Here is a 60,948-nt window from a genome sequence, read left to right on the forward strand (position 1 = left end):
CCACTAGCTTAGGTTACGTTACATCCGGTCCCTCAGCCGGAAGTAAGATGACAAAACGAGCGCAATGGCGGCACCGTTGTTGCCATGGAAAATAAGGTGAATACGGGAGCGCGCGCTCTTCCGGGAGAAGTTCCCGACCCATATAAGGAAATTCCGCTCCATCTAACGTCACACAGAGCCATACTCGAAAAAAACTCTCCGAAACTTGTGACAAACCGGAATTAAATGCTCGTCACTTCTGCTGCCCAAACTTTGTCAGCCTGTGGGTCATTTGGTTTATTGGAAAATGATTGCACTGATTTGCATGTTTCTTTATGATGTGCCCTTTTTCTGTGGGTCTTACATGCACCATGTCGCTCACGTCGTATTCTCCACCATGTCCCACAGAAAAACTGCTTTTGCATAAAATGCAGAAAGCTCTCTCTGCTTTGCCATCTACAGGTCTTAACCAAGAGTAGGCGGTCCATAAAAGTGCATCTTCTCGGCCATGGCTGCTTAACCTGGCCATACAGCGTGTGCGCTCTCCAATTTGAGATTGTTGAGGAGGCGTTTGTGCACCAGTCAACAGTTTGATTGACGTACGACTCAGCCTATCGACTAACGCTTTTATTGCTCTCCTCTGAACTATTGGACCTAGTTAACAGTACGCTTATGGACGTATCCGCGTATATATTAGGCAGGGTCGAATGAAAAAGCGGGGCAGCTCTATTTGAATGAGGCGGGACAAAGGGTAAAATGACTACAACAAAGCGGGATAGGTGGTCACTCTATTCGCGCCAGTTATTCAGCCAATAAAGTGTAGGCCTATGTATTTCTCAATTGTGTCTAGTAATATATACATTAAAAAGGTTTTTTTAACGACCCGACCGACCGAGACCCAAATATCATTAAAAATATTTTTGGATGACTAGTAACCGCGGGTAACCACGGGTGACCGCAGGCACCCGCTCATTTGGACATTATTTATAAAAATTACCTCAAATTAGCACCAGCAAGCTTGTTAGCTAAACAGTTAGCATCAGCTAACAATATTTACTTCAGTACGGTTATGAATAAACATTCATGTCTGTCTACTCTCTAGTTAATCCAAACAATATAACGTTACTGTTGATAAACAATATAAAACAGACGTCACACAGGACATGGTAGCATTTTAATAAAACTTAATATTATGGCAGTGGGGAATTTGATGAGTTATTTTATTTAATCTGTGTTAGTTTAATGTTTTTTTTTTTTTTACCTAAAACACAGAGACGCGCGTAATCAATGCCTGAGAGGTAAGGATATTCTGGACAATTTTCAAAAGGAATTGCAAATTGTATATTTAAATGCATTTTTCCACATGTGGACGCATATGTTGACATAGTCCAAACGCAATTGAAAAGCAATTGAAAAGCACTGAATTAATGATGAACTGACTTTAACTGAAAACTGAGTGTTTACTTTTGTCCCTTTGTATTATTACACAGTATTTTCCTATTTAATACTGTAAAGCTGCTATGATGCAGTATTTGTTCAATATGACAGGCTTATTACTCATAATACATGGAAAATACTGATGCAAACGGATATTGCTTTTCCATTTGAAATTTGGCAGTCACTGTGCATTCATGAAAACTGAAACAGTAATTTTTGTTCAGGGTTTTTGAAACAGTGTATTTGTTCAAGATTTGCAATTGTGTTTGGATTATGTCACAATTTGTCACATGTGGAAAACACAATTGAAAATATAATTGCAATTCCTTTAGAAAATTGTCCTTCCATAGACAGACTCTATAGCAGAGTACACTGCTCTCAGGTGTAGGTCTTTGCTTCAGAGCTTTTCTTCAAAGTGTTTGACAATAGTTCGTCTAAACATGAAAATTGTCATAAATCATTCAACCTGGTCTGAAAGCTCTTGAATTTCATCGAAAATATCTTAACTTGAGCGTGGCGTTTCTGCGGCATGTCAGTTGCGTGGGGGCTGCGTCTGTTTTCTGTGTCTTTACACACCAGAACCGTGCCTGACGTGGCGCTGACGCGCTGCTGCTGCTGTAGGTGACATAGGGGTTTGTAACATGAGATTGAGTAATACAGTAAATGACAGAATTTTCTTTTTTGGGTGAACTATATGTGAACTAAGCAGTGCACATCTACCTACATAGGAGTCTTTATATACTTAATGTCAATGTCATTTCACTGTGTTTTTAAATAGCTAAACATGTCGAAATGTAATAGTTAATTAGCTAGACACAGGTCATTCAGAAATAATTTTCTTATTTATTGCAACTGTGTTTATGTTTTTTTTGTTGTTTTTTTTTGCATTTGCTGGTAACAAAAAAAAGGGGAAATTGCATGTTGTTTCCCAGCCGGCACATGACCGACCTTCAACGTTGAAATATGGTTGAAATAAGGTCAGTTGTGGTTTCAACGTTGAAACAACGTTGATTCAACGTTTAAAGCTGAATGGTTGAAAAACATCCAGCACATGACCAACTTTCAATGTTGAAATATGGTTGAAATAAGGTCAGTTGTGGTTTCAACGTTGAAACAACGTTGATTCAACGTTTAAAGCTGAATGGTTGAAAAACATCCAGCACATGACCAACTTTCAATGTTGAAATATGGTTGAAATAAGGTCAGTTTTGGTTTCAACGTTGAAACAACGTTGATTCAACGTTTAAAGCTGAATGGTTGAAAAACATCCAGCACATGACCAACTTTCAACATTGAAATATGGCTGAAATAAGGTCAGTTGTTTTAATGAAACAACGTTAAAAATGTTTAATGCTAAATGGTAGAAAAAGGTTAACAAGCTTTTAAATTATTTATATTAAATTATTTAAATTAATTATTTTAATAGCATTTTAAAATATTTTAGTCATGAAACCTATTCTAAAATCTAAAGGTATATGTTAAATATTATCATCATTAACAACAATAAAACTATATACATTTCGCTGCTTTATCACACTGAAACAACTCCCATTGGTAGTTTTATTTTATTACTTCTATCATGATTGGTTAATCTGGCTGTCATTCAGGAAACTGGACAATGAATCGGTTCGCGCCTTTCTACATTTAAAAATATGACCGTTATTGTCGTCTTTCTGTGAGTGAGGCGGCTAACTGTGAGCTGCTGCTCGTTATAACTGACTGCTCTATCGGTCCCGAATTATTTCATATTTGCCTGTACATTTTTTATTTATTTTGAGCGAATTTGAGTCGTGACATGTCAATGGAGAACAAAAACTGTGAACACAAGAAGGGTCAGGTGTTCTGCGAGGTCCTGAAAACATCCTGGCAAAATGAGGTAAGAAAATCGCTAACGTTATCTTTATTATCTTTTGAAAATAGTAAAGTATTACCAGAGTTTACAAATGGGTAGTTTAAAGGACATGTAACCTGCAGATAAATAAATACCCGTGTGTCTATTTTTGCATTGCTTTATCACAGATGATCAAGTTAGGTGCTCACCTAATGTGTTGCTGGTAAGAGAGATTTAGAGATGGTTTAGAGATTTTCCCATATTGTCCTGATATGTATCCCATGCATTAGGTGTGTTATATATGTTTGTATTCTTATAATAGTTTCAAAGTGTTTTCTGAAACATAAGTGCAAATGTCGGTATTTAAATAATATAATTTTAATGAATTAATGAAAATGAATAAATAAAAAAAAGGATCGTTTAAAGCCATGGTTCTCAAAGTCTCAGGCCCCCTCTAGTTGTTATGCAGGTGAATCACTAAATTAAACTAATTAATGTTAATACATTTTAACTTAATCTTTGAGTAAGTTTTTTTTTTTTTGCACATTTAAGTATGTTACAGTTAAAGTACAGTACAGTTTTGTAACTTTTGTTACATAATTACATTTAAAATTACATTTTAATTTAAACTTTTTTTTTATTTACCTGTGTATGTAAGCACAGTTGTAGTGTTAATTTTCAAACATGGTAAAGTGTCTGACAATAAATATTCTTATTAGAATAAAACTGCCTCATTTTTTAACTGTAGACCTGTAGCTGAATAGTTTGGTCTACTACGCTGCTGAAATGTAATGTTGGTCATTATGGTGCAACTTAATATTTAATAACAAATATTTTCTGAAGTGGTACTTGGTATAAAAAGTTTGAGAACCAGTGGTTTAAAGAAATGGTATAATATGAAATCCTGCTTTTTAAGAACTTTTCAGTAAACCATGGAGGATCCAGCTTGTTCTTGAAACATTGGTAAGAAATTGTTCATCTGCTACATTGCACTGTCACTTCTGCTAGAGATGCTTTGACCTTTTGTGATAGGTTTTGATTGTACTTAGTTTATTAAAGATTTACTGAATTAGATTTTATTTGTTTTACTACACTGTATTACTAGTGTTTTGATTAAAACAGTGTAACTGGGGGCTCTGAAAACACTGTTTGTGAATAATTTGTTAATATTGTAAATTTTCATCTGAATACATTGAATAAGTGTTTAATGAATAGTGTTGTCCACTTTGTTTCCAACCTCACTGTTACTGAACTGTAAAGTGAAAATATTGTGTGATTTATTTTGCATTCAGTTTTCAGTTAAATATATTTGACAATATCAAAGTTATTGTGAAACATTGTGGACATACCTAAACAAACTGGTTAAATCTTATGTTCCCTCCAGAAGTTTGCCCTCTGCAAGTGAACGACGCCTTGTGGTGCCATCCCAAAGAGGTTCAAAATCACTCTCACGGACCTTTTCCTGGACTATGCCCAGCTGGTGGCATGACCTCCCAATCTCAATCCGAACTGCTGAGTCTTTACTCATTTTCAAGAAACATTTTAAGACTCCTCTTTTTCACCGGAACTTAACCAACTAATGCTAGCACTTTTCCTTCTTTTCTTGTCTTTCATATTAAAAAAAAAAAACCTGGCTATGCGTTCTGTACTAGACTAACTGAGACTTGTCATGGCACTTGTATACTGTTGTTGTTCGCTTGTACACCTGACTGCTTCTGTTCTTCTCATTTGTAAGTCGCTTTGGATAAAAGCGTCTGTTAAATGATTAAATGTAAATGTTTATACAGGACGGTACAGAAAGTGCACAAGTGGGAGAGAGTGGAGGGGACGGCGTCAGAATGGACCTAGCGCTGGGACACTTTCAAGGATCACCCGAAGCACAACCACACTGTATACACGAGGCTGCTGGTTCTAACATTTTAGAGTGCCCTGCGGTAGAAATCTCATTCTGCATTCCCCACGGTAAAGAAGACACAGTCCGGGGGGGTTCCCATTAGAAATCAACTGGTTGAAGGTTCCCTGCTCGTACTGTGCAACACATTTTCACGGCACAAATGTGCACAACTTGAAATGAGACACATTACTAAAACATGTTTTTGACAGAAACTGTAGTTTTCCACCAAAATAAAAGATCCACTGGTTTCAGTCATAAAGGTACAAGGGTTTGTCTTGTAAGTGCTGAAAAAAATATGCTTTTTTGTGCCAAATTATTTTACAAAAACCTTTAAATATTATTGTATTTGGATTGTTCTACTACATGTTTTTAGCATTACCTCCATGCATACTCTGCATAATAAAGTGTGGGATTATTTTCATCTGTTTTATACAGTATGTTTCCAAAATTAAACTGCTGTTTGACAATTTTGAGCATGTGGTAGTTTATTGAAGTTGTTTGTAAAGCCATTGCTGCCAGTCATTAGATTTTTAGCCTTGCATGTACCATGTTGATCTAAATGCCAACTAGGATCTAGGTGTATTTATACACGGTGCAAGGTACGACGGGGAAACAACGTCGTGTTATCAACGCTGATTAACTTTTCAAAATCAACACCACATTCAGCTTTCATCCCAGGGCTGCAGCACGACCCTAATTCACCCATAATGCAGGTAAGACGGTGAAACAGCGTCGCGATTTCAACGGTGAATCTACGTCGTTATTTAAACGTTGATCCAATTTGCAAAATCGAAAGGTTATTCAACGTCGGGATTTCAACAGTGAATCAGCGTTGTGATTTCAACCGTACATCAACGTCACGATTTCGTATTCAACGTTGATTCAACCATGGTACCTGACGTTGTTTCAACGTTGAATCAACGTTGAAATGCCGGCTGGGTTGTCATTGTTACAAATTTGTGAATGTCAGATGACATTTACCTAGCAGGTTGTCAATTGGGTTATTTTTAGAGTGTTTGAGTTAGTTCGGGAGTTCGTAGCGGGTTCGCGAATCTCTTGAGTCAGTTCGGGAGTTCGGAGCGGGTTCGTGAATCATTTGAGTCAGTTCGGAAGTTCGGAGCGAGACCGCGAATCATTTGAGTGAGTTCGGGAGTTCGGAGTGGGTTCGCGAATCATTTGAGTCAGTTTGGGGATCGCGAATGTTTTTTTTTTTCAGTTTGGGAGTTCGTAGCGGGTTCGCGAATCATTTGAGTCAGTTCGAGAGTTCGTAGCGGGTTCGCGAATCATTTGAGTCAGCTTGGGGATCGCGAATCATTTTTTTTCAGTTCGGGAGTTCGTAGCGGCTTCGCGAATCATTTGAGTCAGTTTGGGGATCGCGAATCATTTGAGTCATTTCGGGAGCTAGGAGTGGGATCGCGAATCATTTGAGTCAGTTCGGGAGTTCGGAGCGGCTTCGCGAATCATTTGAGTCAGTTTGGGGATCACGAATCATTTTTTTCAGTTCGGGAGTTCGTAGCGGTTCGCGAATCATTTGAGTCAGTTTGGGAGTTCGGAGCGGGATCGCGAATCATTTGAGTCAGTTTGGGGTTCGCGAATCATAGCTGTATATGGATAGGCATTTTTAACTAATTTAGTAGCTAGTTCTAATTACATTTTCCACACGTGTTTAAGTTTGATATGTAAAGTCGTATTTTTTGTTTTAATGATCTGATGTGCCTTTTAACAGTATCAAGTATATTCAAAAACTAAACATATCGTGCCTAAAAAGTGCACGCATCCAGGCTAATGTAAAGTTACATGATGAAGTCATACTAGTGCACGTGGCACGTGTGCATTTTGAGTGCATTCTTTCACTGCATTTATGAATGCATGTGAATTATCACAAAATTCAAGATATGGGGTTTAGAAAATATATATATTTATATCATTTTATGTAGTTAATCAATATCACACGAAGAGTGCCATTTCAGTTTTCTCCGAAAATCATCATGATTAAAATGTGATATTAAGTTACTACAAACAATAATTTAATTACAAATACAAAATGTTACAGAATAATGTAATATATGAACGAATAATAGCCTAAAGAACCTTTGTGCCAAAAGGGTTCTTTCTTGTATAGAACCTTTTTAGCATAAAAGGTTCTTTGGAGTTGAGTAAAGAACCCTGTGGTACTATATAGAACCCCAAATGAACCCTTTTTTGTGTTCATTTGTGTAGGTAATGGATTTTTAATCAATGCCAACAACTGGTCATTTATATTTTTATACATACAAAAACCACTCACTTTGGACATCCACATTTGTACAAGCTTCATGTGTCACCAGCTAACATGTGAAGTGGAAAACTGCTTTTCAGTTCAGAATTTTTTTATATATATTTTTTACCCAAGATTAAAAATTTGGCCATTATGAACCACTGGAATAAAAGAAATGATAGACCCATAGAGCAAGGAACCTAAAGAGTAATAAAATGTATGCATCCAGTACATATATATAATAATATAGTACAGACCAAAAGTTTGGACCCACCTTTTTCATTAAAAGTTTTCTTTATTTTCATGACTATGAAAATTGTAGATTCACACTGAAGGCATCAAAACTATGAATTAACACATGTGGAATTATATACATAACAAAAAAACAAAAAAAAGTGAGAAACAACTGAAAATGTCATATTGTAGGTTCTTCAAAGTAGCCACCTTTTGCTTTGATTACTGCTTTGCACACTCTTGGCATTCTCTTGATGAGCTTCAAGAGGTAGTCACCTGAAATGGTCTTTCAACAGTCTTGAAGGATTTCCCAGAGATGCTTAGCACTTGTTGGCACTTTTGCCTTCACTCTGCAGTCCAGCTCACCCCTAAACCATCTCGATTGGGTTCAGGTCCGGTGACTCTGGAGGCCAGGTCATCTGGTGCAGCACCCCATCACTTGCTTTCTTGGTCAAATAGCCCTTACACAGCCTGGAGGTGTGTTTAGGGTCATTGTCCCGTTGAAAAATAAATTATGCTTCAACTAAACGCAAACCGGATGGATACCGCTGCAAGATGCTGTGGTAGCCATGCTGGTTCAGTATGCCTTCAATTTTGAATAAATCCCCAACAGTGTCACCAGCAAAGCATCCCCACACCACCTCCTCCATGCTTCATGGTGGGAACCAGGCGAGTCCATCCTTTCACCTTTTCTGCGTCACACAAAGACACAGTGGTTGGAACCAAAGATCTCAAATTTGGACTCATCAGACCAATGCACAGATTTCCACTGGTCTATTCCTTGTGTTCTTTAGCCCAAACAAGTCTCTTCTGCTTGTTGCCTTTGTTTAGCAGTGGTTTCCTAGCAGATATTCTACCATGAAGGCCTGATTCACACGGTCTCCTCTTAAGAGTTGTTCTAGAGAGGTGTCTGCTGCTAGAACTCCGTGTGCCATTGACCTGAGCTAGTTTCTTTGTAGCGCTTGATGGTTTTTGTGACTGCACTTGGGGACACTTTCAAAGTTTTCCCAATTTTCCAGACTGACTGACCTTCATTTCTTAAAGTAATGATGGCCACGCATTTTCCTGTACCTAGCTGCTTTTTTCCTGCCATAATACAAATTCTATCAGCTGTGTATCCACCTGACTTCTGCACAACACAACTGATGGTCCCAACCCCATTTATAAGCCAAGAGTGTGCAAAGCAGTAATCAAAACAAAAGGTGGCTACTTTGAAGAACCTACAATTTGACATATTTCCAGTTGTTTCACACTTTTTTGTTATGTGTATAATTCCACATGTGTTAATTCATAGTTTTGATGCCTTCAGTGTGACTCTACAATTTTCATAGTCATGAAAATAAAGAAAACTCTTTGAATGAGAAGGTTTGTCCAAACTTTTGGTATGCACTGTATATATTTATATAGGAAAATGAGTTAAAAATTAAGGCCAATATTGTAGGGTCCACTTTTGTTTACTGAATATATTAGTTTACATATATTATTCCAATTTTACTTAATAGACTGATCAGATGTGACGGCCAATGTACTATGCATTCATAATTCAAACATTAAAATAGAAATATTCCCGAACAAATATTAATAAACAAAACTGTTGGATTATAAAATATATCTCTGTCAATCAATGGCTTCATGCTTAGGGCAAAATGAAAGAAAATTTTGAAGAATTTAAATTAAGAGAAACTCTCAAACGCTAATTTACCATGCAGACCTGTCTTCAGCCACACCTGCTGCTTTAGGGAATGGGATTAATAATTTACATGGACTCACTGAAGTTTAGGATTTTATTCGAAAGATTGTTGTAAATTAGCGATATCCTTTTGAGTTTCGACAATATATCTCTAATTTAAAAACATTAACTTCAGTGAGTCAAATTAATCCCATGAAACATACTCAAGGCATTTTAACGTATAAATTTTACGTAGGCATTTTTTTGTGTTGAAACAAATCATAGCCTATATTTATTTATTTCTCGTGATATAATTATTAAAGTGTTTTACCTCGCTGAAAACTCTCCCTCAGAAATAACCGCCATTCCTGTCAGGCGCGCGCGCTCTTGTGGTCGAGTAAACAAATTATGCTTCCAGAGATTTGACCTACATTTCTCTAAACTGCACTAAAACGCACTATTATGGTATTCTGACAAGCGAATTTTTATTTTATGCGACTCGTTTATTGTATTAAGTTACATGTATCTGTAGGCTACTACTGAGATTAAGGCATCTTGTAAAATTTATACAAGCTTGGTTTTCTTGGATTTATGAAAAACGTGATTAGACTAGTACCATTGTTTTTAAACTTTGAATTACTTTAAAATAGTAAACTTTCTGCTTATTGATAGCTATAGCATTCCTATAGTTTGATTGTTGGAAACAATAAAGAGTGCATTGTGGCTACAACCATATTTGGAAGAATTAATTGAATCACTCAGAATTCAGACAACACTGCAGTTTATAATGGAACATGGAGCTTCTAAACGGACTTTATGACTTGTTGATCATAAGAAAAATAGAGAGCAGTCAGACACTGTAAATTCCTGCAGCTCAAGTGGGCTGAACTCTACATTTTGAAACTCGGTGATACTTTCTATGCCAATTAATGAATATGAAATTGGGTATAAATATTAAGAATGGTGTATTTATTTCTTTTAAGTATTATATTTACTAAATAGTCTGAATTTAAGTTTTACAATTTGGGTGCACTGTATAATTAATTCAATTCAATTCAAATATTTTTATTATATTAAACATCTATTTTCTAAATCGTACTCTGCAGGGATTCTTTAGTGTCTTCCAACATGGGCTGCAAATAGAGATTGCCAATCCATCACAGGAAACACGCATTTATATTACACATAGTATACCTATAATAATTATTAGCCTAATTGTAAAAGTTTTTTAAAGGAGGATTTGAATTTAAAAAAAAAATAAAAATAAAAACCTGATGTTAAATTTTACAGTATGAGAACTAATAAAATGTATCATGAATCCCTTGATAATAGAGATCTGTTCTTCAGCTCGACAGCCTAAGGGAGGAATTTAAGGTTAAACTGAACTCGGTGGGAAACATTCTGCTGCTCTGCACACAGATGCATGCACAAACACGAGATCTTTCAAACAAGAATCCACTCTTTAGTAAAAATTCTTATGTAATATGTTGCTTTAGGTGAATCTTAATTGACATGAGATCAGCATACCTCTTTTTTGCAGGAAAACATGCTTCTTCCTACACATTTACACCACTTATATGATGCAACTGGTGTTCATATTCTGCATTGAAGGTTTTGTGCCACGGGTTTTAAATGTAATATATTGAAATGAGTGAATCATTAGAGTTAGTTATTGGCAAATAAAGGTGATATTGAATATTCAAGGTTTTTAGAGCATAAGAGGCTTTACTACAGTATAACCAGCAGTGGGAAAACAAGCAACCTCCATAAAAGTTTGAACATGTACAGAACTGCTTTTATGAGGTAAGGTTTACAGGGGGAATGCGAGCATCTATCTCAATCACTTGAGGGTAAGATCAATCAACCAATCTTACTTCTCAGCATCACCTTTCAACTCCAGGTGATTTAAGCTGACAGAATTCCTTGCCATCAGCAAGTTTTTTGATGAGAAAATAAGGTCAGTATGTCCTTCTTTGTCAGCTACCAGCATATATAAGGACCCTGAGTTGCTCTATTGCACTCACTCTCCAGCCAGAGCAGAGTAAACCCCTGTCCACATGGCTACCACCTTCTCCAGCGGCAGCTTCGTTTCCAGCAGGTCCTCGATGGGCTCCTCACGCTTCTCTTCTGCAGGTGGAGGAGGTGGCCGCATCAACACCATGAGGGCTGGAAGTGTGTACGGAGGCGCAGGAGGTTCAGGGGTCCGCACCTCCAGTGCCTCTCGCTCCATGTCCTCAGCAGGCTCAGGAAGCGGCTTTGGCTTTGGAGGTGGATTTGGTGTCGGAGGAGGCGCTGGTGGAGGATTCGGCGGGGGATTTGGTGGTGCTGCAGCTGGAGGAGGATTCAGCGTCGGTGGAGGTGCAGACGACAGCGTCATTGGCAACGAAAAGTTCTGCATGCAGAATCTCAACGACCGTCTGGCTGCTTACCTGGAGACGGTCCGCTCCCTTGAAAAGGCCAATGCAGACCTTGAGCTGAAGATACGCCAGTTCCTTGAAAACAGAATCTCTCCTACTGGCTCCACTCATAACTTCTCTGCCTTCGAAGCTACCATCGGTGACCTCCAGGCTAAAGTAGGTCTAGCTTGATACTTTGTGGTTACTGCTATAAGAAAATTGCATAACCTAATAATCTTAATTACGTCATTAAAATTAATTTTTTTTGCAGATCCTGAGCGCCATTCAGGAAAAGAACACAGTCCACCTCAGCATTGACAATGCAAGCTTGGCTGCAGATGACTTCAGAATAAAGTAATATTTGTATAGAGTACTTGCTGTGGAAATGTACAGAAATTATATAAAAACAACAGCAAATAACTGCTTAACTAATTTGCAAATCAGCTTTTGGGTAATGTGATACATTATACACATTTTTACATTATTAACGATGAAAGTAATGTTAACAATCCATAAGTCACACCAAATGATCTTTTAAAGAGACAGTTTACCCCAAAATAAAAATTCTGTCACCGGTTCTTTTGTATAATGTTCCTTTTCTATTGGACAGATATGAGAACGAGCTGGCAATGCGTCAGTCTGTGGAGGCAGACATTGCAGGGTTGAAGATTGTTCTTAGTGAGCTCACCATGAGTCAAAAAGACCTCAACCTGCAGATCGAAGGGCTCACTGAGGATGTAGGAGCCATTTTTGGGTATGGTAAAGTTTTTGTCCACTGGGTGGTGCTGTGGCTAGGTTTAATTAGAGCACCTGAGCAACATGTGGAGCGCGTTGGTGGTTGAGAGGCAAACAGTTTTTGACCGCACGACAGAGTAGCTTGGAAAGTGGATTCTTATTTGTATGCTGTTCATTAGGTATGGCCTTTGTGTGTACATTGGAAGAAAATGAGAGGTCACATGAAGTTGAGATTATGTATAATGAGTTCACGAATAAATTAGACATTTTTATGCATCTATAACCCTCTGCATGGACTCTGTTTGTACGCGTACCAAACTTGCTTTCTCCTATCATCAACGGCAACGGCATTGGAAAGCCTTTACTCAAAGTCAAAAACTGTGCTTCATTGGAAACAGGAGATCATCTGGAGTAAAAGTCAACACGTTTGTTTCGATGGACAGAGGGAGGCTGTTTGGATAAAGTCTTTGTGTTTCTGCATGTGAGGATCGTCTCGTTAACATATAGTTTGGATTATATTTTCCCCTTGCTGATTTCGTCGTTGGATTTACGCTGCACGCTCATCTGGCTGTTAAAGGGCTGATCATTGGATCATAGGTACGTTGTTTCAGCATTAACATGGCCATGTGAAATTGTGTGCACACATTTGCGTAATTCCAATGCATTGGTTGCCAAAGCCTGACGAACACTGTTTGTGTATTTGAATTGTATGTTTGTTCACAATTGTTTGTAAAATGGAAAATGAAACGTCTATGAATGTTAAGGGGTTTAATGAGTCAAAACAAGACATGCCTAATGTTGAAAATGAGTCTGAAAAAGAGAAAAGGACTGTTAAATTAACAGCTAAGGCTTTAATGGAAAAACTTGACACTTTGCAAAAATTAAGAAAGGCTAAATTAAACAAGGCTCAGAAATTAATTGAGTCAATTAACAGGTTAATCCATGAAAACAAAGAATATGAACCTGAGGTACGATTGCCTTTTGAAGAGTTTATGAGGTTATGTTCAGAGGCTACAGAAGCACATGAGTCACTGTTGGTTATCTTACCTGTTGATGAAGCTGAAAAACATGAAATATGGTTTAAAGCCAAAATGATACCAAATAATGAGTTAATTGAACGGGTGAACAAATGGTTATCAGATACAGAAAAAGGTCAGAAAAGCTCTGAAGTGGCTGAAGTTTGTAGTGATGTTGGTCCTGGAGATAGTGTCTCAAACGTGTCTCATGCTACCTCTAAACGTAGTAAACGCAGCTCACACCGCAGTTCATCTATATCATCTACATGCATTCAAGCAGAGGCAGAAAAGGCTGCACTTATGGCACAAGCTGCTGCATTGAAGGCCAAGCATGCAATTGAAGCTCAGGAGGAGGATTTGAGACAGAAAAAGGAACAATTGGAGTTGGATGCTCAAATAGCAGCTTCAGCTGCAAAGATCGCTGTGTTGCAGAGGTCTGATAATCAAAGCAAATGTTCACGTAATTCAAGGTCAAAATCAAGTGAGATTAATACAACTTCTCGGCCAAAGGGTCTTAATCCCAATGCAAATAAATACGTACCAGTGAGTTCAATGCCAATAAATATAGCTGGAGCAGCTGATGTCTCTGCATCTCAAGTCATAACAGAGAATCAAAGGAAAGGATGGAGAAATCAACAAATATTCCACACTGCTCAACAGTCTGATTTCCAATATTCTGCTCAAGTGCAACAAAGCAATATGGGAGTTGATCAAATGTCACATGTTCTTCCTCCTCATGGTGATCCACTGCTTGAAGTCTTAAAAAGACAAGAAGAATTAACATCTTATCTCATTCAACAGCAAGGAAATCCTCGTATTCTACCAAAAAGAGAGATCCCAGTTTTTGATGGTGACCCATTGCAGTATATTGCATTTATGAGAGCGTTTGAACATGGCATTGAAGAGAAAACTGAAAATGAAAAGGATCGTTTGTATTTTCTTGAGCAGTTCACAAGGGGGCAGCCTAAAGATCTGGTCCGTAGTTGCCAGCATATGAACCCAGACAGAGGCTATGTATTGGCCAAAAGATTACTAAAAGAACATTTTGGTAATGAATTCAAGGTATCTACTGCCTATCTTGAGAAAGCTTTGGGCTGGCCCACTGTAAGGGCAGAGGATGTGCAAGGATTACAGGCTTATGCTTTGTTTTTGCGTACATGTTGCAATACTATGGATGAACTTACATACATGCAAGAACTTAACATGCCTAGCAACATGAAGATTGTTGTAACAAAGTTACCTTACAAGCTGAGAGAGCAGTGGAGGGCTCAGGCTTGTGAGATTATGGAGTCCAGTCAAGGCAGAGCAAAATTCTCTCACATTGTTGAGTTTATTGAAAAACAGGTCAAGGTGGCATCTGATCCTGTGTTTGGAGATATCCAGGACAAACAGGGCACAGGTAAATTCAAATCCCAAGTGCGCAAGACTTTTAGAGGGAATAGTTTTGCCACTGATGTTGCTGTTTCAATTCCAACTAAGACTGACACTGGGTCAATACAGCAAAGACACTGCTCTTTATCTAAGTCTAATGGAAACTGTTTGTTCTGTTCAAATCAACATCCATTGGAAAGATGTTTTGCTTTGAAGAGGAAGACTCAACGAGAAAAGATTGAATTCTTGAAATCCAAGGGAATTTGTTTTGGTTGTCTAAAGACGGGACATGTGAGTAAGGAATGTGACAATCGTTTGATTTGTGATGTTTGTGGAGAAGTGCATCCAACTATCCTGCATATATATCGTAAGGAAGTAACTGGGAAACAGTTGGAGGAAAGGTGTAACATAGTGTCTGCTAAAACTTGTGTTCATACAGGGGCCGGTAACGAGAGGAGTTTAATGCCAATCTTACCAGTTCAGGTGAAAGCTATAAAAGGTAACAACGTGATACATACCTATGCTTTTCTGGACCCGGGAAGCTCCGCTACTTTTTGTTCAGAACATCTAATGGAAGTGTTGAAGTTGAACGGAAAGAGGGTCAACATTCTTCTTCGTACCATGGGTCAGGAAAGGTCTGTCTCCTGTAATGTTATTGATGGACTGGAAATCAGTGGAATAGATACTAACCATTTCTTCCCTCTTCCTGCTGTATATACGCAGCAGAACATGCCTGTTGACTCTGGAAATATCATTACTCAGGAGGAGTTATCCAAATGGTCATACTTGAATAAGGTTAAGATACCACACATTCAAGCAGGTGTTGATTTATTGATTGGAACTAATGCAGCTAATGTGATTGAGCCATATGAAATTATAAACAGTCATGGTAATGGGCCATTTGCCATTAAAACCCTACTGGGATGGGTTGTTAATGGGACTTTGGAGGAAAATGGGGACCACAAGAATGAAGCTGGGCATTCTGCGGTTACTGTTAACAGAATTTCTGTTGTTAAATTGGAGGAGTTGCTCAATAATCAGTTCAATTATGATTTCAGCGAAAGAACTGCTGATAAAGAAGAAATGTCAAGGGAAGATCTTCGGTTTGTGGACATAATGAACCGCACTGTCATGCTCCAGGATGGACATTATAGCCTACAGTTGCCATTCAAGACTGGTAATGTCACGTTACCTGACAACTTCTGTGTCGCTAGGCAACGATTAAATGGCCTGAAAAGGAAACTGGAAAGAAACAAAGGGTTTCATGAAAAGTACTCTCATTTTCTTGCTGATGTTGTCCTTAAAGGTTATGCAGAGGAGGTACCATCTCACCAACTAGATCGTGAGGATGGCAAAGTTTGGTACATTCCTCATCATGGGGTGTTTCATCCCAAGAAGGGATCACTGAGAGTTGTGTTTGACTGTGGGGCAACATACAAAGGAACCTCACTTAATAGTCAATTGTTGCAAGGCCCTAACCTTACCAATTCTTTGGTAGGTGTGCTGATGAGATTCAGGCAAGAGCCAGTAGCCTTCATGGCTGACATTGAAGCAATGTTTTATCAAGTTAAAGTGGCTGAAGAAGAGGTGGATTTTCTTCGGTTCTTGTGGTGGCCTGATGGAAATTTGACAAGAGAGCCCATTGTATTTAGGATGACAGTTCATCTTTTTGGAGCGGTGTCTTCTCCAAGCTGTGCTTGTTATGCCTTGAGACAGACTGCAAAGGACAATCAAGCAGACTTTCCAGCTGAGGTAATTGACACTATCAACAATAACTTTTATGTAGATGACTGTCTGAAGAGTGTCTCTTATGAGGAAGTGGCCATCTCTATGGTTCCAAATCTAACTGCTCTCTGTCAAAAGGGAGGTTTCTGTTTAACAAAATGGATCAGCAACAGTCGCAAAGTGTTGCAGTCAGTTCCTGAGGAACACCGAGCTAAGGATATACAGCAGCTAGATCTGGATCGAGATAAATTGCCTGTTGAGAGAGCTTTAGGTCTTCAGTGGAGTGTGGAAACCGATACCTTTCAATTCAAGACTTCATTAAAAAATCAACCATGCACTAGGAGAGGCATTTTATCGGTGGTAAGCTCAGTCTATGATCCCTTGGGCTTTCTGGCACCACTTCTTCTGCCTGCTAAAGTACTTTTGCAGGAGTTGTGTAGACAGGACTTGGGCTGGGATGACACTATACCATCAATCCACCAGAAGAAATGGAATAATTGGATTCTGGAATTGGACGGAATAGCTGGATTCCAGGTGAACCGATGTTTTAAACCTTTGGAATTTGAATTGCCTTCCCACGCTTGTTTACATCACTTCGCTGATGCTTGCGAAGATGGATATGGCACAGTTTCATATATTAAATTCCAGAATAGTGTAAACCAGGTACACGTGGCTTTCTTGCTGGGCAAGGCTAGAGTAACACCACTGAAACCAGTGACCATACCTCGTTTGGAACTTACAGCGGCTGTACTTGCTGTTAAGGTTGACATCATGCTAAAGAGGGAACTGCAAACTTCATTGGAAGATTCTGTCTTTTGGACTGATAGCATGACTGTCCTTAATTACATCAAGAATGAAGACAAACGGTTTCATACATTCGTTGCTAATAGGGTGTCCTATATAAGAGACAATACACAACCTCAACAGTGGCGATACGTGCCCACTAAAGAAAATCCAGCAGATGATGCATCTCGTGGTTTGAAAGCAAAAGATTTTCTGAGCAATACCCGATGGATTGATGGTCCCAGTTTTCTCTGGAAGCCAAGTGATACATACTTTCCAACAAGTGATCTGATATCGACTGATGACCCTGAGATTAAAAGGTTGAAAGTCAATGCTGTGGTTTTACAGAATGGACAGAATGCCACAAGTCAACTTATTCATTTTTTCTCAGAATGGAAACGTTTGAAAGTTGCAGTTGCTTGGTATTTGAAACTGCAGAAACTTCTGATGGAGCTGAGACGTAAACGAAAGGAGCTATCTTTGGAACAGATTGACAGTGTTGCTGTGGATGTAAGGTTACAGGAGTTTAAAGCATCTCTGGGCAGACAAAGTTTGACTGTGGAGGATCTTTCTATGGCTGAGAATAGCATAATTCGTTTATGTCAACAGGAACAATTCCAAGAGGAAATTGCTGAGCTCAAGGGTAGAAACGTTGGTGTTAAAAGAAACAGTAATGTTTATAGTCTGGATCCTGTGTTGTGTGATGGATTGTTGCTAGTGGGGGGAAGACTTGGCAAGTCAGCTATGCCAATTGAACTAAAACATCCCATCTTGTTGTCTTAAGATCAGCATGTGTCACATCTCATACTTCGAGATATTCATGAAGAGTTGGGTCATAGTGGCAGAAATCACATGAGGTCTGATAATGGGACAAATTTCATCGGAGCTGAGCGGGAGTTAAAGCAGGCTCTCACTGCATTAAACAATGAAAAGGTTCAAAGGGCCTTAAGGCAGAAGGGAGTTCAATGGAGCTTCAATCCTCCTACAGGCTCTCATTTCGGTGGAGTATGGGAGCGCATAATTTGAATGGTGAGAAAAATTCTTTGTGCAGTTCTTCGGCAACAAACATTGGATGACGAAGCTCTGCAGACTGTCTTGTGTGAAGTGGAAGCTATTTTGAACGATCGTCCGATCTCTAAACTATCCAATGATCCTAGTGATTTGGAAGCCCTTACGCCAAATCACATCCTGCTTATGAGAGAAAATCCTGCGTTACCACCTGGGTTGTTTGAAAGATCAGATCTGTATGCCAAAAAGAGATGGAGACAGGTGCAATATATTTCCAATCTCTTTGGAAACGATGGGTACAGGAATACTTACCCTTGTTGCAAAAGCGACAAAAGTGGAATAAAGAACGAAGAAGTTTTTCTCCTGGAGACATTGTGATTATTGCTAATGCTACAGCACCACGGGGTTCATGGCTACTTGGAAGAGTTGTGGAGACCTACCCTGACAATAAGGGCTTGGTACGTTCAGCAAAAGTTCAAACTAAAAGTAACATCTTAGAACGTCCAATTAGCAAGCTTTGCCTTTTATTAGAAGCAGATTAAATTAGGGCATTCAATATTTTGAGTGTTTTATTGTCCTCTAAAGACATTGGTACAAAGTTTGAATTTGTATGCATGGCTCCATTTTGTAGGAATTTGTAATTGTTATGTCAAAATGTCATAATCAATTAAGGGGCCGGTGTGTAGGAGCCATTTTTGGGTATGGTAAAGTTTTTGTCCACTGGGTGGTGCTGTGGCTAGGTTTAATTAGAGCACCTGAGCAACATGTGGAGCGCGTTGGTGGTTGAGAGGCAAACAGTTTTTGACCGCACGACAGAGTAGCTTGGAAAGTGGATTCTTATTTGTATGCTGTTCATTAGGTATGGCCTTTGTGTGTACATTGGAAGAAAATGAGAGGTCACATGAAGTTGAGATTATGTATAATGAGTTCACGAATAAATTAGACATTTTTATGCATCTATAACCCTCTGCATGGACTCTGTTTGTACGCGTACCAAACTTGCTTTCTCCTATCATCAACGGCAACGGCATTGGAAAGCCTTTACAGAGGAGCTGGTCTACATGAAGAAGAATCATGAGGAGGTAGTAAATCATTGAAAACCTTCAGATTATGCTAAGAATTGCTTTTAAATAAGAGGTCAGGTCACACAGGTGTTTTACAGCTTTAAGCTCTAGATGTCACTGTTTTGTAACATATTTCAGTTCCATGATGCCTGAAGGCAAGAATGAACAGGTGATGAGGAGAAGATATTTTAAGATGGACATTTGTGATGAAATCATATATGATGTATCTTCAGGACCTCCTGACCTCTCGTGGTCAGATGAGTGGACAGATCAACGTGGAGGTTGATGCAGCACCGCAGGAAGACCTGACCAAAATTATAGCTGAGATGCGTGAGCACTACGAGACTGTCGTATCCAAGAGCCAGAGAGACCTTGAAGGCTGGTTCCAGCAGAAGGTTGGTTCAGTCCAGAACTTGATAACAAACACAAAGTCATATGCAGAGCCCACCTTAAAATGTTGGAAATAAAATAACAATAGTTCACGATAGAAAGGGAAAACATCTACTCAATTAAAACAAGTTAGAAAATGATCGATCAGTTCTTGCAAAGATGATTTGTGTATGTCCCTTAAGTCTAGACACAGCTAACCCTGTGATGGACTTATGCATGTATTAAATTAAACTATTGTTTTAAAACACTTCTTTCGCAGTCTGAGACCTTGAAACAAGAGGTTGTAACAAGCACAGAGACCTTGCAGACTTCGAAAACTGAGGTCAACACAGTGAAGAGCACAGTACAGTCCCTGGAGATTGAGCTTCAGTCTCTCCTTTCCATGGTTAGTATGTGTAGACTTGTGAAACAACAACAACTATCAAATTAACTGGCATTCACTTTAAAAACCCAATTTCGAGCCAAATAATTCATAGTTACATTTAAGAAAATGTATTTGGACTCTTTCTGGTTAGGAAATGTTTTAAGATGTCTTTAGTTTTGGTCATTGCTAACATACCTTTCTCTCATTATCCTTACCTCACAGAAATCATCCATGGAAGGCACCCTGGGTGAGACTCAGAATCGCTACGCCCTGCAGCTGTCCGGCTATCAGGCACAGGTGAGCGGTCCTGAGCATAAGGCTGACAATCTCATACATCTCACAGACAGATCTCTTACTGTAGCCAACCACTAACAAGACTTCAAATGACCTCCTATGCCAGGGTTAAAAATTCTGTCTTCTTCCCTCGGGCTTGTAGGTGAGTGGAATGGAGGGTCAATTGGTGCAGCTTCGTGGCGATCTGGATCGCCAAAGTCAGGAGTACCAGATGCTTCTGGACATCAAGACCAGACTGGAGCTGGAGATTGCAGAGTACAGGAGACTTCTGGATGCAGAAGCCAGCGGCAGGTAAATCACAGACTACATCTAGTTTGCATGCTCTGCTCCATAAGTTGGAATATTCTTGCAAATATGCAGACTGAGAAACATTATTTTCCTGCTATGCTCTACAAAAAAAAAAAAAACTTTTTATTGAACTAATTTTTTTATATTATAAATAACTATAATTGCAGACCCATGCAATAAACCCTGTATACCTACATAGATATTTATTGCACTACTGATAGATTTTTGAGGAAACCGTGAGACTTTTTTCAGGATTGATAAATTCAAAGTTCAAAAGAACAGCATTTGTTTAAACTCTTCTGTGACAATAATATAAATGTCTTCACTGTTACTTAAAAAAAAAAAAAAATTAATGCATCCTTGCTGAATAGAAGTGTTAATTTCTTTAAAACAAATCTTACTGAACCCAAACATCTGGGCAGTAGTGTAGATAAAAATAAAGGTTTCTCTATTGTCATTGAAACATTTCCATTCCATAAAAAGTTTCTTTAGATTATTAAAATGTCCTTCACACTAAGGTTCTTCTAGGTACTGTTCGCTTAAAGGTTTTTGAGATATAAAAATATTTTTTAAATGCCATTGCCGTGAAAACGCCCTTTATATTTAAAAAAGGAAAAGTTTGGGGTTCTGTGGAAGTTTGTGGTTTAAAGCTCGAAAGACCACAATTGTAGTACAAATCGAGCTTTACAGGTTTAACTGGTTGGGTATTCTTGCTTCTAAACAGCCTCATAATCTCTGGCTCTGGATCTGGCTCCAGCTCCTCCTCCAGCTCGATCACTACCACCAAAGCAGCAGTGATCACTCTGGTGGAAGAGGTGGTTGATGATGGGACGGTGGTTTCTTCCTCTTCAACAACCCTTGTTAAGTGAAGCCCACCAGACACGTGCTGGTTGGAGAACAGACCTTTAGCTCCACTCATGCTATCAGAATATGGTGGTTGTGTTTGAATATTTACAACAATAAAACTGATGTGAAAGACTCAATTTGAATGGTTATGTCATCAATTGTATATGGATGCAATTTAGAGATGTTTCAGTTTAAATGACCAGAGATCCAAAAAGGGTATATTAACACTGGCACAATAAAAGTATAGTGCACTCAAGAACAAACATGTACTAAATAAAACCATCCAAGAACGAAAGAGATTTGGAGAAATTTGCTTTGTTGACCAATGGATGGGTGAATGGGTGCCATCAGAATGAGAGTCCAAACAGCTGATAAAACATCACAAAAATCCATGTAATTTGCACGACTTTGTTAACATCTTGTGAAGTGAACAGCTGCATGTTTGTAAGAAACAAATCTATCATTAATACGTCTTAGCTTTAAACTGTTGCTTCCAGTCAAATTTCTTTATCCATAATGTTGCTTTCTCCAGTGAAAAAAAAAGTTGTCTTGTCTGATTCAGGAGGAAAATACACAGATCAAGCAGCATTTACAAGTGAAAACAGTCCAAATCTGTTTTGCTGGTGGACTTTGACGTGTAAGAACAGGCAGGACTTTTTTTTACTGGAGGGTGACTGAAGAATTGTTATGGATTATTGACTCGTATTTTGGCCAAAAGACATAAAATAAAAAATGCCCTAAAGACATTTCTTACAAACATGTAGTTTTCACTTCACGATATATTAATTGCTGGATTGGGATCAGGATTACTTGTGGATTATTGTAATGTTTTTATCAGCTGTTTGGACTCTCATTCTGACGGCACCCATTCACTGCAGAGGATCCATTAGTGAGAAAGTGATATAATGCTAAATTTCTCAAGATCTCTTCCAAAGAAATAACAAACACATTTACACATTGGATGGCCCGAGGGTGAGTTCATTTTAAGCCAATTTTCACTTGGGGAATTCTTTAACTCTGCCAAGGATAAACATCAACTATAATATATCAAAATATTTGATTTACATGTTGCTTGCAAAACATGTCATCACGATACACAGCTACTTCTGAATGGCCATCTATAGAGAAATATGCCTTTTGTCCACAGAATGCACTACACTCAAACATGACCATGCTAACCAGCCAACCTTGACTTCTTGTGTCAACTAGTTAATCCAGCATCAAACCACCAACAACCAGCACGGTTTATAGATGTAATTATGCATGCCTAATCCTGCCTTTTTTGAAAATGTCTTTCATAAAATTTCATTTAATAGAAATGACTTTTTAAATTGTCTTTTTAAAAATGTTTTCCACTTAAAATCACATAAAAACTCCTAAAACAAGCTACACTTATTGATTCAACATTTTGCAAGCTTATTGTGTTCATTTCTTAAAATATAAATGAGTTACAAACAGAAAAATACGATAAAAATAAATCACATTCAAGATGCACTCTGTGAAAACAAGTCAATACCTTGCATAGTTTCACTAAAACTTGCATCAATTACATCTTGTTTGAAAGGTTTTCAGATATTTTAACTGGAAAACAAAATATGCTATTTCACAGTGCTCACATTGACTCTATGAAGCAATCATATTAATAACTGTTTCTACTGAATTATTAGCAGTAAGTCACACCCATCACAATTACTCACGATAAGTCACAGCATTGACTAAAACGTTCAAACGGACTACACTAAAGTTATAATATTAATCAAACCGACTGCAGTGAGTCCAATTCAGTGGTCCAAAGATAATAAGATAAGATGAAAAAGATATTGGATAATGTAGCATAGGGTCAGTATCATTGTGTTTAATTGTGTAGACTGAAAAAGCAGTAAGCATTGCACAATCCTGACAAATGACTTTCTGCTATGTTGCAAAAGTACCTAAAAGGTCAAACTGGAATGAAAGATATTTCACTCACTACCAAAATAAACAAAAGGCAAACAAACAAATCTAGTTATTGTTCCGTTGAACTTGCTGTGCAGAACCTCACCTTTCCATCATAATGCTGCTATACATCTGGAAACCGCAAATGTCAAGTGTTTTCAGCCCAGCCCAGCCAAGCCCATAAAAGAAACGTGGTCTGGTCAGTAAGCAGAATTCATTTTTGTGGTAACACACCTGTGAAGGCAGCGATGAAAGGTCCTGTTGAAAATAATTGTTACTAATGGAAACAAGTCTTTAAACTCGCATGTTTGTAGGATGAAAACCACTGTGCTGCAGGGTTCTCTGCACAGGATTCATTTCTAAAACATTTCAACAACCGTTGCATCTTTAAACAATGTCAGACAAAAAGCAGCGGAGAAAATGTCTATTGTGAAATAAAACATTGTTTTGGATTGCAAAACCATCGTGTGTTCTATGTTCGAAAATAATAATAATAATAAATATAAAAAATATAAAATAATTTAATCTAAAATCTTAAAAACAAGATGCATTTACTTTTGAGAAAAAATAGGCCTAATTCATTTTTGATAATTACAATTTTAAAATGCATTTAATTTATTTGATGCAATGCATCTTTACTCCAGTCTTCAGTGTCACATGGTCCTCCAGAAATCATTCTAATCTGCCGATTTGTTCTTATTAGTTTTGTATAATAAGCTAGAAATATATTGATATATAGTATTATCTCAGTGATCTTTTTATTTTTTCAAAGTGTTTGCACTATCATTACTGCACCCGAAAGTCAAACAGAAGCTGAAAGATTTGCTAACTGTGTCTTTTACCCTACATTTCACCTTAGGTGTGACCTTAAAGGTCGCTGGAATCATTCCAAAGAATGCAGTGAGATGACATGCATGGGATTCCAGGCTTTGTGTCTTATATTCAGATTCACTCTATAAAAGACGCTGGCATTCTCCTTGCTTCATTTACTGACCTGCCAGAGCAGACGCAGACAGAACATGGCTTCCAGCTACTCCACCCGCAGCAGCTACATGTCCTCCAGCGGCTCCACGCGTATGTCCACGTCCAGCGTGGGAAGCAGCCGCATGAGCACCGCGAGAGCCGGGAGCGTGTATGCTGGCGCAGGAGGTTCAGGGGTCCGCATCTCCAAGGCCACTTACTCTGTCGGCGGTTTCAGCGCGTCAGGATCTGCAGACAACAGCATCATTGGCAATGAGAAATTCGCCATGCAGAGCCTCAATGACCGTCTGGCTGCTTACCTGGTCAAAGTGCGCTCACTGGAGAAGGCCAACGCTGATCTGGAGCTCAAGATCCGCCAGTTCCTAGACGGCAAAGCCTCCCCTGTTGCTCGTGACCACAGTGCCCACTTTGTCACCATAAAGGATCTTCAGGCTAAGGTATTTAATGTTTTTTGAAAGATCCTAATATAGAGCTAAAAAATTACATATATACATAAAACAATTATATTGGTGTATATGTCCAGATCATGGCAGCCATTCACCTGAAGGGTGGAATCCATCTCAGCATCGACAACACCAGCCTGGCCATTAATGACTTCAGAATGAAGTGAGTCTTTCCAGCAGATTCAATGCTTACTGCATGTTTTCAACACAGGCATAGAAGAAAATCGACTCATAGCAACATAATGCACTATGCAGAAAAGGAGATTTATGATATTTATTTATCAATTTTATTTAAACACATTCTGTATAGAATACAGAATAAATGTTTCATTTTCTTCAAAGATTAAAACTAAATAATTTGTAACAGGACAATGCAAAACTGCAGGATTTTTCCTTGTGGTCTCCAGAATTATTATAGTACAATCAAATCAAATCAAATTATAAAACTTACTTAAAATAAAATGAATTTTAACTTAAGTCAAAGCAACATTTCTCATTTACATTTAGTTTAGCTTGATTTACTATGACTTAAATAAAAAACTATACAGACATTTAAAAAACAAAAACTAATAAAAATGACAAAAACATCAAAATTACTAAAACTTTAAAATAAAGAATAGAATTGTTTTTTAAATATTAATAATAACTAATATTATCTCAATGATACTAAAATAAGAATGGAGGTCTCATATTTAAACCCAAAAGGTTTCATGTTATACCATGCCATTTTGAGAGATAATATTATATCTGTGACTATATCACTGACAGCATTGTTTTACATGTTAACTGTTTACTGCAGACATTATTTATAAATAGTAAAGTATGTATAGAATAGCATGAGTGTTGCAATGCATCAGTTTTACCTGAGTTTGGAGGTGGGCGTTTTGCAGTAAACTAGAGCATGTTTCTGACAGATATGAGACCGAGCTGGCCATGCGTCAGTCCGTGGAAGCAGACATCGCCGGCCTGAAGAGGGTGCTTGATGAGCTCAACATCACCACAAAAGACCTCACCGTGCAGATCGACGGGCTGAAGGAGGAGCTGGTCTATCTGAAGAAGAATCATGAGGAGGTACATAACGAATTTGCGAAAATGTATATAGTAATAGAATAACATATGTAACCTTAAAATAAGATACACTGACCTGAGAATCAGGGAGGTTACTTGAGACTCGACATGAATATGAATATATTCCTAGGATCTGTTGGCCGCACGTGCACAAATGAGTGGACAGGTTCACGTCGAGGTGGATGCAGCTCCACAGCAAGACCTCACCAAGATCCTGGCTGAAATCCGGGAGCACTACGAAGCAGTCACAGCGAAAAACCAAAGAGATCTGGAGCACTGGTTCAAGACAAAGGTGAGATGTCTCAAAACACACAGGGACAGACTATTAATGAGCCTTTTCATGGTGTGAGACAGCTCGTTTCAACTAAGCTAAGCAATCTCTCTCTTCTCTTTATTTCAGACGGAAACTCTGAAACAAGAAGTTTCCACCAGCACCACAGACCTGAAAACATCTCGCACTGAAATCAACACGTTCAAATCCACACTACAGTCTTTGGAAATCGAACTCCAGTCCCTCTTAGCCATGGTCAGTGATATGGAACTGGCCATTTCTGTAGTACTATTCGGGCGACTTTATTCTGAATTAGCATGTTCTTATTACTGTAGAAAGCATCTATGGAGGCCACGTTGAATGACACCAAGAGTCGTTATTCCATGAAGCTGTCCAGCTACCAACATCAGGTGAGTAGATTTGCAATTAACAAAACTGATATATCATTCACTCACCCTTATGTCATTCCAAACCTGTATGTCTTTTTTTTTGCAGTGCATCTTAAAAATAATTAAAGTTTTAAAGACACAAAACCATTTGTTTTTTGTGCTCCCAGGTCACCGTCCTGGAAGAGCAGATGGTCCACCTCCGTGCGGACCTGGAGCGCCAGCGTCAGGAGTACCAGATACTCCTGGACATCAAGACCAGACTGGAGATGGAGATCGCTGAGTACAGGAGACTTCTGGATGGAGAAACCACGTGAGTTGATCTGTTCCCTGTCAGTTAGATCCAAATCGTTCAAAAAGCAGGTTAAATGTCACAGGAACTCACTACTATTAGTTCAAAGCCTCATAACTGTTGTTTTTCCTCTTCAGTGTCAAAACAACCTCCAGTTCCACCTCGAGGACAAAAGTCATCACAGTTGTGGAAGAGGTTGTAGATGGAAAAGTGGTCTCCAGCTCCACGTCCTCAACCATGTCTGACAGACGCATACTTTGATCGGCTGTGATGCCTGTTTGTGTTTGCACCAAGCACACATCTGAAAACCAAATAAAATAAAGCATCATTTAAACTCTATTCTGCTGGAGTTTTTGTTTATTTTATTTTTTTAATAAAATTATGCATATTAAGTCAAGACTACTTCATCTTAAAAGTGATTAAATTCCCTTTTTTGTTTAATATGCAGAAAGTATGTATTTCAGTCTATATGGAAGCCAATATAATTACACATCTCTTTTTAATCCTCCATCTATTATCATTTACTTTTTTTAAAAAAAAAACGTTTTACTATAGTTAAACCATGGTTATTACAAATTTTCTAAAATAGTTTAATCATGGTATTTTTTAGTAAAACTCTGGTTACTCAAATGGTAATTAATATGCCAAAAAAAACAGGTGGAGCTTGAATGTCGAATGTTTTATCCTTGATGTTCACAAGTAAACCTGTCTAGGAGACATTAACAGTGCTTCATGAACAACTTCTAAACATTTACAGTCTGTTGAGTCTCAAATACACGTGTAATTTGATTATAATACACGTCCAGAGTTAAATCTGTAAAGCCACACAAAAATAAAAACACAGTTATGCTAGTTAGAACTGACGTTTGGGAAAGATACATAAGCCAACTTCGACTTATTAGACAAAATATTTCAAAGTAAAAACGTTTTTACAGTTTCTATTATCTTATGAGTAGTGTTGATGACAAACCTCTAATACTGAGGTGACAGCGAACTCTGGTGGCTGACCCAAAAATCCTGAATATGAACATGAAATTGAGACGATTGCTTCCTACAAATGTTAATAACCGTTTTCACGTCTTTGGGAAATCAAGCATCACTTTTAGGTGAGTATGAAACATTTAAATGGCAGTTTTTAGATTAAAAACACCTTATAGTCCACTTCAGAAGGCTGTATCCTCGTGGCATTCAGCGTTGAAAAATACCATAGATATCAGCCAGCAGTGAATACAGATCTGACTCAGAAAACCATGCTAGGTCAATTACAGCTTGAAGTCATTCTGGTTTGTACGCAACAACTCCTCAAAGATGCATTTAGTTAACTAACTGCATGGATAATTACCCTGGAACAGCTGGGAGTTCAGTGGGAACTAAGCCTTTGTGTTTTTCTATTATCAGTCCACATCCTTAAACTTGAAGCTACTGTCAGCTAATTTAACTGTTCCCTACACGTCTGAATCATTAAGCATTAATGAAGCTGAAGTACTTACACAAGCCATGCACGGACAATAAAAACTGCCTGCAAAATAAAAATAACCATATGTTGAGTTTTACTTGACTTAAAGATGTCAACATCCTTGTTGCCACAAACTGTCATTTTAAGCTACGCACAGCTATGGGGGGGGAGCTCCAGCTCTTTTCAGTTTGTGCTAAATTTACTTTAGCCTACTTTAGACTGGCTCCCTTGTGAAAGAGGAGACTATTGGGACACCAATTAGGTGATAAACATCCATAATAACTATTTGGAGTCAAACAAAACAAGTTCAGTGACTCTCAAAGGACCTGCAAATATCATCAGTGCTGGAGATAAAACGTGCAGACCCACATAATTACATTAAAATAAACACATATCAATGCCGCAAATTAATATTTATGGGGAGAAAGAGAGATTATATTTTATTTCTAACTTAAATTCTTGGAAGAATGCAGTTTGCTTTTATTTAAACGCGAATATCCAATTAGCCAGTTTCTTTACTCCAAAATAACTCCACAGCTGAGAACTTTTTTTTTTTTTTTGCAGCTATTAAACTTTACTTTGTGTTGCTGATTAACTACTTTTAAAATCCAGTTTGATTGAAAACACATGTTCATTCCCTGTTTTTCTGTAACAAACACCTCGGTTTAAGAAATTCCAAAGAGATGATTGAACTAGTCAACAAATTGTTCTAAACATTTCCTGACTCATAAGAATGACATGTAAATATATATGAAAAAAAAAAAATCACAAAACGTTTAAACAGCAACTGAGACCTAATAAGAAGTGAAAAAGAAGCTACAGTTCTTCTACCACCTAAATTTATCTACATCTATGTAATCCAGTTTTTACTGGATTGGAGGTAACCCAAAACCTACAGGTGCACAAGTTGTTTGATTTACAGTTGAATTGATGCCGCAAGAGTCAAAGATGAGATACTCAATAAATCCCAAAATAGCCACTTTAACAATCATTAAGTTATTTATATGACAAAGCAGGCAACTCACACCAGCCTTAAAGGTATAGTTCACCCAAAAAAAAGAAAATTCTGTAACTAATTACTCACCCTCATGTCATTCCAAACCTGTAAGACCTTCGTTTATTATCAGAACACAAATTAAGATATTTTTGATGAATTCCGAGTAAGGACATTCGTCCCCTCTGCGTCATTCTGGCACCATTTTGGAGAGGATCACATGCGTGAACAACGTATCAGTGTACATGAGTTGCATACGTATGTGATACTCTCCAAAATGGTGCCAAGGTGACGCAGAGGAGACAAATTGTTGAATAAAGTTAGTTTTGTGCACAAAAAGTATTCTCGTAGCTTCGTAAAATTACAGTTGAACCACTGGCGTCACATGGATTATTTTAACATTGTCCTTACTCCATTTCTGGACATTGATCATGTTAGGATCCTTGCCATCTATGGGAGGGTCAGAGAGCTTGGAATATTTTGATTTGTGTTCCAAATATGAACGAAGGTTCCAAAGGTTTCCAAACCTGTAAGAGTTTATTTATTCTGTTGAACACAAAAGAAGATACTCTGAAGAGTGTTGGGAACCAAACCATTGAAGTACTTTTTCTCATCATATGGCTATGGTCAACTTTTTGGTTACCAACATTCTTCCAAATATCTTCTTCTGAAATGGGTTTTTGGGATAACTATCCCTTTTATAATAAGTATTCCATATATCTTGTTAAATCAAATAAATAAATAAATGCACAAGTTAAATCTACATTAGCATGTATCTGCCACTGCTGTAAATAAAGGCATGGGTGAGAAATGTCTTCAAATGCAGAATGGAAATACAGGAACTCCATGAATTCTAAATTAAAAAATAACAGCAGATGTGTGTTGTTGTTGTTTTTTACATTAGTTTCTTTAATAATTCATTCCAGTACATGGTTTAAGAATTACATATTAGCAATAAAACGTGTACACTGAGTATTTTACTGGAGGAAAGAAACTAGAATGGCACTCACTACGACACAGATCAGACAAGATACAAAGACTCTGTAAGCTCACTGATCCCAAACAGAGACACTTTCATAAGAGAAAATCAGTCACAAATGTACCCAAAAGAAAAGATTAAGAAAAGGAGAGGAGACGTAAGGTATGAAAACATAATGAAACATATATATTTTATAATATATTTATATATATTGTAGCTTTTATAGAAAAAAAAAAAAAAAAAAAAAAAAAAAAGTAATACTTTTGAGACATATTGAGGTTTCTTTTAGCTACTATCGTTACTGCCACTGCTGCCACTGCTAAGATCGGGCCGTTCTCTTTTATGAATCTGCTCGTGTGCTTTGAGATGACCTGATTGGCTGAAATTCTTCCCGCACTGCTGGCAAGTGTACGGCCGTTCGCCCGTGTGAATTTGCTGGTGTGCTTTAAGATGTCCCAAGCGACCGAAACTTTTGCCACACTGGGTGCAGCCGAACGGTTTTTCCCCGGAGTGAATCTTCTCGTGTGTTCTGAGGACCCCTGAATTGCTGAAAGTTTTGCCACACTGGGAGCAGCTGTAGGGCTTCTCGCCTGTGTGGATTTGCTGGTGATTGCGGTAACTTGACTCTTTAGTGAAGCTCTTGCCACACAGCGAACAGCAAAAGGGCCGCTCTCCTGTGTGGCTCAACTGGTGGGCTTTGAGTTCCTTCGTTTGGCCGAAGCTCTTACCGCACTCGGCGCAACTGAACGGCTTCTCGCCCGTGTGCAGCCGCTGATGCGAGCGGAGATCATCCGCTTTGGTGAAACCCTTCGGGCAGTGTGCGCAAGTGTAAGGTTTTTGCCCCGTGTGAATGAGCTGGTGCCTTTTCAAGTTACCGGCCTGCCCGAAGCTCTTCCCGCACTGGGAGCAGGTGTAAGGCCTCTCGCCGGTATGGATGCGTTGGTGAGTCTTCAGGTTACCCAGGGTGCTGAAGTTCTTCCCGCACTGAGTGCAGGAGAATGGCTTCTCACCTGTGAGGTTGCGAGGTTTGCGTGGAGTCGGCGCATGGCCTTTTGTGCTGGTTTGGTTGTGTGCGCCAGTTGCTTTGCTCACCTGGACGGACGTCAGTTCGTAAAGGTTTCCCGATTGGAAATCCGAGTCCATTTTTCCCATGCCGTCGATTACGGTTTCGGGCCGAAGCTTGTTGAGTTCGGTGCGCAGCTCCGCCATGTGAATGGACTCCAAGCCGTTCATCTCGGTCTTGATGTGGCTGGACATGAGGTTAGGCTCGTACTCGGTCTTGATGGCTCCGAGCTCGCTGGCGTAGTAGCTGTAGAGGTCCGAATGTTGCTCTGACTTGATGTACTCCAAGCTGTCTGAGACGTGAGTGATGTAGTCGAACACCAGACTGGGTTCGTAGTGTGACTTGTAGGAGTCCAGCTCCGTGCTGTGGAAGGAATGGAGGTCACTGTGGTGCTCCGATTTGATGTAGTCCAGGCCGCTGATCTCCATCTTTATCTGTTCGGATCCTAGCTCGGCCGTGCTTAGTGGCTGGATCACAGACAGGTCAACCGTGCAGATGGGGTCGAGGTCGGGCTCACTTTTGATGAATGGCAGCATAGCCATGGGCTCCACGATCTCGGAGGCCAGCGAGCTGAGCGTCGGCGTGCTGCATTCTGACGACAGCATGGTCAGGGTTGGCGTGGTACACTCTGCTTGTAAAGGGTCAAGCGGCGGCGGCGTGCCGCACTCCGACACCAAATTGTTTAGTCCTAAAGTGATGCATTCTGTCTCCAACTCTGCCATCCTGGTGGAAACTACTCCACCGCCCGACTGAATCGTCTGTTATGAGTATTATACTTTACTTTCACACAAATAAAAGCGGGATTCCTGATTGGGGATTGTCAACTTTGACAACCTCTGGCCTGGGTTAGGAACAACGGTGATTCCCCTGGCTCCTGGATGGGGAAATAAAAGACAAAATTCATTGCACAGCATTTAAACACCAAATTAATCTTCCATTATTTAGATACAAAATCGTAAAACTATGCAAAATATTTTAAACAATGGAACCAAACTTTCCCCATATTTTATTGGGCTAAAATTGTTGTATTATTGCTCAACTCAAATTTCATTATAATGCAAGTATTGTATATTTTTTGACACTAGTGCAAAATGTATTAAATATGAAAGAGAACCAACAAACATCACAATTATTACATGCCACGGTCAAATTATGGTCAGAAAACAGACCTTTTCTGTGGAGGGTGAAGATTAAATCCAATCACAAAAAGCACAAAAGCAGACTTAACACTTATTTTAATTGACATTTGAACCAGTCTGCAATTTTGGGTTTTATATGATTTAGTATGGTCTTTTCTATGTAATGTTTGATAATCACTGATCTTACAAATGCAGTTATTTCGACATGACTTGAATGGACCTTTTGCAGGACTGAAGTAAGCATTTAAAGTAATGCTCAATTATACATTGATTCACATAATTTGTTATTTTGCCAGTACTTTAAAAGTCATTTTATAATGGCTGTTGCTTGCATGGCTTGAATGTATGTGACAAACATTTTTATGCAAAACATGAAATTACAAAAACCCTTGGTATAATTTTGCTCTGGAGGACCCTTACATTTGTAGTGTATCTGCTTACAGCATGTATCATACATGAATGAGAACAATAACCTGACATAAGCATCTACCCATCAAGATGTCAAAGTCAATCTGACACATGCAGGGACATTACAACCAGATGTTCCCATCATAATCTATTATTAAAAAGTCGCACAAAATAAAAATACCATGCAAATCTGTGAGGGAATCAAACAAAAGAGCTGGATCCCAGCTTATAAATGTATAATTACAACGTCGTGGCATTCGTGTAATTGCCTGTGCCGACTGATTGTGAAAGTACACATTTTAGGCCGGCGAAAAACAAAGACAACAAAAAAATATAAAGAAACTTGACGTAAATGTGCGTTGTAAAACGGCGCAAAAGCTCTTCGATCTAAATGGAAAACACTAAACCAACTAGTCAAGGTAGCTTCGCTAGTTCGCCACGCATCATGCACTTTTCTGCTGCCTTTCTTGAATCTGGCGGCGTTTTTGCACACAATAAATCTTTTTTTTTTTCTTAAGAGGGAACGTTTTAATCCACGACGCCAGGGACCGGAGAGCATGCGATATAAACACAGAACCGGTTGCGAATAGCGGGTATATCGGCATGCAGGGCGCGTTTCGGTGTTTCCAGCGGTGGTGATGAACATACAAAGGCAGGAGGGTAAAAATGCCACAGCTTCAGCGTGCGCGAGCCAGTGGCCATCTTGTTTGTAGCTGAACGTCTCTGCATCAGCCAACTGAACGAGGGAAAGTTGAGCCAGCTGCAACTTCTGAAAGCAAACATCGACTCGTTCACCTTTGCATAACAATGCAAAGGCTCGCAGCGATTGTAGAGCGTACGTGGTGAGTTGCATGACTTGCGCGGTTCATGCACGCTCTCATCACCACTTATCAGGAGAGACAGGAGGAGGAAAAAAAGATGAAAACAGTAGAGCGCGAATAAAATCGCTTGGGAGAACGCCCCGGCGATTTTTTTTACCTGTTCATTGCTTTTTTTTGCGGCCATCAACGCGCCATAAGCTGAACCCTCATCAAACCCCTGCCGGACCCGCCACGTCCACCTCGGCCCCAGCGTCCTGCAGCCTCCCTGTCGGCTGTCGCACACACTCCTTCTCTCTCGCTCTCTCCTCCCTCTCATTGACTAATTCCGCTTCGTTTTCACTCCCGTTGTCGCTTTCCTACGGGTTTCAGCCGTAGCACTTCCGTCGTAAAAATGTAAATGCGCGCGCAGCGGTACCGTTCACTGAGCAGCTACTTTGTTTACTTCCTACAAATGCTCGTTTTCGTGCGAGTTATTCGAGGACGAAGCCGAGACGAATACAATAAACATCTGCACAGGCTTAGAAAATGTGTTTTGCGCAACCAGATGTGTCGTTCCTTCTCTGGCTAATTTAATGCTATCATCATCATCATCATGCAACATCTGAAGGAAAAGACATCAGCAGTTACTCGAAACAAAAGCTCAGGACTTGAGAGGAGAATCACCTGCTCTGGCACTCCACAGTTGTTATGGAGTGATGGATGGCGCGTGATTGTCATTAATCGATGATAAGTAAATGATGAGACCTGCATTCCATTGCATAGGACAAAGGGGTTGTTAAAAAAAATCTAATGCGTGTCAGTAACTATTATGCATAATAGCACATATGTGAAATATAACCACTGATAAGAGAAAATGTGAAACGGAATGAAATAAAAATTATTAAGGACAATTGAAATATGGGGGAAAAGTATAATGTAATGCATTTCAAATAAAAATAAGCTACACAAACAATTTTTTTTTTCATTTTATTGTATTTATATATTATCTGTCATTTATTTAGCCTATTGGAACTAAATATGATTGTTTTCTAGAATGGAGTTACGACAAATAAATGTTAATAATAAATGGAAATATTATTTAGTTCTGCAAAATATTACCATTATTAAGAGCAAGCAGTGAAATTGAATCAAATAAAGACATAAAAGAGCCACTGATATGCGTTGTTCTGTGCATTTTTGCCATGACAAAAAAAATCTTGCATCGTCAAAAGTTCTTACTGCTCTCAACATGAATAACAGGCAGTCTGGGATATCAGTCTTCATTACGCTCTTAGGCACATCTTACAGAGGACATAACTGTGGGTAATGTGCCAACAGGGCCACAAGGAAACCAATTGAAAAGTTTAAGAGGCAGTACGAGCTGACATGAGAGATATAATCAATAACCATTAAATGGGAAGAGATTTCAGTAGCTTATTTCACAGTGCCCATAAAATAGTTCACCATTTGGTAGTTTTCATGCTTTATTGTTTACAGCATTGAGCCAGAGAGGATTTCAATTGGCTTTAGATGAAGAAAAGTTAAAAGGTATAAGGAAAGGTTCATCCAAAAATTGTACATTTGCTGAAGATGTACTCACCCTCAGGCCATCCAAGTTGAGGATGTTTGTGGTTTGTTTATTTTGACAGCACCCATTCACTCCAGATGATCCAGTGGTGAACAAGTGATGTTTGTTGAATTTCTCCAAATCTGTTCTGATGAAGAAACTCATCTTCATCTTGGAGATGGCCTGAGGTTGAGAATTGGAAGTTTTGGGTTAACTACTTCTTTAAAAACAAAATAGGAACACATACACTGTATATTCATCCTGTAAGTTAATTCATTTGCTGTGAAGGTGCATCTGACAGACTGCAGCATGCAGCAGTTTCCACAAGTGAAACTAATCAAACTGCAAGCGTCACACAGCTGTTACTGCTTAAAATATCACAATAACATCAAACAGGAAGGTTAATTTCAAGTTGCATCTAGCTGGACGACTTTAGAATTTATTAGAAAGCCAAAAACACACAAAAAAAAAACGAAGGCCGTTTGATTGGTTGCCTTTTGCAATCGTGCATCAATGTTTAGGAAAAACATTAATTTATAGTGACGTCAGCCACATGTTTCAGAAACTCAGCTGAGAGATAAACACTTCGCTCTACTAAAGCACTAGTAGAAATGAACGAAGAAGATTTTGTGGATGATAGAATTCAAGACCGAGAATGAAAAATGACAAAGCATGTAATTGATGCAATATTCCACCTTTTTAATGTATTGCCATAATTCTAAATGTACAACTACTTCCAGTCACATTAAAAGACATTTCAGTGATAGGTAAAATCCTTTTTTTGTTGTTGTTGTTGGAAAAGTAGAAGAAATTAAATGCTGGTTACAACAACAGGCATTCCTAAAAGATTAAGAAAAAGAAAACCAAACACAACTTCCCAATAATAATGACTTTCGAGAAAGGACCAAATTTTGTGCAACATCGAAAGGAAAAGATTTAGTATTGATGTTCTGTATATGTGGTTCATAATTACCTGGATCATAATGTGCTTTTACTGTAAAATAACAAGATTGATTAAATACAAATTTTCACGAATCACCCCACCACTTATCTCCCAATTTAGAGATGATTATTTATACAAAATTTTTTTACTGAATGTAAACCGAAATTTAACAGAGCTCTTGTATTGGTCTACTTTCACCATAAATATCCTAAAACAATGTGAATGAGTCCTGAGGTAATTAACTGAACAATGCTTTCAAAATACCAACAGAACTGAGGTATGGATGTGTGGAGAAACAGGAAAACAGTGCAAAAATATATATTGGAGTTAGAAAAGAAAATGGAAAGAAAAAGAAAATGGTACAAAAGTAATACTTGGCATTTATTGGTCAAATGCTGAACTCTACACATCCATTTTGAGCTACTATGCCATAACAAAACAGAAAACTATTAACCATGATCCATGGAAAACAGTTGATCCAATTGGTCTGTTACAACAAGTGTACTGTTCAATACATGACAATACAGATTCTTAAAAAGTAACAAAACCACTTAAAGGAGTCATCATGCATAACACAAAACAAAACACTAAAATCCTCAAGTAGTTCGTTAGAACAATGCAGTTCTCTGGGCGGATGTTGGACTGCATCACAAAGCTCATCTTTCGGACTGTTTGGCAGAAAGATGCTGTTTATTTTGCTTCATAAAAAAAGGTTACAAAAAGTGAAAAATAAATAAAAGAACAGGTGAAGGGTATCGATGCCGGTCAACTGAGTTATGATGCACTTCGAGGGAAGTCAGTGACTGCAGACGCACACACACACAAACAAACACACTCCATTAAGCTGCAATGGCATTTTTACAAGAGACTGCATCACACATTCACCAGCACTAACTGAATAAATATCTGTGGACCAGAGCGATTTTACATGCCGACGTTCTTTAATTCATAGTGATAAATAGATGGGCATACATGGGGCCGTTTCATGGCATTAAGTCAAATGCAAAATTCAAGTCCTTCAATATTCATTTAAATTGCTTATTGTGTAATCCAGAAACATTGGAAATATACCATACTATTGTCACTCTTACTAATATCAGCAGTTCCTCTTTACTGTTTTGGATCCATGAGCTGAAATTTCCTCAAAGAGACCCAAAAATAAATATTCTGTCATTATTGATTCACACTCATGTTGTTCCAAACTGTATGATTTTCTTTCTTCTGTTGAGCACAAAAGGTCATATTTTGAACAATGTCATCTTCTGATATTTATTATTCTCTCCATACTTTGGGAGTCTATAACTACCATCAATGGTTTGGTTACCAACATTTATCAAAATATCAAAGCAAATTATGACAATAATTTATTTTTGGGTGAACTATCCCTTTAAAGGGCTTGTGCAGTCAAAAATGAAAATCTGACTTTATTTACTCACCCTCGAACCTGTATAACTAAACCTGTAAGATAATTTGAGAAATGTCTCAGGGTTTTTATTTTGGGGTGAACTAACTCTTCCTGGTATCACTCCCACCATTGGAGTCTGAATTGATGAAACATACCCAGTTATATTAACATTGTAGTCAGATCTGACTAGCAGTAACGATTTACGAGAACTAGTACAATATCTAGAGCTGACTGTTCAGGTAAAAGCACCAAGCACAAGAAAGATAGAGTTCTGGTCATTTTTTTTCTTTTTCTTTTTTTTTTTTTTTAAACAAAGGCCAGGTGCTAAACAATGAATTAGCCTCTCAATCTTCAGCAACACCTATAAGATCAGCTTATTGAATGGTTAACTCTAGGCACTAAACATAGTACTTCATTATAGTGTACTAATGAAGTTATGATACTTATCACATCTGAAAGAAGTTTAAGATTCATAATGTAAAATGTAATGGCCCAAATTGTTCAAAAAAACAATACAATCTTATAAGAGCATGTATTAGTGCTGCACAATTAATCGTATGCAAATGTCATGCACATCTTGTCAGTAAAGCCTTTTCTGTGATTAGTAGTAAAAAAAAAAATTACTACACAGAGCCGTAGTTCACAGACAAGCTATGAAGAATCGCGTTCATAATCGCAGACGATTAATCGCGTGATAATAAAAATCTAAGAAATCGTTCTGCGATTATGAAAGCTGTTTTACGGCTCGGTGTAGTAAATGCTGCTCCATCTGAAAATACCCGAAAATACCACATTTACTCCTAACTCACTCCATAACGTCAGTCGAGTGTTTGAAGTAAATCCTTCTGTGAGATAATGTGGCTTCTTACACAGAATAAGGCACACAACATATTTCATAGTAATCTAAGCAGTGATAATAGCTATGTCGATTAGCATTGCATTATAATATACTTTATTATAATAAAAATGATTATAAGATGAACTCAGATAAACCATGTATTGTCGAAGTCGTGTGTTTATTAGTCACACTGAATCAATGAAAGCAGTTAAATCTTTTCTGCTTAATCAGCAAACACTAGGGCTGCACGTTTTCAAGTTTTTCATTAACCGTTAACCGAGGCCCTTAGCGGTTAATACTCGGTTAACCATAATGTGCGCCAGGGTTTCCGTTGTCCGGTAATTGCCGGACATTGGCTGAAAAAAAAAATGAAATGTCCAACAAAATTTAATCTCTCCGGTCAAATTGTCCTATTAAAACTGCCTAATAATCCCGCCCCCTAACACAATCTGAATTTGAAAATAAGCCTAAAATGTATAACGCAAATATACACCGACCTTTGGCTATGTTATAAAGGAACAGGCTCTAGTAATAGTTATGTAACTTTCCGTGTTTAGGCGAAGGTAACAAGCAGGCTCCGCGGCCGCCTCGCTAAGGCTATGACTAAGACTATGTTTGACAGGTAAGTTACAATATTTGCAAATCGATAATTATTATTATTTTTTTTTAATTACATTTATATCTGAATTTGTCAACCTATAGACTTTCAAATATCAAAATGTCATGAATTCATATGTATGTATAAACATATTTTCCTATTATATTTTGCCTGGAAATGCTTCCAACAAGGCGTCGGTTCTATTTCTAGCATGCACGCGTCGAGCCGCGCCTGAGCCGCGCGTCTCACGCAGGCAGTCGGCAAGCTCTAACCTGTTAACATGGGAGCCGAATTAAAAACAGACACGCCACGCAGCTGAGACGCTTTCGCCACAGATCCAGTGTGTCGCCAGCCTAATGATGCCCGGGTGTTGGCTGTTGAGATTACAACAACGAGGTTGTACTTGAAGTATATCTAAGCACTGTATTGCAATACTTGCATTGTGCCCCGTCACTCTCAATTTTAAAGTGCTCCAACGCTGTACTTTTCTTTGCCCGCTTCATATTAGAAAAATGACTTCTTCTTGTGGACATTACAAATGTCTGGGAGCGATCTGGCGTCATTGACGTCACTTAACCGAGCAAAATGTTTAACTTGGTTATGCAATTTTTAACAGTTAATCGGTTAATCGGTTAACCATGGACACCCCTAGCAAACACTATAGGGATTTCCTAGGTATCAGAGTTTCAGTGTGAGATCGCCCTCTAGCCTTCGGATGGAGATTTACTACTGATCACAGAACTGTGCTTCACTGAAAGATATGCATAACAATCGCAGCTTCTGCCTAATCGCGACTTTCCCTTTCAGTGTAATCTTTGGGTTGCAAGTTCTTGGTATCTTCCTTCCTTGGGACATATTAAGTAGAATAAAATAAAATAAGCAAAATAAAATAATAATCAAATAATAAGCTGGCTAACTGGCCAGTCCCGTTCCATTTGTAAACGTTTTTTTTCTTTTCTTCTTTTTTTGAGTAGGACCTTAACTCCTGATATTGCAGATGTCCCGAAAGATATGGTCCCATTGATGAGGTATTGACCCGAGAAGTAACAGTAACACCTTGTACTTTTTTCCCCAACATGGTTATTACTGACAGAGATATTGTAAAAATTCAGGGTCAAGAGTGGGAATGTGCGTAACATGTGGGACCAACATCCCTTCGATAGAGGGCGAAAATTGTAAGTGCAGGATCCATCTGACTCTCTGGAAATGGTAGATAACGGCTTCCCTAAAAAAAAAAAGCCTATGTATTCAGATACATGCCACCGATGTTGGGGAAACCAAATCTCACAAACCGGCAACTGACCATTTCTCCAAGTTCTAGATGTTGAGCCATGTGAACACTTCACACAAAAGGAAGACGCTACTCTAGTTGAGGATACTAGGAAAATCGGATCCTCTTTTAAAGTCAATGAAATGAGAATATGAAGAGTTGGGAGCTTCAAGTTTTTTTCCAATAACCATTTCAATGCAATTTTCTTGCCATCTCGTCCTCAGACTCCTTGCCTCTTGAAGATATCCTTGGTTGTGCACGTCATGCAATCGACGACAATTGTACAAGTTCAAGTCAATCCTAGGCTCGATCCCATGGCAAAAAGTTGAAGAAAACATCTAGAATCTGACATGCAAGTCGAGACTTTAATTATGTAGAAATCCAGTATGACATCTTAACATAAGAGGTATTTCATGTTGAGTTCTAAGTCATTAAGGACATATGAAAAACTGGTTGATTCGATCGCAAGAGACATGTTATGCTATCTCTGGTTCGTTTGATCACATTCAGAATGTTGTAAAAAGCATGGGCCTATTAACTAGCGAATTCCTTTTCCACAACATCTTCATGTAACAGGTTTAAAATATTTACAAATTTTTAGAATCTTTAAAAACTGGAATTATGAAAAAACACCCAATGGAAAAAGGAAATGCTTCTATCCTTATTGTGATGGTCTATGCAGCCCTACTTTGATATTTACACAGCTTGTTATTATTACTGGTATTTGCTTCTTCCAATAATCCCTACAGATAGAGAAATTAAATGGAGGTAAAAACATCTTAAATTCTGTCGGACGTCTTATTACCTCAGTGTACCTTCAAACTAGCAAAAAAGGCTACAGATTCCTTGCATTTCCTTTATCAGTACTTGAAATTAATTTTAAAGTATGACTCACTTCCAGAAGCAAAAATCACTGGGAAAACTTCCCTTCCTATTCTCCTAAATTTCTTTCATCTTCGCACTCTCATATCGTTTTGTCCGTGTGCGTCCGTAAGTGAGACTGGAGCCTTGAAGACTGGGAGAAACTCTTTCCACATTGTGGGCATCGGTTGGGCATCTCCTCGTGTGTTTGTCGGTGGGCTCGGAGAAGATGCGCTCGGCTGAACTTCCTGCCGCACTCTTTGCAAGCATGGGATTTTCTCCTACCTTTGGGTTTCAAGGACTCGGTCCTGTCCCTCGTCTCGTCACCATCTTCATCATCCTCCTCGTCGTCATCCTCCTCTTCTTCCTTTTTCTTATTCATCTGGTCACTCTTTGAGCCCTTACAGAGTTGCAACTCGGCCGGATCTGTAGACCCTTCCATACTGGGAACGGCATCCATGGACTCATCGTCATCCTCAAGAATCTGGGAAGGAAGCGTCAGGAGTCTTTGCAACATTGACGAGGATCTGATTTGAGAGTCGTCACCTGTATATACAAGGACAGCGACTTAAAGTGGGTATGATTTCAAATTACAACCCTACTCAGTGCTGGGTAAAATACTTAAAAACTGTAGTTGTTACTGACATAAGCTAGGTCACTTATTTAAGATAATTTATTCTTTTTTTTAGATTACTTTACATCCAATTTGTTTTACAAAGAAAGTAATATATATATATATGTATACACACGTATATATGTATGCATTAAACATATACTCGTATATATGTAAGCATTTCCCAAACTGGGCTTAATGTAAGAACTGCACTGATTTTATAAGTTAATGAAAAATCTAATAATTTAATCATAAAAATGTAAAACAAAAATTATTTAAAAACTTGAACACTAAAAATAAAACCTGGATGTCAACCTGACCATGATATCAGAGAACTGTAAACATGTGAATCGTGTGTTGTTCAATTATTTTCACATTAACTAACCTATTGTATTTTAAGGAGTTTGGCTGACAAAAAAATAACACTTGGAAATCTGACAATGACATTGTTTTATTCTGGTTTGAAATATTAGAAATATAATAATATAATAGCCCTTCCCCTGTCTCGATTCTCTTTCTCTTTTGGTTGGAGGGGTAGGGCCAGATAGCCCTTCAATTAAAGATTTTTTGGGACCACACTTCAAACGAAGGGGTATGAATTATCTCAACATGGCTGCTACAGCGAACAAAAAGACACGTAAATGTAAGCTTTTTTTGGGCATAAATAAAGATTTTAATTAAAAGTTAACATTTTTTAAATGTTACATTCAATTTTGAGTTCATATTAATGGTCATGTTACTCAAAGAAATGTTGGCAAGAAATCAATAATATTTCCTAATGTCATATTACAGACTGCGTGACAGTGATACAGCATATGTCTGATCAGGGCGATAACTGCCATAACTGCCAGAGAGAGAGAGAGAGAGAGAGAGAGAGAGAGAGAGAGAGAGCGAGAGAGAGCGAGAGCGAGAGCGAGAAATGGAAGTTGCGTGTATTCGCGTCTGTACGTTTATCTTTTTAGAGTGAGTTTACTTAAAAACAGCGATGTATCGCTGCTGGAAAATATAATGTAGCGATTCAGTATTTAAACTGTATTAAATAAAAGTCGTGGGGCAGCGTTGAAAAGTTTATTTTCTCCTAGATGTGTGAGCTGCGCGATTTCCAATATGTGTGTGTGTGTCCGTAAGCAGCTAATTAATACAGAACGATAATTAAAGACTCTAATGCACACCAGCACACCAGTATATGCATGTATTGTAAGAGTTAGATGACGGATGATGACGTGTGACGGCACTGTAGTGGTGTCCCAATCCTTAGGGGAATATGTTCTGCCCTATCCCTTGACACTCTGTTTCAAGGGACAAGGGGAAGGGGTAGACAGAGGGGAAGGGGAATAAAATAGAATTGGCATTGGGCCATAGTCAAAGCTAAATGGTATGAATAACACACAGTAGGACTTAAGGAAAGAAACTAGGGAGAATCAATACATTATGATTAATTTACTGCCACTGTGTTTATATATAATCAATAAAAAAGTAACCTGAATATTCACATTTTAAAATGTAATATATAAAAAATAAATATGAAATAAATGTTCTAATGATAAATACTTCATTTTTGGAATTTGATTACATGTTATCAGTTCCAACCCAGCACTGAGCATTCTAGACCATCAGCACAGCTCAGCCTACCTGTGGCGCTGATGACAGGAACGCCTTGAGTCTCAGAGGTTAGAGAATCAACCTCCATATCGTCAAGTGGCAACCAGGGCTGCTGGCCCACCTCAAGCTCCAGCTTCCTCTGAGTGGCCAGGCAAGACGGCATGAGCGTCTCTCGAATTAAGCTGTCCATGTCGGTCACCGAGCCCGAGCTCAGCCCAGTGCACTCCTCTTTATTGCTGGTGACCTCTTTGATCTGCCAGAGGTCACTGCACCACTTCTGCCCGAAGACTTTGTCCAGGATGGGCACCCAGTTCTGAGACACTGCAATGACAGTCTGCTTGTCTGGTTCTATTGGGGGAAAAAAACATTATAAAGATAAAAAAAAAATAACATAAAAAGATTTATTTTCCAGGTTTAATTATATCCATTAATTTAAATAAGTAGGGTTACACATTTAAGGAAATGGGAAACCAAATTTGTTTGCTGATTTCACATTCAAATATATCCAGAGAAGTAGTGTTGAAATTCACAACATATAATTGGCTTTTAAAGGTGATTTTTGCATTTGAAAGCAATTTCAGTAAATAGTTGGAATGAAATTAAATTGTTATAATAACTGAAAAACATTACCATATTTCAGTACAAACACCTGGGTCTTATTCAATAATTACCTGCAATGCAGGCGCTATCAGTCTGAAAACTGGTCTGCTTTGTTTTTATAACAGCTTAAAAAAATAGAATTTTTAATGAAATTCAAGAAACAGATGGCAAAACAATAAAGTGCTTTTGTTTCTGGTCTGTCTGCTGTTAAACAAACTGAGGCGGGCCAATATAATGCTTTAATAAAAGGGCAAATTCAATTTTGGTGTAATATTACCTATGTTATACTGAATACTCAGCATTTTACATCAGCTTTTTAACATTAGCTCCACACCAGCCATATCTAAATGAACTCAAAGTCATATTTTAGCACAGACATGCATTCTATGAAAAGTCTAATTGCATTGTATTCTCAAAAGCCTGCTGCAATTGATTTCTGCCCATGAAAAGGGACAGAAAGTAATATTTGTGTACATTTTTATTGATTGTAGAAGCCAATCAAACAAGCGATGGACAACAGTTGCATATCCAGCCTGATACCCAATAACAGATATAGGAACATTGTGAACTTCATTTTGAGACGTTTCAGGTTTCAGGTAGAGGAATGATGTAGAGTTACAGTAAAGTAAGCCACATCACAACAGTGAACCCTCCACAACCAGCCTGAAATTAGGGAACTGCATCAAACAAACCGGATTTTTACAGTTACCTGATTTTCATATTTAGTTTAGGGAACAGATCGCTAAAGCAACATGGACAGCGCATGCAAATAAACAATGTTATCATAGTGCACAGTTCATTTGGAGGAAATTCTTTCTACAAAAAGAAGTGATTATATCCAACTTTACACTACCAGGGTCATTAGGTTATATTACATTATTTTTTAATTTAAGAAATTAATAATTCTATTCAGGAGGGATGCATTAAACTGATTAAGGGTGACACTAAAAATTGTATAATGTTGCAAAAAAAAAAAACTTACTTCAAATAAAGAAAATGTAAAGCTTTTCACAAAAAAGAAATTAATTAGCACAGCTGTTTTCAGCATTGAAAATATTATTTATATATAAAATAATAAGCACTGAAGACTGGAGTAATAAATGTAGAAAATTCAGATTTGCAACACAGGAATAAATGACAATTATCTGTCTTGGTCTAATAAAAGGAAATAAATGCCAAAATATATCTTTTTTTTTCTTTTTTATAACATTTTGCAGTATTACTATTTATAGGCTATTGTATTTTAATCAAATAAATGTAGCCTGTGTGGGTGAGCATGATTCTTCAAAAGCATCTTACAGACCCCAAACCTTTGACCATACATTCCAATTATCAACTACTAGAAAATAAAACAGTTTGTACCATTTGTGGTTTCCGTTTTTTCCCTTTCCCACTCTTTTTTGGGTGATTGGTCCTGCAGGCCTTTCGACTCGTTCTTTTCTGCTTTGGAACTGCTCGGAGAGGCCGAGTCGTTTTCACGGTCCTCTGTTTCCACAGCAAGCGTATCATTGTCCCCCACTAGGTCCTTGTCCTGTAACTGCTTTCTTAAGATCTGGTTCTCCCGCTCCTTCTTGGTGAACTCCGAGAGCAGGTCGTCAAAGCTGTCTTCCACGATTTTAGTCAGCTCACAAACGGCGAATTCCAGCACATGCTCCATAACAGATTTTAACTGACCTGAAAATGGAGACAAAATGGGGGACATCATGATATATTTACTCAGAAAAATCCATCTGTAAAGTTCTTGTGACACAAACAGGTAGTTATAGCCTGTAGGTTCTCCAATCGCTCTCTGCACCATCCACACACTGCAGAGAAAGGCACAAAATAAAGCCTCTAGCTTACATTTCTGAGAATCACACTAATTTGCTTTTCTCTCGTATAGATCTTCTGCAAGAAAAGTTCAGATTTAAAGCCTCAATTACGCTATGTCAAAATCTGAATGCAATCTTAGAAAAATGCGTGTCTGTTGATACAGAAATGGAACTGATGGACTGTTTAAAATTAAATGGTGTATTTTAAGCCTGACCTATAATAACACCTGCATACTTCCATAATGTATGTACAAACCTATGATGGTCATATTAGGAAGCTCACACTGCAAAACCAAGTATACTGACATTTACTAAAAATCCTTCATTTATTAAGAACAAAAAATAATACAGATATAATAATGCTTTTAAGCATATTCACAAACTGAGCAAATGTATCCTTTTTTTATTTATTTAAACCCAACGTAACACAAAACTGTCAAATGATCAACAGACTGTCAAAGTATTTCAGTCTGAGGATTTAAAAGGTTTAGGCATCTCCAGAAATCTGTATTTTAGGACAAGAGAGGAATCTTTAGTAATCTCAAATCTCAACCTAATTACCTAAGCACTTGTTATAGTGACAGGGTATCGGTGGCTTTTATTCAAATCAGAAGAAAGTGTTGCAGGTCTGAGTTTCAATTTGGACGCTGATCTTGTAACTTGTATGAAATGTGCCTCCCTGCAGAAATACAGTCTTTAAAATGCACCGCATGCAGTCCTCTGCATTCCTCCCTGACTGTACGGAGCCCATTTTGATCAGACAACTGAAAAACCACATCCAAAAATGTCCCTGAATGCCTTGAAATATGAACAATATTAATCTAATTGTCAAATATATTATATATTAACAGAGGTGGTCAAGTTTTCCTAAAAATGGTCTAAAATATTTTAGTAGGGCAGATGCAACATAGAAAGTAAAAATAAATAACTAAAAACCTTGGGGAAAAAAAACTAGTGATGTTGGAAAATTATAATGTAAATATTCGTTCTTCATTCTTAAACTATGTAATTTGCAAACTGGCTCACACTAATGATAAAAATGTGCTGCACTTTCTAGGTGATATGAAATACCATTTGCTCCCCATTTTACTTCAGTAATATGATGCATTGCAGTATGGAAAAGAATATTAAAAGAAAAAAGATTTAGGGCATGCCGACCTTATCCTTTCACAACTGATTTGATCTATATGACGAGGAGAGGCTGGAAAGTAACAGGGCTCTGTGACACTGATCAAAAAGAAAAGTCATTTCACAGGCTTTTATTTTAAATAACGAGCACTAAAATGAATCATTCATAAACATTAAAAACACAATAAAATCAACAATAAGGTTTTCACCAAAATTGTCTCTGTCCTAATTACTAAAATGACAACATAAGTTTATTAGTTACACATTATTATTTATAGCAAATATTAAATTGTAAAAATGTGTTTTTATATTCTGATGAAAGCATCTCACAATGGCCTCAAAGGGCCATTCTTACTGTTGAGTACTTAGTGCTGACTATAAGAAAGCTATTCCCATTCAATTTTAGCGATGCATCTAATGCAAACAAATTAAATGGTGCATTTTTATTTTATTTTTATAAACTCTTTGTGTACATGTTGACACACCAAGCTATGACATCACTGGGCTCCTCTGTGATTTGGCTGCAGTCTCCGCTTAGGATGAAGACTCTCATGATACTCCCCACTGAAACCCCAACCGTGGATACCCTCCGCAGGGTCTGGTGGGTGTGGCTTCTTCTAACCACCTCCATTGGCCAAGATGCAAGGCAAAGGCACACTCCCCATGCAACCGTCACCACAGTATGAAAAGCAGCGCAACGACAGAAGCGTCATCACCCAAACCAGCCATTGGCAGCAGTCACAACAAGTCAGCCATACTCCAGACATTAAAAGGTCTATGTATACATGCCCACACAGGCCTGAAGACTGCTGACTAAGATTCATTTCAAAGACCAGACAAAAAACATCCTTCAATCACACAGTTGCACTAAACAAAGACAAAACATTCAATCTAAAACAATGTGTTGCTTCTCTACACTCTCCCATTTACAATTATGCAGACTTGCACTCTTCCTCCAACAGAGTAAATGATTGCTTAAAAAAAAAAGTTAGATCTAAATAAATAAGTTAGACTCATAAATAAAACAAGTATTCTAGTAGCTGTGTTTTGCATTGTAGATGGCTTGCAGTTGGTTTAAGATTATCATAACTTGGTGCTAACTGGTAGACCATCTTGGATCAGCAAGAAAACAGTTGGTTAAGACGGATTTAGGAACTAGTCAACCAGTGACCACCTAGAAACCATCTACTTTATCTCAAAAACCGAGATACCATCTAAAGCTTGGGTTTAACCACAGGGTTACTCCTGCCACGTTTCTAAAGTACAGGGGCGTTTAACCACAATTTGGGGATTGAAATCCATGGGTGCAGACCAAGTTCATTACGACTTCCTTCTTCCGTTCAAAATGGTGTATATCCTTGTTTTTGTAAACCTCGCCACTGCGCACCAAGTCATCGAGACACATTTGCATTGCAAACACGAGCGTTTCAATAACACGGGTTATTGAACAAGACACCCAACACCTTTTCTTCATTTCCATTCAATAAAAACACGGTTTGCACTAAAATAGCCTTACCAACTGCTCGCGCTTTCTGTTCTCGCCTGAGTGTTTCAGACTGAACGCCACATTCAGGGCTTTGACTGGGGGTGTGTTGCTTTGTTTCATCGTTCGTGTCTGTTTTTCCCTTAGACGCATTGCTTGTCCCGTTCCCTCCACGAGACTGAAGGGTCGTCCTTAAACGCTGGTTTTCTTGCTCTTTGGTGGCCGTTTCCAATAGCATTGAATTCAAAGTGGCCCCAACAGTGTTGGTGATTTCCTGAACGGAGAGCTGCACTACCTGCTCCAGCGCGGACTCCAGCTGACCTTGGAAAAACGAAATGTAAAGGGCACCGTTCATGTTTAAGATCGCTCCGTTGGAAGACCTCTTTCATTCTTCCTCTTCCCACCTCCCAAAATAGTGTTAAATATACCAAAGTCCCCCAGAACGACTGCCTAGAAACGAACAGTTACCCCTTTCTCGCAAAACGCATCGTGGATGTATACACCCCTCAGTATGCAATACCGTACTCCACTTCGGCAAGACGCAGTGGGAGTCCAATAGTCCACAAGCATATAAACGATCTTGCCTCAGACGACCACTACGCCATTTTGCCCTAAATATGGACACGTCTTGCGCATATAACCCAGCAATGTGCGTTAGGAAACACGATTAATACAAGTAATTTAACCGAGCTGTTTACGGGTTGTTTTATCCGACGTCGCAGGCGAGTAGCGCGCATAAATGAGCCGATTCAGTTAAACTCCTAAGTAGATTATAGACACTCCGTTATTGACAGTTATATCCAGTTACGCGCTATTTTTGTCTAGCGTATTATTTCGATTTTATTGTATAAGGATTGCCACTTGTAATAAAATGTTTACGATGCGCTCCTCTAATTTAATTACGGTAAATCCGCTGCTGCATTATCTAAGAGGAAGGCGTGACGAGATTCACGTTAGATTACAGATGTAAAGGCATGTTGTGCGGCGCGTTGAAACTCGGCTGCCAGGGTGTGTATATAATATGTTTTTTTTTTTTTTTTTTTTTTTGTGTTTAGTGCATGTTAAATTTAAAAGTAATTAGTATTCATTATATTGACCACACCCACAAAAAGCATGGATATTTCAGTTATTGGTGCCATTGTAAAAAAATATCACTCATTCATTCACTTCGCAAGTAAAAGATGTCTGCCCCCGTCAGGATAGACGCTTCATTTTAATGGGTTAGTTCCCCCCAAAATTTTAATTTAACCGCAAATTGGTCCCAATCTGTAAGTGTTTCTTTCTTCTGTTGAACACAAAAGAACATATTTTGACAAATGTTGATAACCAAACAGTTGACTAGTCATTGACGTCCATAGTATGAAAACTATGCAAGTCAATGGCCACCATCAACTGTTTGGTTACCAACAGTTGTTTAAAATATCTTCACACACACACAAACAAAATGAACAACAGAATGTTTGGAACAAGTGGAGGGTGATTACATGATGACAGAATGTTTTTTGGTCGAACTAAATCCAAGCAAACAAAACAAACAATTCTTAGACTACTAATTTGACTGCAGTCTTCATCTCCTGTGACTGTACATAATTAAACATTCTTTCAGGAGTGCTGTTGATTTCATTATGTGTAAAAAAAAAAAAAAAAAGTTTTCTTCTTCTTCCTTTTTTTTTTTTTTGTTGTTGTTATTGATGACATCTGTTGAGATTTTGAAGTTATAAAACAGCAGGAAAAGAACTTCTCCATCATGTGGCCATGAATATAGCACAGCCCCTGTTCCTATCAGCAGAGGAAGAAGACTGGCACTCACGCTAACACAGTGTTATTAAACTGCTAGTGTACTGGGCCAAAGAGAGACACAAGTAATTAAGTATTTTCTGTAGATAAAAATTGCTTGTACAAAAGACAATAGTTGATTGTTTTAAGGTTGATTCATTTTGAACAGATGATTTTATCGATTGTGAACTTTTGAGAAAACTGGTCCCCCATCAAGGAGACAGTTTTTTATAACACACACAAAAAAAATAATATATATATATATATATATAAAATAAATTTCTTTACTGTTGGAAGAATTCAGTTTTCACATTCCTTTTTCGTAATGTCCCATTCATTCAATATTCAACTATTAATCTTGCTTTTATTCAAGGATTAAAGTTCATTACAACTTGTGAAGTGAGTGTTCAGAAGTGCAAATAACAGCACAAATCAATATCATACAGTTATTTATAGATACAATCATATTCAAATTTGAATAGGAACTGCCAGCTTAGAAATAATGCAGTTAACATGTCAAGACTGTTTGAAAATACGTTTTAAATAAAAGTGTGGTTTTGTCATTTTCTGTTAGAAAAGCTTCTGCGATGTCTAACAGCTGCAGCACTGAACAACTTCATGCACACCAAACATTGCTATTTTAAATAGTTATTTATTAAAGTACTTACATTGAAATTAAATGATTCATATATATATATATATATATATATATAAGAGAATATTTCAATATGGATCCCTTAAAAATGACAAATTAAGGATAGAACTATAGACTAGCTATATATACAGTGGGGATCGAAAGTTTGGGCACCCCCTGCAGAATCTGTGAAAATATGAGTAATTTTCAAAAAATAAGAGAGATCATACTAAATGCGTGTTATATTTTATTTAGTACTGTCCTGAGTAGGATATTGTACATAAAAGATATTAACATTTAGTCCACAAGACAAAAAAATTGCTGAAATTATTAAAATAACCCCACTCAAAAGTTTGGGAACCCTTGGTTCTTAGTACTGTGTTCTGTTACCTGATGATCCTCGACTGTCTTTCTGTTTTGTGATGGTTGTGCATGAGTCCCTTGTTTGTTCTGAACAGTTAAACTGAGCAGCGTTCTTCAGAAAAATCTTTAAGGTCCTGAAGATTCTTCAGTTTTCCAGCATCTTTACTTATTTGAACCCTCTCCAGCAGTGACTTTATGATTTTGAGATGCATCTTATCACACTGAGGACATTTGAGGGACTCAAACACAACTATTTAAAAAGATTCAAACATTCACTGATGCTCCAGAAGGAAACAAGATGCATTAAGAGTTGGGGGGGTGAAAACCTTTGGAATTTGAAGATCAAGGTAAATTGTACTTAATTTGTGTACCGGGAATCATACAAGTATCTTCTGTTGCTTACGAAGGGCAGAACTAAATGGAAAAAAAGTATATTTCAACAAAATAAGACAAATTTGGCCATCTTCATCATGTTCAAAAGTTTTCACCCCCCAGCTCTTAATGCATCTTGTTTCCTTCTGGAGCATCAGTGAATGTTTGAATCTTTTTAAATAGTTGTGTTTGAGTCCCTCAAATGTCCTTAGTGTGAAAAGATGCATCTCAAAATCATAAAGTCACTGCTGGAAAGGGTTCAAAGATGCAAAGATGCTGGAAAACTGAAGAATCTTCAGGACCTTAAAGATTTTTCTGAAGAACGCTGCTCAGTTTAACTGTTCAGAACAAACAAGGGACTCATGCACAACCATCACAAAACAGAAAGACAGTCGAGGATCATCAGGTGACCACACAGAGTATTAAGAACCAAGGGTTCCCAAACTTTTGAGTGGGGTTATTTTAATAATTTCAGCATTTTTTTTGTCTTGTGGACTAAATGTTAATATCTTTTATGTACAATATCTTACTCAGGACAGTAATAAATAAAATATAACATGCATTTAGTATGATCTCTCTTATTTTTTGAAAATCACTCATATTTTCACAGATTCTGCAGGGGGTGCCCAAACTTTGGATCCCCACTGTATATATATATATATATATATATATATATATACACACACACACAATATATGCATGTTTTCTAATGTTATCATTGTCTTGTAGATGTAGACATAAGTGTTAGTAAAAATAATCTATAGCTTGTAACTACTGTACAATGATAATAATATATATCACTATTTAAATAACAAATTATGTTCCAAAGTCTGCCTTAATTATGTATCTTCTAAGATATTAAAGTAATTACAAGGCTCTAATCACAGCACAGTATTTAAACACCAGGGGGTGCAGTATGATAACTATACAAAACGTGTTTCATAATGTCATCCTCTTTGACATGATAACTAAACTAATTGCGTTCAACTTTTCAGAGGAGAACAATTAGCATAAAGCAATACCTTGATTAAAAAAAAACATTAATTAAGAATCATATAAACAATTTGGACAGGAACAAAATGCATAAATGTAGCTGCTATAGAGTTTTAGTTTAAGACTTCCAGGAGGTACGAGGAAACACAATGCAACAATTGCAAGTTCAGCCAGGTCTTCTGGTCTGCCAGGACCTTTAAATCATCATTTATTTCATTATTTCAAGGCAATGCAGTGCAGGTTTTATGCCAATTGGTTGGTTTGGCCTGTTGTTCTATAACACCAGAAAAGACTAAATCAAGTTTGAAGATAAATCAAGTTGATGTATTCATTTTACCTTGATGTTCCCAATAGGACAGTATTATTCAGTTTTTACAGCCATGCTCTGAAATGACAAGAACATCACAGAAAAAAACAAATCCAGACCACTCATCATGAAACATGCAGAATATGTCATTAACTTTTTCACTGGTGTTGATGCCTTGCTTATATATATATATATATACATATGCCAGAATTACAAGCAAGACAGCTAGACTTCTCAGAATATCTTACATAAATTAACATTGTATAGTTTCCTGGCAGTAAAACTTGTGACAATGTTAATATTAGGTAGTTGTGGAGGATGACACAACCAAAAAGAATTTCAAACTGCTCTTTCATGCACTTGGGGAGCCCAATGCAGAGGTGAATTAATGACACGTGACAGAGTGCAATAAACACCTGCCCTTCATCCGCGCGCAACGAAAGCGCAGCGCATGAATATTAATATGGCCATATTGCTTCCTAACATTACGCAGGTATTCACGCCACCTATTTAATAAACATAAGCTCAATCCTTCCCTGTAGTAGAATTCGTAAATTCATCAGCAGTATAGCGCCTTCTCAGCCAATCGTTTAGTGCTACTGATCGAACGTCTCGTTACATTATTAATATTCATGAGCCTCAAAATACCAGCGGTATTCCATTTATATGAGGCTGAGGGACCATGTCACAACATATTATTGTGATAGAGCGGTCTGACTCATATGCTATTATAACTGTGTTGTTATTAGCTTATGTTAGCTTATTAAATGAGTTAACAACCCTAAGATTGTGATTTGGTACAGTACAACCCATAATAACATCATAAAAATTATGCCATATGGCAGAGATTAACATTATAAGCCCGTTTTCTACCATTATTCTATGTATTTTAACTTCTAAAATTCAAATAAATAAATAAGTAAAATAATAAAACCCTTTGTTTAGGCAAAATTTCATGTTCAAGTTGTTCAGTGAATTCAGTGTTGACCGAAGCTCGCCTGTTTGGTTTAAAAGTGGCTTGTGTTTGAGCTGTACTTCATTCATCACTAGGTAATCGTTGTAATAGTGTCTTTTTATCCCACAGTTCTTACAATTCAGACTTGTGATTCTGAGGAAAAAGTCAGAACTGTGAGATATAAATTCAGAAATGTGTAATATTAACTTGAAATTTAAAAAAAAGTCAGAATGGCAAGATATAAAATCAGAACTGCATGATATAATTACAGAATTGCAAGATATAAACTAAGAATTCTGGTGGAAAATTCAGAACGGCAAGATATGAACTCAGAATGTTGTGATATAAATGTACAATTGGAAGATGCAAACTCAGAATTCTGAGGAAAAAAAAGTCAGAATTCCAGATTTGAGATATAAATAGAGAATTGCATGACACAGACTAAGAATTCTGAGGGAAAAATCAGAAGTATGAAGTATAAACTTGTAATTCTGAGAAAAAAATTCAGAATTGTGAGAAATAAACTTGTAATATCAAGAAAAAACAGAATTGTGAGATGTAACCTGAATTCACTATTAGATTCACATTTCTGAGAAAAAAAAACATTAAGACTTGCTAGATATACAGTACACTGAGTCATGAAAATTGCAAGAAAAAAAGTATTTTTTTCCTCTCAAGTGTGATGATTTCTTTCACACTATTTCTTCAAAATCATAATTTTGTGTTCCACAGAAGAAAGCAAGTCTTGAGTTTGGTACGATTCTAGGGTGAATAATGAAAATTCAGATTTTGTGTGTCATTAATTTACTTAAAATGAAAACATATTGGATGAAATAAAGTAAAATCAATAAAAATATATATTAATAGCATAATTTAATAGAAGAAAAACACATTCTCATGTGTGTGTTTCACTGGTAGACCCCTGGGGTCCTGTGTGGCCTCAGGGACGGCTGCAGCATTGAGATGCAGCTTGGCAGGCTTTTAAAGATAGACTGCAAGTTTCTCCCTCCGCTGCCGCTGCACTCAGTGACCTGTACGTGGGTCATAAATTCCAGCACAGAATGCATAACAACAAGCCCTCCTGCAGCAGTGCTCTCAACGCAGCCTAGCAATCAATTCAGTGGTGTGTTAAAGAAATAGTTCAGCCAAAAATGAAATCTCTGTCATCATTTGCTCACCCTCACATTACACCATGATGTTACTCTTGCTTGTGGAACACAAAGACGCAGCATAAAATTATCACAAACTAATACGACTTTAATTTTCATTTCCTTTCATTCTCTTATTCATTTTCTTTGCATGATGAGCAGATGATACAGGTTTGAACTGATACAAGGATAAAATGTGTGTGTGTGTCAACTGTTCCCACATCTTGCATTGCTCATAATAAAGTTTGTTTTCAGACCAGGCCTGTCAGGATGAAGAACTTGTACTGATGTAACATCTGGGTCGGACTCAGCTACGCTGTTGGTGTAAATGGGTTAACCCATATTCCACAGCAAGTGTTCATGGCCTAGATCACAATCGGGACTAAACCGAGATCTGAAGCTGTGTGGCACTAGTAACCAAGGTTATAAGTCACATATATTTTGAACCCAATTTGCTATTAATGCCAAGTTTGGTCATTAGAAATGGGTCACATACAACAAAGTATTCAAAATGGTTTTCTGGTGTGCCAGGATACTGTGGCTTTTTGATGGCTGCTCAGAAAACACACACACACACACACACAAAAACATAATAATTAGAAAGTGGCCCTTGGCAAAATGAAAGTGAGCTTCCGAATATTAGGGTTGTATGTTGCATATAATGTTGTTAAATGAATGTTTATTGCATATTTCAGTTTAATGAGTCTCTCCATGATGGTGTTTAGTGCTTGTGTGAATGACACTGTGCACCTTCTGTATGTTATTATTTAAAAGCTGCTTGTGATGCTCTTTGGTTCATCATGTGACTTTCTCATCACTAACTGCATTTGGTGATTATCAGTGTATTACAAAGGTACAAAACAGATTTCAGTACTTCAATTGGTTGCTATATTAACGTTTCATACCATAAATTTTACGTATTTTTTTTACAGTGTATGATTGGAGAAACAGCGGTTTACACACCATTTCTGCAGACATTGTAGACAAGATGTGTGAAAAACTTCGGTTTCAGTCATATATATATTTTATATGTATTTTAAATACTTGCATCAACAGAAAGTTGTTTAAGAATACACAACGATCTTGGTAATAAAATAATAACATTGTTGAAGGAATAGTTGACCCAAAAATGAACATTTATTCACCCTCCAGTCATCCAAGATATGGATTGAGTTTCTAAATCAGAACGGATCTGGAGTATTTTAGCATTACATCATTTGCTCACCAGTGGATCCTCTGTAGTGAATGGGTGCCATCAGAATGAGAGTCCAAACAGCTGATAAAAACATCATGATAATCACAATACTGAACCTTTCCAATTGACTCGATAGGAATTTTCATCCAAGTAAGATAAGAATCAATCAAGCACAGATCCAGAGATGCCAATCGCAGCCAGTGCAGAGGTCAACAGTCTGCAAATGAATGCATTAAACACAGCAGACAGAAGACTGAATCAAGACTGAGATCAAATCTTGATTAGTTGATCCTGCAGTGGGAGCTTCACTAGTAGAAGACTGTCATGATTCATTTGCATTAAGTGCACATCATTGCCATTGAGAAACGCAGACTGCAACACAAACCGTAGCTTTAAAAGAGGCTTCTCTTACTGTTACAGCTAGAATGCAGTTATGTTTTACTATTGCATCGCATACATACAAGTCTTTGTCTTGATGCTGTGGGAGGAGAGTGTGAAGGTGACATATAACTGGTGTTTCTGAATCTGCTCTTTTTGTCCCCCTTTTCTTGTTTTTCCTAACATTGGTGTTATTTAACAGTCATCCACCCTTTCCTTCCAAGGCTGTTAAGAAAAATGTCTCAACTAGGTAAATGTCAGCATGGTTGGTTTATCATTTGATTCATTAGTCGTTTTGTGAATTGTTCATAATTAATCTGACTGTGAATACATGAAAGTCTTTCTGCGATGCAGTGTTGAATGAATGAGTGTTAATCAACTTTAAAAAAAGTGTTTTTAATTTATCAGATACTTTGAGTAGCTACATCTTATTCATTTATTTGATGTGAAGGTTTCACCTCTCTCTGTTGTCTTAACGTTAAGCATTTTAATTTTATTATCCCTGTCAACAGTCTTTAACTGAAAGTAACTGAATTGTATTAATAATGCAGGAAAGTGAATGTGTTTTAGGGTGGCTAAGAGGGCCTGATTATTTAGTAGGCATTTTTATGACAGATCCCTCTGCATTTTCAACTTGCATCATAGTTTGGAGACAGTTTAACTGAATATATGTTTATGATGATTTTTCAACCCTTTTTAATTCCAGCTTTCCGCTTACATGTTTGAAATTTTCTTGTAGTAAAACCAGTACTAAATCTAAAGATTATATTTTGTAGAGTTGATTTCATGATTTTTACGCATTTGGATGTAATGTAAAAACAGAGAATTAAAAAATGTAGTGACTGTCTATGCAAGCAGAACACCAGAGTTGGTATTTGACATATTTATTGCTTAATTATCTGTGAAGCCTGAGAAAGCAGGATGTTTTTTGGTGTAGTTCGGCGATGGAATCTGCAATAATGTAGAAGTAATATATTTGTTGCACTCCAAATATCTAGTGGCTTTATTACAGCGTCACTGTGTACCTGAAAAGGTTTATAAAGGGGGGTTGAATATCTAATAAATTACTTTTAGAGAAAATCTGAAGTCCTTCTCAGCTCTCTTTCTATATGCTGAAATACTTGAGAAATAGGTTTGCTTTTTTTTGACATTTGATTGGACATTTTTTTATATGTGACCCTTGACTGCAAAAACAGTATTAAGTGTAAATATTTGGCTGAGATATAACTATTTAAAAAATCTTGAATCTGAGGGTGCAAAAAAAATCTAAATACTGAGAAAATCACCTTTAAAGTTGTCCAAAGGAATTCTTGGGAGTGCATATTACTAATCAAAAGTTAAGTTTTGATATATTTACATGTCAAAATATCTTCATGGAACATGATCTTACTTAATATCCTAATGATTTTTGGCATAAAAGAAAAATCTTTAATTTTGACATACAATGTTTTTTTTGGCTATTGCTACCCCAGCCACTTAAGACTGGTTTTGTGTTCCAGGGTCACATATAATGCAAAGACATTGTACATGTAGTTTTTGCTTATTTATGAGTCTTATAATTAAACTGGGATTTAATTAAAAACACTTTTTAAAAACACACACTTTTAAAGTGCTAATGTGAAACTCGATGATTGGTCATTTTCATGAGCACGATACTTATGACATTAATGTGTGATGTTTTGTTTCAACACTGGCAGAAAATTGTTCAACATTTAGCAAATACAGTTTAAAATGGAGTGATGAACACACAGTATTTCATCAGATTTATTGACCTCATTAATATACAAATCAATATATTTGCAAAGGGTTTAAAAATGTGCACTGTGGAATTTAAAAACTTGGCTACTTAAAAAAATTCAATCGTTAGATATATGAAATCACAATTATGAGATCTTATTTCACAATTATTAGAGATAAAGCTGCATATTTCAAGATCTAGAACTTAGCACCATATTTAATTTTTGTCAGGAATGAAAACAAGGCTGCGATTGAAGTACAGTGTGTAATGGATTGTACTGTTGTTTAACAACATGTGGGAAAGAACTATTTGAATGTGTACTTTTGTACCTTTAATGTTTTCACTGTAGGCACCAGAATGTACCATATCTTTAAAAATGCTTTTGTGCCTTTTTTTCTGAGAGTGTACCACTGTAAAAACTTTAAATCTATTCCTCACAGACTAGTTTTTATCTGCCAAAAAAGCAGTATGCCATCTAATCTGACTATAAATCTCTATAAAGTCACAATTACCTTTTTTTTTTTTATCCTGTGGCAGAAGCAGGCATCCATACTGAACAAGGTGAAATGCGTTACCAGATATCCCAGGTTCACATTAGTCTGGGGTTTGGACTGACATTGAAGCATGAAAACCCAATAAAATCTTTCTTTCACAGATTTCGTCTTCAGGCTGAACCTCCAGTGACCAAAGAACTTTTGAAATCCATCACTTCACTTCCTGCTAAATATGACAGCCAGTCAAAAAGTGCGTACAACCATTTCATCTTGATCTACTGGACACACTTCTTGCGGAGAGTTGACCTGGGTGGCCACGTATGTTCAACCACCGCTATGAAGACCTGCCAGGTTTCCATGAAGGGTCTGTCGATACATGAATGTGAGCAACTGCCTATTGACGGAGGCGTCTGTCTTCATCAAGGGTGTGGAGGTCAGTGGCTAGGCAAGCTACTGCAAAAGCCAAACAAATCAACTGGAGAAGGGCTACGCCTTGAGCTCATTGCATATGGTGGTGAAAATCAACCCAGCTAGACGAGCCAGTCTTCAAGCGGCCTACAGCAACCTACTGCTTGCTCCTCCTGCTGCAAAGTGGCCCATCGTGCCAATAACTGTGCAAGCAAATGCAACGGTCATCAAAGTGTTAATAGCAACTGCTGCCCAAATAAGTCAGGAGTAGCCATGTTGATCATGACCGTGTTGAGCACTAAGGGATTATAGGGAGACTATTTCACTAAAACCTATGGTAATTTGAAAGTGTTCTGAGGAAACAAAGCGTATGAGACCCCTGTGATTTCGAACAACGACTTTCCTCAGTGGAACTTCAAAATGTATTTTCAAACTGTGGATCTGGATCAAAGAACGTAAGTGGTTATGTACGCGAAACATAATCTTCGTTTCTGGTTTCTGTCTTTGTTGAACTTGAAATACTACAGATATCTGTTGTTTGTACTTCACATCATGCTCGTCTTACAGGCACTTGCGATTTGAGGTGTGGGACCGCGAGAACCGGTATGATGATGATCTATTAGGAAAGGGTTCTCTTGTCCCACACGAAGGAACAAATGTACAGTCGTCGTTTAAATTAATCTCATATACTTCAACGTGTGGCCCAAGTCTTAAAGGGTCTGTCTGTGAGAAATATGCTCCTGCACCGGGTGGTGACGGTGCTCTAAAATATTACCAGGCCTTTGGAGAATAGCTCTTTTCATTTAAAAAATTGAAGGATTTTGGAAGAAATGTCCCATTTCTGTAATAATACAACTGCAGAATGTAAAGATAATGTAAAATACTGATAAAGGGCCGAAGATACACATTGAAAACAGTTACTATAAATCAAATATCATTAACTTCTAGACAAATGTACAAAACTAATTTCAATAAACACCTAAAAATGTTTAATACATATAATTTTATCTGTATTCAAAAAGTATTCTTCATTTGTTTTTGTTTTATTTCAAATCTATACAAATTCTGAAAAAAAAAAGCTTTCAGATGCAATAAAATTTTATAATCTATTGTCTACCGCTCACTTCAGTCAGACTTTAGGTTGATGGCTGTTTTTTTTTCACTCAATGAAGTGAGGTCTTAGATTTGTGAGCAATAATAACAATTAAACTAATGTTAGAAAAATAGTAGGGAAATGATAAAACTGGTTCTGAGGAAATGAAAAACACATTTGATTATATTACATATGTTCATTCATTGATGGTTTTAATTAAAATGAGTCACTTTCAAGGAATGCCGTAGAAAGTGTTACCTGTCATCTGGTGGTTAAGTGTAAGTAAAATAAATGTAGCAATTCTTCAGATTAAATACATTACAAAGACTGACATACTTTGATATAGATTTGATACAGATTAAATAGATAAATATTTCTGGCAGGCCAAAAATGTAATTGCAGGTTTTCTGAGCCAAACAGTGCCCTCTGTAGAGCAGCACATGCTTTACACATTCAGTATCTCCTGAAGGCCTTCTGCTGTGTTCAATAATTTAGGCCCAGTGCTTTAAGTGGGCCGGTACGCACTGGTACTCAGTACCGCCACTTCCAAATATAGCTCTTGAGCGTACCACCACCTCT

General features: G+C 37.6%; 4 protein-coding genes and 1 pseudogene across 4 annotated transcripts; 3 read left to right on the forward strand and 2 right to left on the reverse strand.

Annotated features, from left to right (window-relative positions):
* The first annotated feature begins 11,326 nt into the window (after positions 1-11,326).
* On the forward strand, positions 11,327-21,663 carry LOC113119888 (keratin, type I cytoskeletal 13-like). Its single transcript, XM_026289602.1, has 9 exons — positions 11,327-11,874; positions 11,969-12,051; positions 12,308-12,434; positions 19,388-19,417; positions 19,633-19,794; positions 20,049-20,174; positions 20,376-20,450; positions 20,590-20,738; positions 21,460-21,663. The coding sequence occupies exons 1-9, from the start codon at positions 11,359-11,361 to the stop codon at positions 21,602-21,604; spliced, it is 1,413 nt and encodes a 470-aa protein (XP_026145387.1). The 5' UTR covers positions 11,327-11,358; the 3' UTR covers positions 21,605-21,663.
* A 2,831-nt stretch (positions 21,664-24,494) lies between these two features.
* LOC113119890 (keratin, type I cytoskeletal 13-like) lies at positions 24,495-27,296 on the forward strand. The gene is made up of 8 exons (XM_026289604.1): positions 24,495-24,934; positions 25,021-25,103; positions 25,855-26,011; positions 26,139-26,300; positions 26,409-26,534; positions 26,615-26,689; positions 26,836-26,978; positions 27,095-27,296. The coding sequence occupies exons 1-8, from the start codon at positions 24,536-24,538 to the stop codon at positions 27,216-27,218; spliced, it is 1,269 nt and encodes a 422-aa protein (XP_026145389.1). The 5' UTR covers positions 24,495-24,535; the 3' UTR covers positions 27,219-27,296.
* Positions 27,297-30,295: 2,999 nt separating this feature from the next.
* Positions 30,296-34,708, reverse strand: LOC113119870 (zinc finger protein 883-like). The gene is made up of 2 exons (XM_026289583.1): positions 33,975-34,708; positions 30,296-32,323 (listed from the first exon to the last, which is right to left on the reverse strand). Exon 2 carries the CDS (start codon positions 32,169-32,171, stop codon positions 30,672-30,674), a length of 1,500 nt encoding a protein of 499 aa, XP_026145368.1. The 5' UTR covers positions 32,172-32,323; positions 33,975-34,708; the 3' UTR covers positions 30,296-30,671.
* A 4,949-nt stretch (positions 34,709-39,657) lies between these two features.
* On the reverse strand, positions 39,658-49,273 carry LOC113119871 (uncharacterized). Its single transcript, XM_026289584.1, has 4 exons — positions 48,549-49,273; positions 45,456-45,767; positions 43,524-43,841; positions 39,658-41,824 (listed from the first exon to the last, which is right to left on the reverse strand). The coding sequence occupies exons 1-4, from the start codon at positions 48,868-48,870 to the stop codon at positions 41,382-41,384; spliced, it is 1,395 nt and encodes a 464-aa protein (XP_026145369.1). The 5' UTR covers positions 48,871-49,273; the 3' UTR covers positions 39,658-41,381.
* Positions 49,274-58,926: 9,653 nt separating this feature from the next.
* LOC113119882 (perforin-1-like) lies at positions 58,927-60,069 on the forward strand (annotated as a pseudogene).
* The last annotated feature ends 879 nt before the right edge of the window (positions 60,070-60,948 follow it).

Source organism: Carassius auratus, chromosome 19 (genome assembly GCF_003368295.1).
Source record: "Carassius auratus strain Wakin chromosome 19, ASM336829v1, whole genome shotgun sequence".
Classification (NCBI taxonomy): domain Eukaryota; kingdom Metazoa; phylum Chordata; class Actinopteri; order Cypriniformes; family Cyprinidae; genus Carassius; species Carassius auratus.

Excerpts from the sequence above, each read along its gene's own strand:
- LOC113119870 (XM_026289583.1), bottom strand. The coding sequence starts at position 32,171 with ATGGCAGAGTTGGAGACAGAATGCATCACTTTAGGACTAAACAATTTG.
- LOC113119871 (XM_026289584.1), bottom strand. The coding sequence starts at position 48,870 with ATGAACGGTGCCCTTTACATTTCGTTTTTCCAAGGTCAGCTGGAGTCC. Across the intron at positions 43,842-45,455 it reads AAAAACGGAAACCACAAATG|AACCAGACAAGCAGACTGTC; the intron begins GTACAAACTGTT and ends TTCCCCCAATAG. Across the intron at positions 41,825-43,523 it reads TCCTGTCATCAGCGCCACAG|GTGACGACTCTCAAATCAGA; the intron begins GTAGGCTGAGCT and ends TTGTATATACAG.
- LOC113119888 (XM_026289602.1), top strand. The coding sequence starts at position 11,359 with ATGGCTACCACCTTCTCCAGCGGCAGCTTCGTTTCCAGCAGGTCCTCG. Across the intron at positions 20,175-20,375 it reads TTCAGTCTCTCCTTTCCATG|AAATCATCCATGGAAGGCAC; the intron begins GTTAGTATGTGT and ends CTTACCTCACAG. Across the intron at positions 20,451-20,589 it reads TGTCCGGCTATCAGGCACAG|GTGAGTGGAATGGAGGGTCA; the intron begins GTGAGCGGTCCT and ends TCGGGCTTGTAG.
- LOC113119890 (XM_026289604.1), top strand. The coding sequence starts at position 24,536 with ATGGCTTCCAGCTACTCCACCCGCAGCAGCTACATGTCCTCCAGCGGC. Across the intron at positions 25,104-25,854 it reads ATTAATGACTTCAGAATGAA|ATATGAGACCGAGCTGGCCA; the intron begins GTGAGTCTTTCC and ends TGTTTCTGACAG. Across the intron at positions 26,690-26,835 it reads TGTCCAGCTACCAACATCAG|GTCACCGTCCTGGAAGAGCA; the intron begins GTGAGTAGATTT and ends TTGTGCTCCCAG.